Source organism: Nicotiana tabacum, chromosome 6 (genome assembly GCF_000715075.1).
Source record: "Nicotiana tabacum cultivar K326 chromosome 6, ASM71507v2, whole genome shotgun sequence".
Classification (NCBI taxonomy): domain Eukaryota; kingdom Viridiplantae; phylum Streptophyta; class Magnoliopsida; order Solanales; family Solanaceae; genus Nicotiana; species Nicotiana tabacum.
In genome coordinates this window covers 116,227,869-116,299,957 of record NC_134085.1, presented here as the reverse complement: position 1 = coordinate 116,299,957, position 72,089 = coordinate 116,227,869, and the positions used below count along the sequence as shown (strand labels likewise).

Below are 72,089 nucleotides of genomic sequence, written 5' to 3'. Positions count from 1 at the left end.
AAATTTTCCGGGAATCTAAATACTTGATGATTTACATGATTGTTGGAATTAATGAACCATAAAATGTGGAGATGGTAGGTCTTAAATTTATACATAGATGCCAAATTATATAAAGATTATATTTGGTAAAAGGCTAGTCTTAGTATGCTCTCTATTTTTCTTAATCCACTAATTACATTGTTGACTTTGAGATGATTTGGTTATATTAGAAACTCGAAGTCAGGCTTGTAACTGAGCTGCACTAGACGTACGGTAAAAGATTTGGTGGAAGTTATGAAGAGGATGCAGATTAAAAGATGTATATTTGAATTACCTATAAAACCTTTCTTGCTAATGTTACCTATCATATTTGAATTAGAGAAGAAATTATACTAAGCTTATAAGGTAAGGATTATAATACATGATTAAAATATTGGGATTATTATTTGGATTAAAAATGAGATGTATATAATATAATATAAAACACATTTAATTTTACATTAAATAAAATTTTATTTTTAATTTTAACCATGACTATTTAAAATGACTTTGGAAGAAGAACTTTGGAGAAGGACATGTCATTTGATTGTTTTATCTCAAAATTAACTAATTTCAAAATTATTATCGCATATTGAATGTTGTACAAAATTAATACAACATTTGTGGTTTAAATAATATCTGAGTTGCTTGTACCAAATAATTTGTTTTTAGCTAAACACATAATAAAATAATCTCATATTCTATCCGAAGATTATTATGTTTATCCCTTTCACCGGACAAACTCTGCTTATGAGAGGGGTTTACTCTTCTTCTTTCACCACCCAAAAACACCCGCTTCTATCACCAAACCACCTCTCATTACCATTATCGATCTATTTTAGAATATGATTTTTTATGGGTCGTCAATTTTATGCCAAACTCTAGGGGAGGAATCTCATCTATTTATTACTCTAAGTTATTTGACGGACATACTGAATTAAAGTTTGAATCCTATAAATTGATCCTCTCCCGGCATTTTAGTGACTTCGCAGAAGATGATGCCTGAGACGGTGATACCAACTGTACAATCTTCTGTCGGTGATGAGTCTAAAGAAGACTAAACAAAGCATCACATTAGATTATATGTTCGAAGAATGATACATACATGCTTTTACAAGAATAATTTTCGATAAATTTCTTAATTTAACCATGAAATAATATCTTTTTTTTTTTGGTGGAATGAATTTTTTTATTCATCTCCAAACAAATACAACGAAGGGAATAACAAAGGGAATACAATGAAGGAAAAACCGTGAAGTAGCTCCTTCTAGCTTCTTCGTATATAAAGATCTGTACATGTATATTCCTACCCCCTATCTGTCTATCTATATATATCCTCTATCCATCTTCTATCCTTTCCATTTTTTCGCTTGTTGAGTGTTTCCACCATTCGCACTTTACATTCTTCTTTGATTTGCCCACATACTCTTTGTGGTCTAGGGACTGAATTCTTCCATACGGCTTCATTCCTCCCTTTCCACACATGATAGGTAGTCGCTGTCAAAGCTGCAAATGCAAATTCTCTACTTAGCTTACCTCCCATTTTTCTTGCTACTCTTCTCCATAGGTGATGTCCTTCAGTGTTTGTAATATTGACTTTTAGCCACTGTAGTATTATAGTTATGCATCTTCTTGAGAATTGGCATTCATAGAATACATGTTCCGCAGTCTCTAATGCATCACCACATAGAACACACATGCCATCTGTATTGACACCTATGTGTGCCAGTCTGTCCTTTGTGGGTAACTTCTTCTACATAGACAACCGGCATATAAAGCTATGTTTTGGAATATTTTGTTTTCTCCAGACCCATCTTCCCCATTGGCAATTGTCCAGAGTCCCCTTCAACCATGTATATCCTTTTTGGATTGTATACTTCCCTGTAGCTAACTGCCATCCTCCTTGAACATAGCCTCCAGCCAATTTATCTCTAACATGGCAGATTTTCTTCCAGTACCAACTGCTATCCACTGCTACATTGTATTGCCACCAATCTACATTTTTGAGGTAGATATGGTTGATCCATTTAACCCATAGTGAGTCAGTTTTATGAGTTATATCCCAAACATATTTCCTAATAGTTGCCTCATTCCATACTACACAATCCCTTATACCTATTCCTCCTTCTTGCTTTGGTCTACACACAAGGTCCCAAGCTACTAAAGGGACTTTGTTTGTTTCCACCTTACCATCCCATAGGTAATTGTGACACATTATTGTGATACTCTTTAGAACTACTTTAGGAAGAATGAATATCGAAGCCCAGTGTGTATGAATATGCATCAACACTGCATTTATCATTTGTACTTGACCTGCATATGATAAGTTTCTTGAACCCCAACTACTTATTCTGGTTGCCAGCTTATCCACCAATACTTGACAATCCATTTTGGACAGCTTCTTAGATGATATTGGAACTCCTAGGTATTTGAATGGGAGCTTGCCTTTACTATACCCTGTTATTTCACATAAGTCTTCTATCTCCTGTGCCTTCATGTTTACAACAAATATATTCGACTTCCCTACATTTGTTGTTAATCCTGAAGGATTAGAAAATGTCGGGAGTCCTCTCAACATTAGCATCACAGACTGGAACTCCCCTTTGCAGAATAGGAGTACATTATCTGCAAAGCACAAGTGATTAATAAGCAGACTCCTACATTTAGTATGAAACCTGAATCCCTCCTGTTGTGCTACTAGCCTCATTATCCTTGAGAAATATTCCATATATATTTCAAACAGTAGTGGAGATATGGGGTCTCCTTGCCTCAGACCTCTCTTCCCTTTGATATTCCCATAAAGCCCTCCATTTATAGCCACTGTGTACTGAGGAGTTGAGATGCATTCCATGATCCACCTTATGAACTTCATAGGAAAATTGAGTGCATGTAAAATTTCTTCCACAAACTCCCACTCTATAGAATCATATGCTTCCTTTAGATCTATTTTAATCAGACAGCTTTTTATTGTAGCTTTCCTATGATAAAACCTCACCAGGTCTTGGCAAATTAATATGTTCTGCATAATTGTTCTCCCTGCTACAAAAACACTTTGATTTTCTGAAATAATATCTAGCAATATGAGCTTTAACTTGTTGCATAATATTTTGGATATGACTTTGTTACAACCCATATCCACATGTGTTAGTTCATGCCATATATCAGTTAACATAAATTCAAGAAGGAATTACCTTTGAGATGATAAGAAGTTAATCTTATTGGTCTTAAGTGATACAAGGGTGTATAAGGGTGATTAACAAGTATTAGAAGTTAAACGAATCAAGGATGTTGTAACTCGTATTTTCAGGTAAACCTAGAGGTTCTTAATACACTCAAGGTCATGTATTAAAGTGTTTGAATCATATAATATCCGTATCATAAGTCTTGAAGTCAAACGAGTTATGAAACAAAAGTCGACAAACGTTGTCGCAACTTAGGTTCATAATTTTACTTAAACATTAGGTTAAATATTTCTAAGCTTTTCTCCAAATTTACAAGGAATTACGGGGTGATATACCCACAAAATTAAATATCTACGAGTCTAGTTTCCAACGCATTAAACCATTTGTCAATACGATCTCGGAGTATAAAGATATTCATATTTTCGCAAGCCTGCGCAGATTGGTAGATGACAAGTAGGTGCATCACCTACTTGCCAAAATGATAGGACAAAATTAAAAGACCTAATCGGCCAAGAGAGGACTTTTAAGGGGTTATGAACTCAGTTATTTCATCCATATTTCAGACCCTCAAAACCAAAGTTAATCCCTGCAACTCCTCCCCAAAAATTCCACACAAACTCTAATCGATTTTCCCTCTCTTTCAAGTTCTATTTGAAGGTAACACCTAGAGTTTGAAGAACCAAGGGAAGGGCTGAGTTATCCAACAAGCAAGGTAAGTTACTGCAATCTTTCATACATTTTTGTCTGCTGTGAATTTATGGTAATTCATTCTATAAATGTAAGAACTCACACGACGGTGATCGGAAGCCGTGAGTTCGAGTTATTCACTTGTAGCGGACTATTTTGTGGACTGTTTTGTGTTGCTATTGGGCTGCATGTTTTACTACTATTTTGTGGAGTTTTGGAGGTGGAAGGGTGTGGAGGAACACCATATATATGTAGGATTGTGGGCTGATAGTGATTCGTAACATTTCCGGGTCGTTTGACACGACTACGGTGGTCGTCGTATGTATGATGTAATTAGGTTGTGCGTGGACTGTTTTGGGAGGCTCAATATGTTTATTATTGATGTTGTTTGGGCTGTTTGGTGATTGTTTGGAATGGTGTGAAGTTACATATATAGGGGAGGTGCTGTCCGTTTCAACGTAAAATAGGTTGTGGTCGATACATAATAGTTATGACGCTTAAATGATAACGATAGTATCGTTTCTCTTATTGTAGACTAAGGAGTTGTGACAATTTCATAGCTTGTGATTGGGGCAGTATATACAAGGTATGTGAGACTATCCCTTTTCTTTTTTTGCACGACTCCGATTGTACATAATGTAATGAATGAGCTTCCAAAGATACTCTACTCTTAGAAGCTAGTAGTACTTACATTGCTTTCCGTCTTATGGAACGATTGATGTTAAAGTTGCTTCTCTTATTCTTATGTTATCAATGTTGTTGGTACTTCCTGATTCTTATAAGGTTCGTAATGAAGAGTTGGTCCTAATAACGTGTACAGAGGATACCAACCTTACGTCACTCCGAAATGTTTAGAATGTGATTCCATGAGTCGAGCATACATTATATATATGTATCTATTTACTCTACCGAGCCGTGCTATAGTCGGCCGGGTACGGCACATATTGTGCAACCACTGATTAGTTGGGTTTTACCGAGATCCACGTGGTCGGGTACGATTCTACCGAGCCTTATGACGGCTGGGTACGTTTTTTCCAAGCCTATTATGGCTGGGTACGATATGATGATGATGATTCCCACAGAGGCGTATGTTTTAAAAGTTTATCTATACATACATATGTATCATGCATTTCATGTCAGTAGCCCTCAGAGGTACTCAGATGTTCCAGGTTGTATATTCTCTATCCCTGCTTACATTACTGTCATATTTATGGTTCCCTGCCTTACATACTCAGTACTTTATTTGTACTGACGTCCTTTTGTTTGTGGACGCTGCATGTCGTGCTGCAGGCCCTAATAGACAGGCAGGTGCAGCTCCCCCACCACAGTAGGTTGTCCAGTTCAGCAGTGATTGGCGAGATCCCTTCTCCGAACTTGCCGTGGTCTTGGTATGCATTTTTGTTATAGACATTATGGGTATGTTGGGGCCCTGTTCTGGCTATGTTGCAGCACTTATGTTCATTTAGAGGCTCATAGACAAGTATCGACTCATGTATAGTTTGGTATGCCTTGTCGGCTGGTTTTTGTTGTATAGTCTTTCATGGTAGCGTGGTAGCTCGTACCTTATATGTAGTTTCTTGATTATCTGGTCATCCCCTGCTATGTATATTCATGTCATCATATTTTATTGTTGGTTGTCCATGATCCAGGTCTACCATTTATATTGATCTCGTCAACCCAAAAAGATAATAAAAAAAGGTTAGATAAAATGTACATTGGTGCTCGGCAAGTATGGTCGGGTGCTAGTCATGGCCCTCCAGTTTGGGTCGTGACAAACTTGGTATCAGAGCAAGTCTGTCCTAGGGATTGTCTATGAGCCGTGTCTAGTAGAGTCTTGATTATGGATGTGTAGCGCGCCACATTTATAATCAGGAGGCTACATGACATCTAGGGTTGTTACCTTCTTCCTGAATCTAGATCGTGCGTAGAGTTGAGTCGTAAGTGTTTGTCTCTAATATTCACCTTGTTTTCTTTTAGCGATGCCTTTGACTAGGAATCAAACAATTAGTAGACGGCTTGATACAACTGCGGGTGAGGCTACCAGTCAGGTGCCCCAAGCCAGAGCAGGCCAAAGTGAGGCTCAGAGTGAGATGTCGTATCATACCTCAGCTACCCTGTCTCTTCCAGAGGATATTAGGAGGCACCCAGCACCTCCAGTTCCTCCGTCTGGCACTACAGACTAGGATATGCGGAGTGCTTTGCAGTTATCGACTAGCTTGGTAGCTGCTCAGGCTTAGAGGCAGAATACAGGTGCTGCTGAGAAACCAGTTAGTACGAGAGTTCGTGATTTTATTAATTTAGACGCTCTAGTGTTTACCGGATCAGAACCCAAGGAGGACCCGTAGACTTTTATTGACCAGGTTCATCGTACACTTCGGGTTATGCATGTTAGTGATACAGAGGCAGTAGAGTTGGCTTCTTATCGGCTACGGGATTTAGCGGTTCTCTAGTATGATAGTTGGGAGAGATCCAGGGGTTCGAACGCTCCTCCAGCTGTGTGGAAGGAATTTTCTGAGGCCTTTCTTCGTCACTACTTGCCAGTTGAGATACGACGAGCTAGAGCTGATAAGTTCTTGAACCTTAGACAAGGTAATATGAGTGTGCGAGAGTACAATATGCAGTTCGATTCTTTAGCAAGGTATGCTCCCCATATGGTGGCCGAGATGAGTGATAGGGTGCATTTGTTCGTGAACGGATTGGGACCACATCTGATAATGAGTGCACGACAGTCTCCTTGGTGGAGGGCATGGATATTTCCCGTATTCAGGCTTATGCCCAGATCCTAGAGGATCGTAAGCGCCAGCAGAGGGAAGATAGGGAGCAGGATAGGGGCCAGCATAAGATGGCGAGATTTGCAAGGTATTCTAATGACTTCAGAGGCAGCGTCAGGCCCCAGTCTTCGAGAAGTTCGACGCCACATGTATCTAGTGCTCCCCCACAGTTTCAGAGGCCTCAATATGATCGATTTACCCATTCTGGTCCAGGTCAGAGTTCGCAGGCATCAGGCTCGCAACATCACAGGGATACTAGTCAGACGAGACCCACAACACCACGTTGTGATCAGTGCGGCAAGGCCCACTTTGGACTGTGCCGTCGAGGTTTTGATGCATGTTATTCTTGCGGACAGCCTGGCCATATGATGCGGGATTGTCCTAACAGGGGAGGTGATGGAATGGCTTAGCCGACTGGATCTGTGTCTGCTTCTTCCTCATCAGTTCGACCTCCAACACAAGGTTTTTAGCAGTCGACAGGTCGTGGTAGAGGTAGAGGTGCAGTGCCGAGTTTGAGGGGTGGTCAAAATCGAACCTATGCTCTAGTAGGTCTACAAGATCTCGAGTCGTCTCTAGATATTGTTACAGGTATATTATCTGTGTTTTCTTATGATGTATATGCGCTGATTGATCCGGGATCTACATTATAATATGTTATACCCTTTGTGGCTAATAAGTTTGGCATTGAACCTGAATTGATAAGTAAACCCCTTGCGGTATCTACTCTGATAGGAGATTCTGTGATTGCTAGAAGGGTATATAGAGGTTACACTGTGATGATTTGTAGTCGTCAAACCTCGGCAAATTTATTTGAGTTAGAAATGGTTGATTTTGATGTGATAATGGGAATGGACTGGTTGGCCTCATGCTATGTAAATGTTGATTGCTGTACGAAGATGGTTAGGTTTCAATTTCCTGGTGAACCCATCATTGAATGGAAAGGGAATATTGCTACACCAAAAGGTAGGTTTATTTCCTATCTTAAGGCAAGGAAAATGATCTAAAAAGGTTACATTTATCATTTCGTTCACGTTAGGGATGCGGAGGCGAAACCGCCTACTTTACAATCAATCCCCGTGGTCAACGAATTCCTAGATGTTTTCCCAGATGAACTCTCAGGCCTTCCTCCTGAAAGGGAGATTGAGTTTAGCATTGATGTATTGCCTGACACTCAACCGATCTCTATCCCTCCATACAGAATGGCCCCGGTAGAGTTGCGAGAGTTAAAGGTGCAGTTGAAGGACTTGCTGGATAAGGGCTTCATTAGACCCAGCACTTCACCTTGGGGTGCACCAGTCCTATTCGTGCGAAAGAAAGACGGGTCGTTATGGATGTGTATCGACTATCGACAGTTGAATAAGTCTACTATAAAGAGCAAGTATCCACTTCCAAGAATTGATGACCTATTTGACCAACTCTAGGGTGCCAAGTATTTCTCCAAGATTGATTTATGTTCAGGGTATCATCAAGTGAGGGTTAAGGAGAAGGATATTCCAAAGACGGCCTTCCGGACAAAATACGGGCACTTTGAGTTCTTGGTGATGTCGTTCGGGCTAACAAATGCCCCAACAGCTTTTATGGATCTCATGAATACTATATTTAGGCCCTATCTTGATGTGTTCATGATTGTATTCATTGATGACATTCTAGTATATTCTCGTTCGGAGGTGGAACATGCGGGCCACTTGCGGATAGTATTACAGACGCTTCAGGATCGTAAGTTATATGCTAAGCTCTCCAAATGTGAATTTTGGCTGAACTCAGTAGCGTTCCTTGGCCATGTGATATCTAACGAGGGTATTAGTGTCGACACTTAGAAGATCGATGCAGTAAAGAATTGGCCAAGACCTACAACACCATCAGAAGTCCGCAGCTTCCTAGGGCTAGCAGGATATTATAGGCGGTTTGTGGAAGGGTTTTCCTCTATATCATCACCATTGACTAAGTTAACATAGAAAGCTACCAAGTTCCAGTGGTCTGACACTTGTGAACGTAGTTTTTAGGAGCTGAAGAATCGATTGACATCCGTACCAATGCTCACTCTTCCTGAAGAAACAAAAGGTTATGTGGTATATTGTGATGCCTCAAGTATAGGTTTAGGGTGCGTATTGATGCAGCGTGAGAAGGTGATTGCCTATGCATCAAGACAATTGAAGAAGCATGAAAAGAATTATCCAACCCATGATTTGGAATTGGCTACAGTAATATATGCTCTGAAGATATGGCGACACTACTTATACCGCGTCCATATTGACATCTACACAGATCACAAGAGTTTACAATACATCTTCAAGCAGAAATAGTTGAATTTGAGGCAGCGTAGGTGGCTTGAATTGTTGAAAGACTACGACGTCGAGATATTGTATCATCCGGTAAAACCAATGTTGTGGCAGACGCTCTCAGCCATAAATCAATGAGAAGCTTAGTACATATTGAGGCAAGTAGATGGGGGTTGACTAAAGAGCTTCATCAGCTAGCCAATATGAGAATCAAATTATTAGACTCTGATGACGGAGGTATTACTGTACAGAATACATCAGAATCATCTTTGGTAGCCGAGGTAAAAGCACGGCAATATGAAGATCTTATCTTAGTACGATTAAGAGAGAGCATTCAGCAATGTAAAAATATGGCTTTTGAGATCGGAAGAGATGGGACACTGAGATACCAGGGCCGATTATGTGTGCCTAATGTGGCAGGGTTGCGAGAGAAGATTATGAATGAGATTGATCAATCCCGATATTCCATCCATCCCGGCTCGACAAAGATGTATCATGATGTCAAGGAGCAGTATTGGTGGGATAACATGAAGAAGTCTATTGCAGAATTTGTAGCCCAGTGTCCCAATTGTCAACAAGTAAAGATAGAACATCAGAAACCCGGTGGATTGCTTCAGAATATAGAGATTCCGACCAGGAAATGGGAGGTGATTAATATGGACCTCATTATTGGATTACCTCGCTCTTATCATAAGATTGACTCCATCTGGGTGATAATTGATCGACTTACAAAATGTGCCCATTTTCTGCCAGTTAAGACAACTTACACGGCTGAAGATTATGCGAAGTTGTATATCAAGGAGATTGTTAGGCTTCATGGTATGCCGGTATCTATTATATCAGACCGAGGAGCTCAATTTACAGCTAACTTTTGGAGGTCTTTTCAGAAGGGTTTAGGCACACAAGTGAATCTCAGCACTGCATTTCATCCGCAGACTGACGGACAGGCCGAACGTACCATTCAGACACTGGAAGATATGCTACGAGCATGTGTTCTAGATTTTAAAGGAAATTGGGATGACCATCTTCCACTCATAGAATTCGCCTACAATAATAGCTACCATTCCAGTATTAAAATGGCCCCATACGAGGCACTATACGGGAGAAGATGTAGATCACCAGTTGGATGGTTCAAAGTCAGTGAAACAGAATTATATGGGTCAGATTTGATTCACCAAGCTATTGAGAAGGTGAAAGTGATATAGGAGCGATTGAGGACGGCACAAAGCAGGCAAAAATCTTATTTCGATGTCTGACGTCGTGATCTGGAGTTTGAGGTTGGTGATTGGATTTTCCTGAGGATCTCATCAATGAAGGGTATTATGCATTTTGGGAAGAAAGGTAAGTTGAGTCCAAGGTATATCGGGCCGTATAAAATTCTTCGACGGATTGGACAAGTTGCTTATGAGTTAGAATTGCCATCCGAATTGGAATTTGTCCACCCGGTATTCCATGTATCTATGTTGAGAAAATGTATTGGAAACCCTTCTCGAGTCGTCCCTATCAAAGATGTACAGGTTATAGAGGACCTATCATATGAAGAAGTGCCAGTGGCTATATTAGATCGACAAGTTCGCAAGCTGAGAACAAAAGATGTAGCTTCCATCAAAGTATTGTGGAGGAACAAGAATATGGAAGAAATAACATGGGAAGCAGAAGAGGAGATGAAGTCTAAATACCCGTACCTATTCCAGAATGAAAATAACAAGGATGCTGGTGGAACACATAATACATTGGAAGGTGAAATGGCTCTATGAGGTAAGCAATAACTTGAGAATACTCTTCCTTAATACAAAATGGCGATATGCAGATAATGTACATGTCCATAATGCTTTGCATACTCTTGTAAGGCCATACACTGAGTTAACCGCTTGCAAGTTTGTCCTCTATTTATGGGAGAAACTTGATCGGAATCCACGATGATTTAAACTCCCTATGAACCCTTACATTCGAGGACGAATGTTCCTAATGTGGGAAGGGTGTTACAACCCATATCCACATGCGTTAGTTCATGCCATATATTAGTTAACATAAATTCAAGAAGGAATTACCTTTGAGATGATAAGAAGTTAATCCTATTGGTTTTAAGTGATACAAGGGTGTATAAGGGTGATTACCAAGTATTAGAAGTTAAACGAATCAAGGATGTGGTAACTCGTATTTTCAGGTAAACCTAGAGGTTCTTAATGCACTCAAGGTCATGTATTAAGGTGTTTGAATCATATTATATCCGTATCATAAGTCTTGAAGTCAAACGAGTTATGAAACAAAAGTCGACAAACGTTATCGCAACTTAGGTTCATAATTTTACTTAAACATTAGGTTAAATGTTTCTAAGCTTTTCTCCTAATTTACAAGGAATTACAGAGTGATCTACCCATAAAATTAAATATCTACGAGTCTAGTTTCCAACGCATTAAACCATTTGTCAATACGATCTCGGAGTATAGAGATATTCATATTTTCGTAAACCTACGCAGATTGGTAGCTGACAAGTAGGTGCATCACCTACTTGCCAAAATGATAGGACAAAACTAAAAGACCTAAGTCGGCCAAGAGAGGACTTTTAAGGGGTTATGAACTCAGTTATTTCATCCATATTTCAGACCCTCAAAACCAAAGTTAACCCCTGCAACTCCTCCCCAAAAATCCCACATAAACCCTAATCGATTTTCCCTCTCTTTCAAGTTCTATTTGAAGGAAACACCTAGAGTTTGAAGAACCAAGGGAAAGGCTGAGTTATCCAACAAGCAAGGTAAGTTACTACAATCTTTCATACATTTTTCTCTGCTGTGAATTCATGGTAATTCGTTCTATACATGTAAGAACTCACGGGACGGTGATCGGAAGCCGTGAGTTCGAGTTATTCACTTGTAGCGGACTGTTTTATGGACTATTTTGTGTTGCTATTGGGCTGCGTGTTTTACTACTATTTTGTGGAGTTTTGGAGGTATAAGGGTGTGGAGGAACACCATATATATGTAGGGTTGTGGGCTGATAGTGATTCATAACATTTCCGGGTTATTTGACACGACTACGGTGGTCATCGTATGTATGATGTAATTAGGTTGTGCGTGGACTGTTTTGGAGGCTCAATATGTTTATTATTGATGTTGTTTGGGCTGTTTGGTGATTGTTTGGAATGGTGTGAAGTCATATATATAGGGGAGGTGCTGTCCGTTTCAACGTAAAATAGGTTGTGGTCGATACATAATAGTTATGACGCTTAAATGATAACGATAGTATCGTTTCTCTTATTGTAGACTAAGGAGTTGTGACAATTGCATAGCTTGTGATTGGGGCAGTATATACAAGGTATGTGAGGCTATCCCTTTTCTTCTTTTGCACGACTCCGATTGTACATAATGTAATGAACGAGCTTCCAAAGATACTCTACTCTTAGAAGCTAGCAGTACTTACATTGCTTTCCCTCTTATGGAACGATTGATGTTAATGTTTCTTCTCTTATTCTTATGTTATCAATGTTGTTGGTACTTCCTGATTCTTATAAGGTTCGTAATGAAGAGTTGGTCCTAATAACGTGTACAGAGGATACCGACCTTACGTCACTCCGAAAGGTTTAGAATGTGATTCCATGAGTCGAGCATGCATTATATATATGTATCTATTTTACTCTACCGAGCCGCGCTATAGTCGGCCGGGTACGGCACATATTGTGCAACCACTGATCAGTTGGGTTTTACCGAGCTCCACGTGGCCGGGTACGATTCTACCGAGCCTTATGACGGCCGGGTACGTTTTTACCAAGCCTATTATGGCTGGGTACGATATGATGATGATGATGCCCACAGAGGCGTATGTTTTAAAAGTTTATGTATACATACATATGTATCATGCATTTCATGTCAGTAGCCCTCAGAGGTACTCAGATGTTCCAGGTTGTATATTCTCTATCCCTGCTTACATTACTGTTCGTATTTATGGTTCCCTACCTTACATACTCAGTACTTTATTCGTACTGACGTCCTTTTGTTTGTGGACGCTGCATGTCGTGCTGCAGGCCCTAATAAATAGGCAGGTGCAGCTCCCCCACCACAGTAGGTTGTCCAGTTCAGCAGTGATTGGTGAGATCCCTTCTCCGAACTTGCCGTGGTCTTGGTATGCATTTTTGTTATAGACATTATGGGTATGTCGGGGCCCTGTTCCGGCTATGTTGCAGCACTTATGTTCATTTAGAGGCTCATAGACAAGTGTCGACTCATGTATAGTTTGGTATGCCTTGTCGGCTGGTTTTTGTTGTATAGTCTTTCATGGTAGCGTGGTAGCTCGTACCTTATATGTAGTTTCTTGATTGTCTGGTCATCCCCTGCTATGTATGTTCATGCCATCATATTTTATTGCTGGTTGTCCATGATCCAGGTTTACCATTTATATTGATCTCGTCAACCCTAAAAGATAATAAAAAGAGGTTAGATAAAATGTACGTTGGTACTCGTCAAGTATGGTCGGGTGCTAGTCATGGCCCTCCAGTTTGGGTCGTGACAGACTTTGTAGACTATGTTGCAGCAAGCAATGGGTCTGTAATCCCCTACTATCGCAGCATGGCTACTTTTGGGAATCACTGTTATTACTGTGTTGTTGATTGTCTTCAGCATCTTCCCTGATGTGAAGAACTCTAACACTGCCTCATTAAGATCTTTACCTGTTATGTCCCAGCTATCTTTGAATCATTTGCTCCCATATCCATCAGGACCAGGAGCTTTTTCTCCATCAATTTGCCATAGTGCTTGCTTGACTTCCTTTTTCTGTAAAATCTTCGGTTAGTAGTTGTCTTTTCTCCTCTGTTACCACTTGGCCTCCCCTCACCAGACTGCTGCATACATGAGCTCTGCTATCTACAGTAGATCCCAGTAATGTTGAATAAAATTCCACAAAAGCATTTGTTATCCCATCCATATTAGTTACCATATTACCCATTGAGTCCTTGATTGGGAGGATTCTATTAGCATTTCTTCTTGCCTTCATGTAGCTATGAAAGTATCTGTTGTTTTGGTCTCCTTTTCAACCATTATACTTTACTTTTTTGTCTAAGAAACCGGTCAGTTGCTTCCTTAAATCTTCTATAGTTGTTTGCCAATTCCTGCTCCCTATCAATAAGTCCAGTATTTGTAGGGTATTGTTGCATCTACTTTTGGCATTCCTCAAGTTCTACCTTGGCTTGTTCTGCTTTCAGTTCTATATCATTGAATTTTGTTTTGTTCAATTGCTTTAGTATCCTTTTCAATCTGTTCATTTTTCCCACTGTTTGGTACATTTTAGTCCCTTTAATTCCTGCATTCCAGCTATTGGCCACTTTAAACTTAAAGTCAGGATCCATGCTCCACATGTTGAAGTATTTAAAAGGTCTATTAATCTTCTGTTTCCCAGTCTCCTAGTTGATGATTGTTGGACAGTGATCAAGCAGTCTCTCAATTATATAGTGTACTGTTGAGGCAGGTAGCTGTGATAGCCATCCAAATTAACCAAAACTCTTCAATTTTGCTCAGCACTCTGTCTGTTCCACTCTGTTTGTTGTTCCATGTATAGAAGGCCCTAGTTGATTTGAGTTCTTGAAGATTACATGTATCCACACATTGCCTAAAGTCCCTTGTTTCAGCCACTGTCACGATGCTCCCAATTCTATCATCTTTATTCAACACATTATTGAAATCCCCCATCACAGCCCATGGCCCTCTATTGTTGTTATATAAGTCTATTAACTCCTTCTACAGGTTCCTCCTGAGAGCTATGCCATTGTATGCATATACCATGGTTACATTGAATGTCATCTTTGTACCTTTATGTCTCACAGTAGTGTGTATTATCTGATCAGTAGCTCTTAGTATATCCACCTCGAAGATTACTGGTTTCCATAATATCCAAATTCTCCCTTTAGGGTGTTGTGCCAAGTTTGTAGTAAATGGCCATCCATCACAAAGATTAAGAGAAGCTCTCTGAGCTTTTGTTCTCTTAATCTTTTTTTCCTTGAGAGCAAACAAGCCAACTCCACTATTATGCATAAACAAATGTATATCTCTTTGTTTTTCTAGCCTGTTTAGTCCCCTGACATTCCAGAATCCTAGCTTATCCATTAGGTAGGGGCTTACCCCTACCCCTCCCACGTTCTGGACCCACCACCTTTAGTTCTCCCTCAAGGCAGGGAGCCCTTGGTTTGCTTTGCCTTACTTCCTCTGCATTCCCTCCTTTGTCAAGCACTGCAAATAAGTTCCTTATTGGTAAGGTTTTAGGATCATTTTGTTGTATCTCTATCCCTTTGTCACTAGTTTTATTCCCTCCCTTGTTGTGCACCTTAGTCTGAGGTGGAACTTCTGTTGTTTGTGTCTCCTGCTCAGTTTGCTTCCCCTGCTCAGTTTGCTTCCACTGCTCAATTTGCTTCCTTTTGGTTTCTGCTTCTTCCTTATGCAGTTTCCTGCAGTCTTGCAGATCATGTCCAAAGTTCTTACAATTTGAACACAACGTAGGCTTTCATTCATAATACACCTCTTGTTTTATTATTTTCCCCACTTCATTCTCGAACATTACTTGCTTAGGATACTGCTGATTTATTGACACTTCATCTAGCACCCTGGCAAATGCTAATCTCTCCTTATTAGTTGTTGCTCTGTCTGCCTTTAATGGTTTTCCCACCATTCCTGATATCTTAGTAAGGGCTTTCTTCCCCCCAATACTTGATATCTAACCCTTTAAGCCTTATCCATACTGGAATTCTATCTACCTTTTCCTTGCTTACATCCACATCTGGTTCCCATGGCCTCACAACTACAGGCTTTTTGTCGAACATCTGGACTCCATCATCAATAACTTTGATTCTGCTTTCAATTGTGTAAAATCTTATCAGGAAGACTCCTCTATTAACTTGTGCAATTTTATCAATCCCCAAACCTCCCCATATTCTCCTAAATTATCCATCAATTACATTCAGTGGGGGATTAGATCCCAACACGTAACATATCACAGCTATTTTCCAGTAGGTAATTTCTTCCTTGATGTCGTCCATTGTCATTTTTACATTTTCTCCTGCCAGTTCCTCACAATTTAGGTTTAATCCCTTATTGTTCGGTGTTGTGCCCACAATTTTTCTCCTTGAGCTTGTTTCATGATTCAATTGTACCTGGCTTGTCGCCCCTGTCTCTATCATTTCCGCCTCTACTCTGTCCGCCTATGATCCACCTGATTGTTCCAGTGAAATCATCGTCGGAATCAGTGGAGTCGTCTCCGACTCTGTAGAAGTCGTTGCATCTGCGATTGGCGTCCTCGATGAACCTTGGCTTAACCCTAACAACATAATACCTTGAATTGCATTTATGTTCCTCGTCTTCTTTGCATCAGCTGACTGAGGAACTCCATTCCTTCTCAATTGAGTGCTTGAATTTCCTACCGGACATTGTTGCCCTCCCCCTCCATTCTTCGTTTTTCTTGTCATGTTCAGTGTTACCTAAGAGAGAAAGTCATTCTAGAGAGAGAAAGTCTTTTCGGGGAAAGAGATCCGGAAAGACTTTCCATGAAATAATATCCACTCTCTTTTATTTGTTATTTTTACTTTTTGCACATCCTTGAGAAAATATTAAATAAAAAATTAATTTGATTAAATTAGCTTTATTTATTCTTTAATCTCAATTTATTACTACTTCTAGCTTTCACCATATTAATATCTCTCCACATTTATTAAAGTAACGGCAAAATTGAAAAAAATATTTTCTATTTTTTTTATCTAAAATGATAAGTATTGTAAAATAACTATTTTTAGTAAAGTGACAGGTAAAATGAAATGGAGGGACCATTTAGTTCATACAAAGTAAGACCACCAAAAGACGTGGTGCAGTGGATGAGACTGATCTTCCCTTAACTAGAGGTCTCGTGTTCGAGTCCTGGTATGAAAAAATCCTTGGTAGGGAACGCTTCCCCCCGAATGGGGCCCTACGCGGCGCAAATTCGGATATAGTCGGACTCCAATGCGGGTACCGAATGCCAGATGGGAAACAAAAAAATACAAAGTAAGAGCAATTAAAATAGTTATTCAAAGTACTTTGAAAATTGACATCACCTACATCCAAACATGTTGCCAAACAAAAAACAAACAGCTATTAACACACACAAGAAGTAGTATTAGGCACGCGCATTCGGTTTGGAAGTTGGAGTAACTAGCATTCGCATTAAATTTGTCCGTAGTGGCCACTGCAATTAATTAATACAACAAGTATATACTATTACAATCAAAATTCTGCTGGCCTAACTGACGATCTTTATCGGTCGCATGATTGCTTAATGGACATCATCGCCCCATTATTTTTTAATGGTTGACTTAAACAAACTCTTTGAGACAATTGGGAAGTGATTAATTTAATCCTAACCCATCCATAGCCCAAAGGGTTAAGGGCCATCAAATCCAAACATATCTGAATCTCGATTAACACAGCACAACACATATACTTCCATTGATCTATTTTAGATGTTTAATTTAAAGCCAAGGATGGAGCCAGGAAGTAGCTCTTTTGGGTGGGGGCACAGGAAGATTATCTTGATATACCATATAATATTCATGATACATTAATAGTATACAAAATATTTGTATTATAATGGCTTTTAACTTGTGATATTAGGTCAGTTACCATTTTTATTATAGATTATCAGTTACAAAATATTTATTATACAAACTTACTTACAATTACCTTGTAAGTCACCTAAGTGTGTAAATATTTTCTATATCATTAATGCATTAATTTTAAACACTTAATAAAGTGATAAAATTATAGCTGTAATAATTAGAGTGGAAAAGAATATACAAGATGATCAGTAGCAAAGTTTTTTTTTTCATGATTTGTACTTCTATAGCAGTCGAAATATACGGCAACGACAACAATAACAAATTCAGTATGATCTCACAAGTGGGGTTTGAGTGGGTAATGTATACGCATACTTTACCACTTTTGAAAGTAAAGAGGTTGTTTCCGACAGACCCTATGCTCAAGGACAAAAGAAAAATAAGCAGTAACAATAAACAGTAACAATGATAAGATGACCGAAGTAAAAGAAACAACATGTAATAATAGAAATCTAAGAAAAGAAAAATATGCAAATAATACTAATATTACTGGTATGGGACAGAATTACGCTCGACTACCTGTTGTAAAATATTGGATTATGGAGAATAATATTTAGCTTGAGACGTGTCAAGGACACTGTTCTTAAGGATATTTCTCTCATACCGTAATGAATATAATTAGGCATATCCCCCAAGATTCAACAAGCTCTTCTAGTATAACTAGGAGCAAAAACAACAAAGATTGTATAAAAGAAAACCCGACACAAAAGGAAAAAGGAGAAGAAAAGTTTTATTTTTTCCACACTATCACCTAATGAACACAAGGACACATCTCTATGACTCTATATATAGTCCAAAAATGAAATGGACATCTGATGTAAAAAACGTTAAAAACCATTTAGTATTCAAACAAATGTTAAAACGTTAAATCATTTAAGTCTACAGATTCCATAACTTAAATCATTGAAAGTTATCAACGTAAAACTCATTTAAAGCCAATAGAAATGGTTAGATTATTTTGTCCCAATTGAATTCAAAATTACACTAATTTTATGTTACAAAATATTTAAAATATTTACTACAATAATAAAAACTCACTAATAGTATGAACCTAGACATTAATTTAAATATTCTTTTTGAAATATTATTTTCTTTAACAATCCCCCATATAGCTCAAAAAGAATGTCATAATAAAATAAAAAGAATTTGCTGGGTTTTCACAAATAAGCATAATGTGTCGAATCTGGTGTCTCTTGGACTATGAACCAGACCTAGATAAAATAAGATTAAACTTACAGAACAAATGGTGAAGTTCAGAACTTTTATGAACCAAGAATTCTTTTGTAAGTTTAGTGCCTTATCTATCACATTATATTCACACACACTTTATTGTTTGTCGCGATTTTGCGCTAATAGGCCATGCGCGCTCCTGGTTTTCATGAGTGCTCTAGAAATTTTTGCCATAAATTTCATAGGGGCGGCCCCACTCCACACTCATATAGGTCCATCCATCAAGTGTATTCTGCAGCAAATACACCATCTATAAAAAGGCTATGGATTATTGGATTAAGAGTTTAATAACTCAGCCTCCCATTTATTGCAGTCTTGCACTGCATATACACACACCATAGGAAGGGATATAATTTAATAGTTTACATTTGATCAACTAATGTCTTGTTATTACCCATATGAACCTACTTCATGGGTGTATACGGCGAAATCGGAGGGTCCAATTTCTTGTCATTAAGGCATTTCAGGAAATCATCTCGGGACCTCGAGGTTGCAAGACTGTGGTCGAGTTCCCTCTCTCAAGGTTCATTGACGCCTGACCTAACGACAATGTTGGCCACGGTCGTGATGGGACTGGAGAGCTCCTTAGGCATACAGCTAATATTGGCAGAGCTTGGTGTCATCTAGTTGTCCCATCACCCTACTTTTGTAATTAATGCTTTTGTACTATGTTGGAGTTCCCCTCCTATACAAAGGGGGTCCTTGACATTTTGTGGGGCTCGGGTTTTTTTGCTCCATCCGCTCCTTAAGAAATATAGAAGAACATTCCTTTTGCTCTCTCATACACTCTCTCTATATTATTGCTTTCATTTACTGTCTTCATATTTGTTCATCATTCATTGCTTATCATTGGCCATAAAGAGCCTTCATTGATTATTTCATAACTGTTAGCCCTACCCCGATCACCCACGATAGCTCGAGTTCAAGCCCTGGAATCGACTTCGAGGCCCCAAATCGACCGGCTCGAGGCCCTGAATAGCTGACCCGACGGTTTGGTTATAGCTCTCTCCTTAACTCTATTTCGTCTCTAAATCTCATATACTTAGCATCAACTGCTTAACAAACTACATAAAAATAGATCACGTATTTTTAGAGTCTCATCAACAAATTTAATTGTCATTACCATTTTTTCGGTAAACAGTTTGGCGCCCACCGTGGGGCTAAAAATAATAGTGATTATTTTCTTGCTGGTTTTACTACATAACGCAAGTTATCTTTCACGCTTTTCTTGTCCAAAATATTCGATTTCAGGTCAAAATGTCTAACTCGGTAAACGGAGATGAAAACAACAATTTTAAGGACCATGGGGAAAATGGTGTGGCTGCTCCAGGTGTTGTTGTGCCACCACAAAACCCTGAGAATGCACCGGAGCCAATCCCCGTGGACGCGGTCTCACGTAGGAATGTGCATTTGGATCGAATATCTGAAATCCGATCTGATCCACTCTATTTCAGATTTTTGGATTTCAGATTTCGAATTTTCGGATTTGATACAGATTGTGTTTTATAAAATTTTGGATTTTCGGATTGGATTCTGATTGGTATTATTTTCATCCGATCCAATCCGAAATCCGGAATTATATGTACTTTTATAAATACTACACTAAATTTTTAGGGTTAGGCTTATTCATTTTTCACACACACCCTCACTCACTTAGATTTTTCCGCCTCTCTTTTCTTCAGTGAAGACTGAAGAGTCTCAAAGACTCAAAGTCTCAAACTTCTGATTTTACTTTGATTTTTATGTCTCTTTATTCCGCCTCTCTTCTCTTCTCTTCTGTCTTTTATGTCTTTTTCATATTCTATTCTTCAAATTTTGATTTTACTTTGATTTTTTTGTTTTGTTTTGGTAGATGAAAGATGAGACAGAGACATTGAATGAACTTCAAATTGTTGAAAAATTTGGTAAAAGTGATGCTTCAACTGATTCCACAACCAAAAACAGTGAATCTCAATCTGATTGAATGGTGTTTTATGAGATGAATGATGTTTATTCACTCAATTTTTTTTGATTGTGATTGAATGGTGTTTTAGGAGATGAATGGTATTTTCTGATTGAATGGTGTTTTAGGAGATGAATGGTCCTAAGTCCTAACCAGCAATTTTGTAACAATCCGATCCGACAATCCAAATATTATCCGATCCAAAGTTTAAAATCCGATCCGATACAATGTTAATTCGGATCAGATTCGGATTGCCCTTTTCAGAATTCGAAATCCGAAATTTGAATCCGAAATATGCTAAATCCGATCTGATCCAATCCGTACACAGCCTTAGTCTCACGCGACTCCCAGCGCATCGACATAAGCTCCCACACTGAAAGGAGCATGCACCAAGGTGATTAACAAGGAGCGCAGAAAACCCCAACTAGGGAAGAACGTGAGGTTAGTTGTCACACCTCCTTTTACCTACCCCCGGAAGGGGTATAAGAGAGTTTTTTCCAATTTAAGTGACAATCGAGACATGATTTATTGATTTATTCAGAGTCTCCACTTGGAATGATTTATGGTGTCCCAAGTCACCGGTTTAGAATCCCGAATCGACAAAAGATTGACTCTGTTTTTCAGTCCGCGAACACAAAAATTCGGGTAAGGAATTATGTTAACCCGGGAGAATGTGTTAGGCATTCCCGAGTTCCGTGGTTTTAGCACGGTCGCTCAACTGTTATTATTGGCTTATTATCTAATTTAAATACACGTTTTAGCCTATGATAGATTTTAATTTATTAACCGCCTTTAATTAATTTTGGGAAGATTCAACGCTATTTAAAATACGCCTTGGACCACGCCACATGAAATGCACCCGCGGTTCGCAATATATTTTATCTAACGCTATTGAGATTTGGATTTGGGTCACATGAAATACACACCCGAGTTTAAGGAAATTAATTTAAATTACGCGCCTAAAGCAACTACGATTACGTATTTTTCAAGTTTGTGAGGGCCATGGAAAATTCAACTAATGGCACACCTCGATTCCAATTTCAATAGATGTTTGAACTACTCTTGTGAGGGCCATAAATTATATGTTTGTCTAATATGACACACCTCAAATCCATTTTAAGAGCTTAGTCAATTAAGGGATGCTTAAAGAAATTCTAATTACTTATTAAAGCTAAAGGTTCAAATCTACTTGGTAGCTAATCGGCATCGCATTAAATAACCAAATTATTTGAGGAAAATTGCTTCAACAACAACGACTAAATGAGAAAAACTGGATTCAATGAAACAAAACAGGCTCAAATAACATAAAACATACAACCCCATTTGCAAGTGCCTTCAGACTTGGGCCCAAGATGAGCCCAATTCTTTCTAGAACCTGGGTCAGCGAGTGCAGGACTCGAGATCGAGTCCTTATGGAACACAAGTAGTGTTTGAAAATCACAGGGTATCAACGTGAACCCATCTGGCTGTCAATGAAGCACTACTGTATATGCAATAGGATTTAAATCAGTCTCTAAATACTCAATGGACGATCACAGGAGATTGTAACAATGATATGATTTTAAAACAATTAAAAAAACATCCAGTTCTTTGGCAACTGTACAGTATGTGATTTTAACTTTTAAAACCCCAAGCTAATTTAAATAATGACATGAGAATCTGAACCTCAAATAAATCTCATATTAGCAGAACCTGGGGGATCGGCATTAAGCAATCATGATTTTAAAACATCAGGTCTAGCACCATAACATTCAAACGCCAGCAGACAATTTAACACAGGCCTAAGTGTTACTGCAAACATAACCAAAGCATTTCTTTCACCTATAGCCAATTTCAAACAAGGCTGATAACTAAACAGAAGGAACAGACCACTTAAAGCTTCAATCTCATGCTATGACATCCCATTCATGATCAATATACCAATCAACATATCTCTAAAGCTAAATATTACAACCATACATGATGTTAAAGGAAGAAGAAGTAAAATTCAACAACAACAACATCAGTTTTATCACATTTCCAGATCCAAACTCCATATTACACTTAAGTGATGTCCATAATGCCAAAGGAATACCTGGAAAAAGTCAAGAGAATACAAAAGGAGTGAGGGAGTATGCAATAATAGCAAACCAAACGGCAATGTAACAGTAATGAACTAGCAAATCTGAGTGAAATACAGCTTCTTCACACCAGTAGGAAACAGACCCAATGAAAACCAATCTATGGAGACTCAAATACTCGGATCAATTATGCAATTTGGGGCAGAATTAAACCAATGCAAGAAATTCAGTTGCTCTTCCAAAACTTTCAGACTCAGTCGTTTCTAATTTCCTTTTGTTCTCCTCTCCCCTATTTTCTGAGAAAGCAGTCTTATATAGAGGGCTTTAGGGCAGTAGAAATGAATTCACAATTTCACATTTTCCCCTTCCCCAATTTTCCTTTTGTTCATTTTAAACCCTGATTTAAAACCTGTTTGACAAACCAATCCCTTCCCCCACTTTCCTGGCAGCTTCCTTAGGCAGCTACAAAAGATTCCCCTGCTGACCTGCTCAATTTTCCTAAACTGACCTTTGAAGATTTACTAATTGCCAAGACAGGCCTTTGAGCCAATATGCATTCTGCCTCTTGGGCTTCTACGTTAGCAAACTCTAACACCTTTGGGCTTCTTTCACTAGCAAACCCAGATTCCCAATAACTCACAAGGGGTTCTGAACCCTTTCTCTCATTTTAAAGGAAAACCAGTGAAGAGGAACAAGGCAGAAACGAACGAAATTCTATATGTTAACTAAAATTGTTCAATTAACCAATCTCTAAATTAAAAGGCATATTATTTAATTAACCAATCTCTAAATTAAAAGACCTATCATGCAATAGATACGGATTTGGACAAGAAAAGAAGAGAAGAAGAGGGACACTAGGAGAAGATGAAGATAGAAACATGCAAAATAAAAGAAAAGAGAGAAAATGAAACGACTAACCACAACAGATGAAATAAAGGCGAATCGACTGGCCAACTCGAACTGCTTCATCAAGGGTGGGAAACTCACCCTAATGAACTCTCTCAAACAAGAGTGCTCCGTCAAGGCGAGCTTCGAACCCTGATGAGCAAAATACACTTCAACTCAACTCTAGCTCTGAAATACGGATTGAGCCCTAGATTCCAAATTCGGTAAAATCTAGGGTTCATTCGGGCAAATTGTCCTGAGTTTTGGGTTTGGGGAGACATAGTGAAGGTAGGGTGCAAATTTGGGGAAATTTGGGTAGGTTAAGGTTTGAGTGTCCGACCTTCGATCTTAGATTCGAAGAGTTTAACGGTGATTCAAAGGGAACGGGTTGTGGATTTGGTATGAGGGGACGAAGGGGATTCTATGGTGTGATTTTGAGGCGGGTTGGGGTGGTGTAAGGTTGTGCCGCCACCGGAGATAATGGTGATCTTTTGGGGCAGCGAGTTCTCTAGGGTTCGAGGTTGGAGACGAAGAAGACTGAGGGAGGTGGGGCTGTTTCGGACACTTATATATTAAGGGGGGTCGAGTTCCTAACCGTCTGATTGAAAGAGATCAACGGCTCAGATCTCTCACTTCACGGAACGACGCCGTTTCAATTTGGGGACTGGACCGGGTATTGGGGTGGAGCTGGGCCAGCCTGATCGGGTTTGGGGTGGGAAATTCATTTAGGCCTGCCATATTGGCCCCAAATCACAGCCCTTTCCTTTTTGATTCTTTCAATTCTTTTAATTAATTTTTCCTATTCCTAAATTAAATTAAATCCTAAATAAATCTTAAACTAAATATTTTACCAAATTAAGCTAATTACTCAAAATAACATTTACCACAACTAATTAGTTCCAAATTAAAAGAAAGATACAAAATTCAAAGCTAAATAAAAAAGCAAAAATGAGTTATTTTTGTGATTTTTCTATTTTTGTCAAACAAATTAATTTACTAATTAATCTAAAATGTAAAATTAAGTCCTACATGAAAATACACTGCATTTTTTGTATTTTTCATGAATTAAAAAAAAACGTGCACAGACAAATGCAAGCAATTAAAAAAATGCTACAAAAATCCACGAAATTGTAAACAATGGGAAAATTTTATTTTGTTTGAAGAGATCCACAAGAATCTCAGAAAACCTCGACCAGGGAAGAGCGTGAGGTTAGACTTCATGTTATTTTTGAAATGTTGTAGGCACAACAGCTAGCTATTGCTCAGCTGCAAAGTTACCAGAAAACTCCTAGCACGATAGCACCGGGAACGACTCCCCCAGCCAAACAGGTACCTGAGAGATCGAGCAATAACAGATCGATAGCCGACCCTGTCATCGTAAAAATGCTCGAGGACCTCACCAAAAGGATTGAATCGGGCGAGAAAATGATAGAAACCAACGATAAGAAGGTCGAGACCTACAACTCCAGGGTCGACCAGATTCCAGGCGCACCCCCGGTCCTGAAAGGTGTGGATTCGAAGAAGTTCATACAAAGGCCGTTCCTAGAGGAAGCGGACCTGAAACCTATTCCAAATAAGTTCAGAATGCCGGAACTCCCAAAATACAACGGGACCTCAGATCCCAATGAGCACGTTACTGCATACACTTGTGCAGTAAAGGGCAACGATATAAGGGACGACGAGATCGAGTTCGTCTTAATAAAGAAGTTCGGGGAAACACTCTTGAAGGGGGTAATGATGTGGTATCACAACCTAACTCCTAACTCCATAAATTCATTTTCCATGCTAGTAGACTCCTTCATAAAAACACATGCCGGCGCCATCAAAGTAGCAACGAGGAAATCCGACGTGTTCAAAATCAAGCAGAGAGAGAACGAAATGCTGCGAGAGTTCGTATCTCGCTTCCAAATGGAATGGATGGAGCTACTACCAGTCTCCGACGACTGGGCAGTGCAAGCTTTCACTCAAGGTCTGAATGAACGAAGCTCGGTGGCTTCAAAATAGTTGAAACAGAATTTGATCCAGTATCCAGCTGTGACCTGGTCGGATGTCCACAACCGGTACCAGTCAAAAATCAGGGCCGAGGATGACCAGTTAGGAGCCCCCTCGGTCTCAGTATATCCAAGAAGGCTCTTGGCGAAGGAGCCAAAGCCAAACAAAGAATGATACCAACCATACACCGAAGACAGAAGGAATGCTTCGGGATGCAACCCACCTCGCAACGATCGAAGGATGGACCGAGGATAGAACCCTCGGGGACATTTCAACAGAGCCGGATTCGATAGGAATGCAGGGACAACGGAGGCGCCTCGCTTATCATAATACAACTTCAATGTCGATATATCGAACATCGTGTTCGCCATCAGCAAAATCAGAGACGTCAGATGGCCCAGACCTATACAATCGGATCCTTCGCAACGAAACTACAATGTAGTATGTAAATTTCACAACACACATGGGCATAGGACCAAAGATTGTCGGCAACTCTAGGAGAAAGTGGCCCGGTTACTCGACCGACCATCTTCGGAAATTCCTCAACGATCGAGCCAAAAATCAGTCTCGAGAAAAGGAAACAACCAAAAGGGATAAGGCAGACGAGCCGCAACATGTCATCCTCACGATCTTTTAAGACAACTGCCACTAGTCGAAACGCCGAAGTCCCCTCCAATAGAGGGACTAAGAGATAAATCGACAAAAAATAGCAGCTGCAAGACCATCTTCAAGGTTCGAAAGCACCATCGCCACTAAGGTATAACCATCTCCTTTTTGTTTTATATTACATTTCATGCTGACCCTTACGCTGGCGCCCGACCGAAGCAATCCAAGCGTTGATCTAGCTCAAAGAACTTAAGGTTTTAAAGCATCCGTTGCACTCTTTTCCTTCGACTGAGTTTTTATCCCTATAAGGGTTTTTATCGGCAAGGTTTTTAATGAGGCTACATCTACATGCTACCTAAGGAAGACTCGACAAGTATTCCAGGCTTCTTTTTGCAATCAACCCCGAATACTGGAGGGCATCCCCCGATGGTCCCATTAGTAAAATGATGTATCAGGCCAAATAGTCGAACGAACCATGCCTATTTAGTCGGACCCCCGACAACGAAACTATGTATACTTGTGTCAAGCAATCAAAGGATATTTTTTGTCAAAGCATCACATACTCCAAAGGAAACTCAGCATTTTCGCTAAAACGATTCCTCCATCAAAGATGTCCCGAATATTTAGAGACTAGCGTCAACAATTCCATACCCGTATGACCTCAGGTTCGGAACTCCACACTCATAAGCACGAAACATATCCAAGGCCAAAAGCGCCCCGAACACTCAGGGACTGGTGCCGATATCTCCAAAAATGCACGACCTCAGGGTCGGGATCTCCAAAATGGTAAGCCCTCGATGAGGCAATGCAAAGTTTGCTAATAATGGCTCCCGAGTCAAGAAACCCTTGCTGACTCAAGGACTGCCGTCAAGCGCCATCTCCATCTACTTATCAAGACCCGAGGCTGTAAGACCCCGAGCAGGAAGATTCGGTCTCGTAAGACCTACACAAGGCAGCAACTATATATGTAAGACCTCAAGCAAGGCATGAACCATATTTGTACCAAGTGACAAAACTGTAAGACCTCAACGACATGAAAAACCTGTAAGACCTCAACGGCATGAAACATCTGTAAGACCTCAACGGCATGAAAAACATGTAAGACCTCAACGGTATGAAAAACCTGTAAGACCTCAACGGCATGAAAAACTTGTAAGACCTTACTAAAGGGATAAACCTGATCTCAAAGTTTTGGCTATATATCGAACTTGTAAGACCCCTAAAAAGGCATACCCTCGATATAGATGCCGAAACTATTTCACTCGGGACTCAAAGGCTCCGGCCAAACACAAATGACTTCGATCATACGGTTGTACTAGCCGAACTAACGCAACTCGGGGATGCCCGACCGTCGCTACAAGGCATAAGAGCCATTGTCGCCAGCCCACACAAGCCTTCAAATTACTCCGAATCTACTTCTGAAAGAACTGGCTAAACAGGCTACCCTCGGCATAGGCAAAAGAGCTTTGACTATGTCAGCTCCGAATCACAGGCTTCAAACTACTCAGCCTCCGAGCCAAACCTCTCGAGGTGCTCGAACATCGCCGCAAGTTACTCGAAATCGAGGTTCTTCCCGAACCAACGATGACTCAGGAAAAATTTACTTCAAAAGTCCTTAACAAGAGGAAAATAAAGCCTAATGAGCCTTAGGGACATACACACAAAAGGTCGCATCGACCTAAAATGTAAGAGCCACTGTTGCTAGCTTGAAATCTGAAAAAACTTGAGGGTCAAAATGAGCTTGAGTCGTAACCCGATTCGGAGACTGGACCCAAAATAGTTAACTATATATGCCTAAGGGCAAAGCATGAGAGCCATTGTCGCCAGCTTACATTAAAAGGTCGCTTCGACCCAAAGCGTAAGAGCCACTGTCGCCAGCTTACATTAAAAAGCCACTTCGGTCCATGGCGTAAGAGCCATTATCGCCAGCCCACTGGAACGTAAAAGCCTGAGGGTCAAATGAGCTCAAGTCGAAACTCGACTCGGAGACTAAACCCAAAATGGTTGAACAAAAGCATAAGAGCTCAAAGTCCAGCTTATACTAAAGGTCGCATTGACCTAGCGTGTAAGAACCCCCTGGGCTAGCCTAATGAGCCCTAAGGTTGTATCATCAAATCTAAAGACTCCTACTAACTAAAGAGATCAGATTGATCTGGCCAAAATCTTGGCAAACAGAAACCCAGACGATACAGAACCGCGAGGTTCCCCTCTTATACATACAGGTAATAGAATACAAGCTTCGTTTACAACATACTATAAAAGTTATATACACAAGAACAAGAAGAAAGCAAACGTCCCCCTTGGGGACTAAGGCCTGACGGCCTCGTCCTTGCCATCTTCGGCATCGGACATAAGGAACTTGGCATCATACTCCTCCGCCTTGGCTTGCTCGATCTCTTCTGAAAGATCGAAACCCCTGGCATGAACTTCCTCGAGAGTTTACCTTTGAGATTTGCACTTTGCATACTCTATATTGCTGCTCGCTCGACTAAGATCTCTCCTTAGCTCAGCTCTAGCAGTGGCAGCACTCTTCAAATGGGCCACCGCCCTCTGATCCGCCCTAGTTCTACTCATCACAGCCTCGGCCCAGGCGTTCACCACCTTGGCCTTCGCCTTCGAAAGCTCATACTCGAGCCTTGCAATCATGTTCGCCCGTGCGGAATCACTCGCACGAGCGGTCCGGACTTGCATCTCCAGGGTGGAAAATTTAGCCAAAGCACTCTCTTTGGCCGCAACTTGGGCATCTACATGGGCTTGCAGCTCGTTGAACTCATGTTTGACCCTGCCAACTTTGCCCTAGAGTCGCTCCAGCTCCTCCGTTTTGCTCTCCAACTAAAATATCAAAACGTTAACCTCCGAAAGCAAGAGAATGAGCATACATCAACATGAAATACAAGGTACCTGTCTCTCGAGGCAGCTCTCGCGGCTCCGGCTTCGATCCGCCTCACACCGCAGGGGCACCAGCTCGCCTTTTTTCACACAAAGAAGCTTAAGGGATTTCTCCCTATCCAAAGTTCTCCGCAACTGAGCCTCATAACAAAGTAGCTCGTATTTGATCTTGTCAAAGGCCTGCAAAAGAAAATTCAATGATAAAGGAAGGGTGTGAAACCGGAATATTCCTATGCCGTTTACCAAACTTACCATAATGCCAAGCCGCTGAGCCTCACCAAAGGTCGAGCTAATGTCCGATGGCTTAGTATCCCCCGGAGCGTCTTTGTTATAAGAAGAAGGCACCACGTGCCCCTCGCTCTTAGAAGCGCCATCAGCAGAAATGGGGAGTGTTCTTTCGAGAGCGGAAGTCCCAGAAACCGAATTGTCAATGGAACCATCCGGATTTGTCAATGGACCATCCCGATTGAGCTTCTTCTTAAAAATCTATTTACAACCAATGGGTTTAGCTCCCGGAGGTAAATCAACTAAAATCCAAGTTTTATTTTGTAAAATTAAATTTAATTCTACATTAATAGCTTCTTTCCAAGATGAGACATCAGACGAAGAAATAACTTCAGAATATGATAAAGGATCATTATCCATAAGATAAGTATAAAAATCATTACCAAAAGATTTTTCTTTTCTTGATCTTTTGCTTCTTCTTAAGTCCTCACTTTCAAAATCATTTTGAATAATTGGAACATCTGAAATACTATCACTTAGAATAATATGAACATCAGAAATATTCTCAAATTTTAAAGGAAAAATATTTTTAAAAATTTCAGCATTTTTTGTTTCAACAATAATATTATGTTCAAGCACATCACTTTTAACGACTAAAAATCTATATGTTGCACTACTTTCAGCATACCCAATAAACATACATTCAGATGTTTTAGAACCTGTTTTTGTTTTCTTAGGATCGGGTAATATAACTTTGGCAAGGCACCCCCACACTTTCAAATATTTCAAGTTAGGGAAAGCCTTTCCACAACTCATATGGCATTTTACTTATTTTCTTATAAGAAATCCTATTTTGCAAATGACAAGCAAATAAAATGGCTTCACCCCAAAGATTATACGGGGCACCAGAACTAACAAGCATGTTATTCATCATTTTCTTTAAGGTCCTATTTTTCCTTTCTGCTACACCATTTGATTATGGAGAATATAGCGGAGCTATCTCATGTATTATACCTTCTTTCTCACAATAATCATTCAAAAAAATAAATCCACCACCTCTATCGGATCTAACTCTTTTGATTTTCTTATCTAATTGATTTTCTACTTCAGATTTATATATTAAAAACTTATCAAAAGCTTCATCTTTATTTCTCAACAAATAAACTTTTGTATATCTAGAAAAATCTTCTATAAAAGTCATATAATATTTTTTCCCTCCTCTAGTCATAGTTTGTTTTAAGTCTCCTAGTTCAGTATGTATTAAACTTAAAAATTTATATTCTCTAAATACAGAAGCACATGATTTCTTAGTTTGTTTAGCTTCTGCACAAATTTCACACTTATCAATATTCAAAAAATAAATATTTGAAATAAGACCTTCAGAACGCATCTTCTTAATATAAGATAAACTTTTTCGAATGTCCATATGCAAATGCATTGTGGAGTAAACTGTTAGTATGGCAAGGGATCAAAAGACCAGTGTATGGATGGGATGAGGAACTAAGATGGGCTGAGAAGTGGACTAAGAGGAAAAATGCAGCAGCAGAATTATATAAAATGGCATTAGCAACAACTATGTACTATGTGTGGCAAGAAAGAAATGTTCGAATTTTCCAAGCCAAGGCAAGAGGATGGGAGATAATATGCAAGCTGATAATACAGGAGATTCACTGTCGAAGTAATAAGTATACAGAGAAAACTCTACATAGTTTAGACAGGTATCCAATGTAATAGATAGGAAATGTGTAAATAACATAAAGGTGGTAAGGGGGTGAAGCATAGGAAAGTAGGAAAATATGTAAGGGTTTTCGATTTACTTGTAAATATTTCCCTGGTAAATGAAAGTTTTAATTACCCAAAAAAAAATATAAGATAAACTAACATGTCCTAATCTAGCATGCCATAAATTAAAAGAGTCAATCAAATAAGCAGAAGTACTAGCATTTTCATCCATAATATTGAGTACAAACAATCCATGGTTATAATAACCCTTGCCAACAAAACTATTATTCTTGGTCAACATGGTCTTATCAAATTCAAAAGAAATCTTCACCCCCACTTTTCCTAGTAATCCCACAAAGACCAAATTGGATCGACTAGGAACATGCAATACGTCATTCAATGCCAAAGTTTTGCCAGATATGAGTTTGAGAAGAACTTTGCCTTTTCCAAGAACTTGAGTAGTTCTTGAATGTAACGACCCGGCCGGTTGTATCATAAGTTACCGCTACATTTCCCTCATTTATGCTTCTTATTGCTTTTTTAGTTGTATTATATGTTATCGGGTTGATTGGTTCGGGTTCAGAGAGGTTTTGGTAAGGTTTGAGACACTTAGTCTCTTTTTAGTAAGCTTAAGTTGGAAAAGTCAACTAGATGTTGACTTATGTGTTAAAGGGTTCGGATGTGAGTTCCAATGGTTTGGATAGCTTTGGGAGGTGATTTGGGACTTAGGAGCGTGATCGGAATGTGTTTTGAAGGTCCGGAGTAGATTTAGGCTTGAATTGGCGAAATTGGAATTTTGGCGTTTTCCGGTTGGTAGGTGAGATTTTGATATAGGGATTTTGATATTGGAATTTCAGGAGTTTCAGTAGGTCCGTTGTGTCATTTGGGATGTGTGCGCAAAATTTCAGGTCATTTGGACGTGGTTTGATAGACCTTTTGATCGAAAGCGGAATTTAGAAGTTTTTGGAATTCTTAGGCTTGAATCCGATGTGATTTTGGTGTTTTGATGTTGTTTTGGGTGTTACGAAGGTTGGAACAAGTTTGAATGAGGCTATGGGGTATGTTGTCATGTTTGGTTGAGTACCCGAGGACCTCGGGTGAGTTTCGGATGGTTGAACGGACCATTTTAAGTTAAAGGAAGTTGCAGATTTTGGTTTCAGCTGTTGCAGACATTTTGTTCTTCGCGTTCGCGAGTGGACCCTCGCGTTCGCGAAGGGTCAAGAAGTGAGGCTGGAGATTTGGCCTTCGCATTCGCGAGGGGTTCCCGCGTTCGCGAAGGGTCGGAATGGGAAGCATCGCGTTCGCGAGATGCCTGACCGCGTTCGAGATGGTTGGTGAGGCTGAGGCATCGCGTTCGCGATGATATGGTCGCGTTCGCATAGGAGAATTTTGGTCAATGAATTTTTTGTGCTTCGCAAACACGAGGCTTTGACTGCGTTCGCGAAGAAGGACTTCTGATCGCTAGGCAGAATGTTTAAAAGGCCATTTTCGCGAGTTTTAGCCTAAGTTCACCATTTTTTACTCGGTTTTGGAGCTTTTTGAGAGAGATTGAAGAGGGAATCAAAGAGAACTTGTTGGAGGTAAGAATTTTGGACTTAATAATCAATCCTAGTATGATTTCTACCAAATTAAACATGAAATTTGGGGAATTTGAAGTCTAAATTGGGAAGTTAGGGCTTGGAAACGTGAGACTTTAATCTAGGGATTTGAGGGGCCATTTGTGGTCGGATTTTGGTATTATTGGTATATATGAACTCTTGGAAGGATAAGGATTCCGTTGATGTAATTTTTATCTAGTTTCGATACGTGGGCCCGGGGGTCGGGTTTGGCCAATTTCGGGATTTTTGGTATAATTTAATTATTTTCGCTTGGACTTCGATCCTTTAGCACATTCTAATATTATGATTCTGATTTTGGGTAGATTCGGCACGAGTTGAGGCTGAGGCAAGAGGCAAAGGTGTCGCGGAGTAGTAATTCACCCGGTTTGAGGTAAATGAGGTGACGCACATGCTAGGTGACGAGCGTGTGAGCGTGCACCGGTAGAGATTGTGACTTGGTCCATCCCGTAGCGACTATTAAGCGGCGTACTTGATTTGAAACCTTATGATATCTCATGCTTTAGACATTTATACTGTATTATGAGTTGTATGCCATATTTGGGGCCTTGTGTCGACCTGTTGAGACCCTTAGGGGCACTTTTGCTATTTTTCCTCACTGTATTTGATTAAAAGCATATCTTCAGTCATGTTTTACCTGTTTATTGTTTTAAACTGTTTTTATCACTCTACTTCTTAATGTGAGAACTGTTCGAATTGAGTTCCCTGATTTCTATTGTTATGCCCGAGTGGCTGTGAGGTTAATGACTGAGAGAGGTTGAGGACCTAATAGTGAGGACTATAAATATTATGGATTGGATTGCACGCCGCAGCAATATTTTATGTATATATTATGGATCGGGTTGCACGCCGCAGTAATACTTATATGGATCAGGCTGCACACCGCAGCGATATATATATTGGATCGGGCTGCGCACCGCACCGATATGACGCTTGGGTTGTAGGAGCCCCTCCGGAGTCTGTACACCCCCAGTGAGCGTAGTCGACTATAAACTATGGATCGGGTTGTACGCCGCAGCGGTTATTATGATTATTACTATTATGATGTGTATTTGAGCCTGAGTGCTGAGTGTGAGTACTGAGTGACGAGAGCTGAGTCACGAGTGACTGAGAGTCTTGCTCGAGAGGCTAAATTTATGAGTGATACCTTGCCCGAGGGGCCCATTTATGATATTTTTTGCCGATTTCGCTTTTCTTTTAAAATAAGCCTCTGTTGAAAACTGTTAAGTAAATGAATTCAAGGTATTTCAAATGAAACTGAAGCTTTATGAAGAAACTGGTTTTAAAACTATTGAGTTTAACTTGATAATCTATCGTTTATCCTTCTATATGTTTTTAAACTGCTCGTCACTGCTTTCAGACCTTATTTACTTTAGTTACTTACTGAGTTGGCGTACTCACGTTACTCCCTGCACCTTGTGTGCAGATCCAGGTGCCCGAGCGGCAGAGTGAGGGTCCTCAGCATTGTCAGAGTTTGTCGGAGATTGCAAGGTAGCTGCATGGCGTCCGCAGCCCTGCTTTCTTCCTCTTATCCTTGTTTTCCCGCATTTTAGACTTTTTATGTATTAGACAGTCAGATTTGTATATTTAGATGCTCTAGACTCGTGACACCAGATGTTTGGGCTGTGTTGGTTTAATGTTTTATTGATTTCCACACATTTTTAGTTGTTTTATGCATTTCTTATGAAAATTGAGATTTAAACTCGTGTTAGAAAATTATTTTATAAAAGAACTTTGTTGTGATTAATGGTTTGGGTTGGCTTGCCTAATAATGTGATAGGCGTCATCACGACCGGGCATTTGGGGTCGTGACATTGAGTCACCAAGATAGACAACTTCTTCTCCCTCCTCAACTTGGGTGTAAGACATAAAGTCGTTTTTGTTAGCACATATGTGCCTAGTGGCACCAGAATCTAACACCCAATCTTTCACATTGGCCACAAGGTTCATTTGGGAAACAACCGCAACAATTATATCATCCACTTTGGCTTCAGTCAAATTTACTTTAGCCTTAGTGGGATTGTCATTTCCAACCTTTTTTCGGCATTGAGCAACACAGTGACCAGGTTTGCTACAGACAAAGCAGTTGTCTTTTTCCTTGAAGATTTGGTTGTTGGTTTTGGGCTTATAACCATTTCTGTTGTCATACCTGTTACTTGATTTTCTCTGACGGTTGTTGTCCTCCACAAGGCTGCTTCTAGTAGTAATTTCTTTTCCTTTGTCAACAACATCGTGCTTGCGGTTAAAATTATCTCCACCAAAAATCATAATTTTTTAAACATCGTGAAAAGATTTGGCACATGTAATTAGCGATGGAACAACAACAGAAACAGTAGGGGCATCAGGTGTAGTAGCAACAACAACAACATTAGCAGTGTTATTCTCCATAATAACAGCGTGTAAATATCCTTAAGATTGTTGTAAAAATATTGAATTATGGAGAATAATATTTAGCTTGAGGCGTGTCAACGACATTATTCTTAAGGATCACCCACACCGTGATAAATATTATTAGGCGTATCCCCTGGATTTCAACAAGCTCTTCTAGTATAACTAAGAGCAGAAACAACAAAGATTGTATAAAAGAAAACCCAACACAAAAGAAAAAAGGAGAAGAAAAGTTTTGTTTTTTCCACACTATCACCTAATGAACACAAGAACACATCTATATATAAATATAAAGTTGGGAATAAAAAAAGTGGCATGGCGCTTCCTATGATCAGCATTAGTATTTATATATTTTTTCCTTTTTCCTGCATTTCTTCTTCATTCTGCTCTAAAAACAGGTTCGGAAAAAGACTAATGGTTTTGCTTCTGAAGGGTCACATTGGTAACGTAAAGTGATCATCTGAAAGGTCACATTGGTAAGTAATGTAAAATGCTAACCGTTATGCTTCTGAAAAGTCAGACTCAAATTAATTGCATTTAGTTTAGGCTTCCAAATATAATGACCAGGTCTTTCACGTCTTCCTTCTTCCATATTTACCCATGGAAATTGGAAAGCGCATCAATTTTAAACACACCGCAGTACAGGTATGTCTCCATTTATTTTGTCTTGCGATATCGCTCTTCTTCATTTTATGAAATTATTAACAATGATATGATTGCTTAAATTAAAGTATCGCTATTCTTCTTTGTATGTAGTTTTAATTTTGCAAAATAGAGAGATGTGCCCACCACCGGAAGTAAAACCTCGCGGTAGATGTCGCCTCAACTTTCCTATGCTTATTACTGTCTTGACGTCTGTAAATAGATGCAATCATGTGCACATACCATCCCACTTGAGAATTCAACTGTTGAAGGAAAAAGTAATAGAAACAAGAGTTTGTAGCTTCATTTTTTGTCTTCAATCTATTTTTTGGGTTTTTTTTACATAAGATCAACACGTCAGACTAACCACATGATAAAAAATATCTCTCTTCCCTTTTTAAATTCTTAGCTTTTTCGTTTATTTTCTTCATGACCTATTTTAATTTCTTGATCTAAAACCTTTAATCTTTCTCAATTTCTGCCACGTTATAAGATATAATTGACTAAAGGTGTTATTAGAAAAAAATTATGTTCTAAAGGACTAAATAAGTTATCCAGAATGACAATTGCCCGTCTTATTCTATTGGAACAATGGATAAAAAAGAAGTTATAGAAGTTGAAGAAAAAATTGTGAAGTTTGGGTGTAGATAGAAAAGGTGCTTGAGTTTTTGCATCTAAAATTTCTTTAGCTCATAATATATATTGCAATTTCTTTACATACAGGACAAGACGGTTATTTCAAATTTTTTGGCATTGAAAAATGAATAATGCATACGGCCAATCAATCAATTCCCTGAACTGTATCAGCTCATTAATGCTTTGAATCCCTTTACTTGCATACCATTGTTATGCTTTGGGGTCTCTTTAGTTACTTTCAACGCAGAAGAAGAAAAAGAAAAGGAAGATTTGGAAAAAGCAAAATATGCTCATGTAATGAATTAAAGAAATAAGTAAAAATAAGTGTTAATATAAGATGTATTAAAACATGAAATCTACTTCATATTTGCTCTTAAGGGCTAAATATTTTTAATACTTGAATATTAGGAAGAAATTATGTTAGTATTATTTTTACGATCGCGTGAAGCACGATGATTTTACTAGTCTCTATATATAGTCCAAAAATGAAATGGACATCTGATGTAAAAAACGTTAAAATTCATTTATTATTCAAACAAATGTCAAAACGTTAAATCATTTAAGTCTACAGATTTCATAACTTAAATCATTGAAAGCTATCAACGTAAAATTCATTTCAAGCAATAGAAATGGTTAGATTATTTTGTCCCAATTGAATTCAAAATTACACTAATTTTAAGTTATAAAATATTTAAAATAATTACTACAATAATAAAGACTCATTAATAGAATGAACCTAAACATCAATTTAAATATTTTTTTTGAGATATTAAAAATATTATTTTCTTTAACATTACCTACTAACTTTCTACCATAATTCTCGACTTTCACACTCTCCTATCAAGAGTTATGTCCTCAATAAGCTGCAGTAGCATCATGTCTTACCTAATCACCACTCTCCATAACCGTAACCGTCCAAATATATAAGGAAAAATGCTAGGGAGGGCGGCGCTAGAAGGAAAAATTTCTTTGGACCATTAACTCTGCATATATAGGTTCATGTTTAGAGTCAATTCAAGTTTTGTTTCCTAAACATTGTATTAGAGGTATTAATTAATAAATCAAACTTCTTATTGTCAAATTATAAAATATTTACACTGCTCTTTTGGTTCATCTACTCTCCCTTCAAAAAACAAAGGGGTCTCCTTGTTCTTCTAATATATTTCCAGTTTTGGGCCATTTGACTTTATTAGTGCACCATTTTTTGAAAAAAATATAAAGGGGCGGTTTTAAACTACATTTCTTTCATATTAAAATGGAAGTCAGCGGCATGACCTTCTCTTTTATCCTAATATAAATTGTTCCTTTTACATTAGTTTAGTGATTAAGGCCAGTTGGGCCGTCCTCCAGATATGGCGGCAGACAAAATCTGTTGAGTAATGTATTGCACCGTCGGTTTTGACTTTTTTTTTGGCTCGAGGTCGAAAGAAAACTATATAAACTGAGTGTAAAGTCAGTGGTTTAGCATATACTATTAAAGTGAGTTAAAAAAACAGTGAGAAGAGAGCAGTCAGAGAGAAAGATGAGAAGCTATCAGACAATGCTAAACAATGGTGAAACCCTACCAATTATAGGTATGGGACTTATTCTGGCGAAAACGATAGAGAAATAACAGAGAGATCCATTAGAATGGCGCTCAAGGTAATTAAGTACATCAATCTTTACTTTTCATTAATCAATGGTATGTTTACATGGAAATTTATTTGGGTTATTGTTTCGAGCAGATGGGGTACAGGCATTTTGATACAGCAAAAATATACGGTTCCGAGCCGGCTGTGGGAAATGCATTAAGAAGAGCAATTGGTGAAGGAGTGGTGGAGAGGGAAGACATTCATATCACCTCTAAGCTATGGTCGAGTGATCACAATGATCCTGTTTCTGCACTTCACCAAACTTTACAGTAAGCTCACCATATGCATGCTTTTTAATTACATTTTGCCTGGTACTATTTCCTAAGTTCTAAAAAAAAGGATACATTTTTCTATTTGGCAGCAATTATAACTTCAAAAATTCTCATTTTTACTTTTAATAGCATGTTTTTATATCAAATAAGTCATCAAAGTATAAAACCACAAGCTCTAAAACTGTTTCTTGTTATTTTTCTTTTAAAACAAAAATTGTGTCCAGTCAAAATAAGCCATATAAATTGAAACGGAGAGAGTAGTTGTTATCCAGTATTCCTAGAAAACCAACATGCAGCACATGAAAGATCGACCAAAGGTGTTAGCTTTTGATAATAGTACTTGAACTATTGTTTCTGCAGGAGGCTAGGGATGGAATACATAGACTTGTATTTGGTGCATTGGCCAGTGGCTTTGAAGCCATGGGTTGATTATCCTGTTCCCAGAGAAGAAGATTTTGAGACATTAGACATGGAGAATACCTGGTCTGGCATGGAAAGGTGCTTAGAAATGGGTTTGTGTAGGTCTATTGGCGTCAGCAATTTCTCATCTAAAAAAATTGAAGACCTGCTAGATTTTGCTTGTATCACTCCTGCTGTTAATCAGGTACTAATTTGCAAATTGCAATATGCCGTAGTTGCTTGCTTCTAATTTATATATGCAGTCTTGTAAACATTTGAGATTGTAAAATTCTGAATTAGGTATCTCTTTAGTTGGCCACCGTTGACCAGTTTATTCTGCTTGTGCACGATATTTGATACTAATTAAATACATGGGGTTCAGGTGGAAATGCATCCAATGTGGAGGCAAAGAAAGGTGAAGGCATTATGTAGGGAATATGGGATTCATGTAAGTGCATATTCACCTCTTGGTGGACCTGGAAATGCTTGGGGAACTACTGCTGTGGTTGATCATCCCATCATCCAATCTATTGCCCTCAAACATAATGCAACTCCAGCTCAAGTAAGAAACGTCTCTAAACAATGACACACACAAAAACACGTGCAAATATATACTACATTATAAAGCTACAATATGGAAAAAGTAACTAATTGCCCTCTTTCTTGAATGTTTCTTTGATTAGGTTGCTCTAAGATGGGGGTTGTCCCAAGGATCAAGTGTTATAGTGAAAAGCTTCAATCCAAGAAGAATGAAAGAGAACATTGGAGCCCTTCAGTTGAAATTAGACGAATGGGATTTACTTAACATAAATAAGATGGAGGAGAGGAAGATTATGAGGGGAGAGTGGCTATCCAATGACACTACAAGCCCTTACAGAACCATCGGAGAACTTTGGGATGACGAGATATAATTCTCTCTCTGGAATTGACTTTTTGGCTAACTCTTAAATGTAAAAATAGAACATGCATGAATGTACTTGCTACTTGCATATATAAGATTTTGATAAAAGAAAAGGAGTCCAAATTTACTCCTGATCTATGATTGGAAATGTTTAATATTATCTTTGTTATACTTCAGATCACTTATATTCTTGCTATTAGCAATCTGTCTTATATTTGGGCTTTACTATAGTGGAGCTCCAGCGTAGATAATGAAACTTTGAAACCATCAAAATTGTGACACTGGAAATTTCAACAACATCCTTTCAAAATCGCTACTTTCATCCTCTCTCACCCAATTTTGGCACGCTTCCATTCTCTCATTAAATTTCCTCTCTCTTTCTCTCTCTAGAATTCCGAGCCGCCGACCCGTCCCCTTCTCATCTTCGGTCCGGTACTTATCTCCATCAGCTTTCCTTTTAAGCAAGCTCATTTGCTTAAAGCTTGCGACCTTCGCAGTTGATTTTGGCATCTGGGTTTTGTTTGCCTACTTTGTTTTGAGTTAATTCTGAGTCATGGGGATTTGCTAATTGGGCTTGGTTTGATCAGAACTGGTAGTTGGTTACAAAGAAGAAAGAAAAACAGAGGGCAAAGATTGACTGGTAGATACGGCAAAAAGTTCATGTCATCATCAGTATCAAGAATTTACAGTGCAAAGATGGCGGAAGAAATTACACAATGTCTTCATAAATTTATTTTAACGGAGGAAGAAAAGGAGGTTGTGGCAATAGAGTTTCCAGATACTCAGGCAAGCATGAAAGAATGTGAAGTAAGTCTTCTTGGTAAGATAATCTCTGACAAAAAGGTGAATTTTCATGGAATTAGGAATGCTATGAACTCTGGCTTGGGGTAGCCCTAGAGGATCTCAAATTAAAGAAATCACATGAAATTTTTCCAGTTCACCGTTAAAGACGAGGCAAGTTTAGATAAAGTTAAACTTGGTACTCCATGGTTATATGATAGATACCTTCTCAATATTCATCCTTGGGAACCAGGATTGGAGAGTGACTCTCCAATTTTTAACAAGAGTAATATGTGGGTTCAAGTTTGGAACATTCCTTTACACTGGATGTCAAAGGATGTTTGTCGGAAAATAGGGCATGTATTAGGAGGTATCCTAGATATTCTAATTCCTGAAAATGGAAGTAAAGAGCGTCAGTATATGAGGCTTAAAGTCAAGATTAATATTAATAAGCCATTGCTTAGAGGGAAACGGATCAAGCTAGGCTTTGAAACTATATGGGTTGAATTGAGATATGAAAATCTACCTTATGTTTGTTACTATTATGGTGTGCTAGTACATAATGATAAAACCTGTATACAGAGGGAACAAGATTTACGTTCAGGAAATCTTAGAAGCGACCAGTTCGGGACATGGCTACGAGCAGAGAACAATGCATCTTTCTCGGAAAGTCAAAAGCATCAAGATTTTAATAATGATATAGTGGGGAATACAATGATGAGAAATCGTAACTATAAATTAGTTAAGGAGAAAAGAGCTACAGGAACCAGGGAAGATTTGCAACATCTGGAAGGCGACGGAGACTCGATGGATATGCAGGATGGTCTAGAGAAAGAGAATGTCCAGGTGGAGGAAAATAGATTACAGGGGAAGGAAGTTCTGGATTTGCAAGCAAAGGACGATGATAATTTGAATGACAAAAAGAAAGTGCACCGAGTACATTCTTTGGAGGAAGAAACAATCCCAATCTCTAATAACAGTCTGCCACTTACTAATTCACAAAATAAAGATACTGGACAACTCCATACGAATACTTTGCAAAAAACTAAACTTCAAGTATATTCATATTCGCAATCACTTTTTAAAAGACAAGGAGATATTGCAGGAAACAATCATGAAGCTGCGATTATACCAGGTAAAGGGTTAGTTGTGGATGTTTGTATACATGAGTTTGGGCAAAAAGACAAAGAGCAAGATGGTATTGAGATGACGATGTTACAGAACCAAGACAAAGTTACCGATGATGCACATAATGGAGTAAAGGTGAGTGATGTTGTTTCTGGGAATGGAGCAGTCAATTTAGAAAAGCCTAATATGCTAATTGATATTTCGATTATGGAAGAGTTTGGGTTAATGGGGTAAAACGAAAAGATAAGGAGATAGTTACACCAATACCTAGTGCAAAAAGTCAAAAAGAAAGAGGTGGGGTGGGAGGCCAGCCTGGAATGGTCTCCCTTGATGAAATGAAGTTGCTGGCATGGAATTGTCAAGGGTTGGGGGGATCCTTGACACTATCTCCACTCCCCGGATTGTATTCTTCTATGTGAGACAAAGAACCAACAATCACGACTTCAGTGGCTACGACAAAAGGTTGGGATACAAAATTCCTACATTGTGGACCCTGTTGGACTCTTTGGTGGACTCGCCTTACTCTGGCATGAAGACACTCAGATAAGTAACATTTACTCTTCATCCTATTTCATTGAGTTCTCCATTTATGATAATGAAAAGAAGATTAGTTTTTGTTGTATTTTTGTATATGCTAGCACAGATAGAGAAACTAGAAAGAAACAATGGGCTGAACTTATTACTAGATCAGTATCTTGGGGAATCTATTGGATGTTACTAGGGGATTTTAATTATATTATTGATAATTCTGAAAAATCTGGGGGAACTACGCCGGCTTCTTGGGCTTTTAAGGATTTTAATAACTTTATTTATATTCGAGGAGCGATAGACCTTGGTTATAGTGGGAAACCTTAGACTTGGTCTTGTTATAGAATTAATGAGGGACTTATTCAAGAACGCTTAAATAGAGTTTTGGTATTTCCTGATTGGAGATTAAAATATGATCAGGTTATAGTGTTTCATATTCAAAATGATGCTTCAGATCATGAATTATTTCGTTGTTCCATAAATGGACTAAATGATCGCTGGAAAAAAGATTTTATTTTGATAAAAGATGGGTTGGAAACTCTGAAGCCCGTGAATTAATTAAACAATCTTGAGTAACTAATTCTTTGGGGATTGTCAATCCAAAGTGTGTTCAAAGATAAGAAAATGTCGAAATTCTTTAATCTTATGGAGAAAGAAGGGCGAATCAAACTCTATGATAAAGATTAAGCAACTGAAAAATCTTCTTAAGTTGGCACAAATTAATCCAAAAGGACCTGATCTAACTGTCATATCAAAGCTGAAAAATAAGTTAGGTAAAGCCTATAAGGAGGAAGAAATTTATTGGAAGCAAAAGTCTAGAGTTCAATGGTTAAATGAAGGAGATAAAAATACTTCTTTTTTCATATGTCTACTCTTCAGAGAATGAGGATGAATCTAATTAAAGGAATTAAGAATGGATCAGGGGAGTTGATTTGTGACAAAAATGGTATGGTAAAGGAAATTGAGGATTTCTGTAGGGAACTATTTACTACTTCTAATCCTTCCTCCTTATCTCATGTTCTTCAGTCTATTCCAACTTCTATCGATGAAAACATGAATTTGGGCCTGATTAATGAAGTAACTAATGAGGAAATAAAAGAAGTTGTTTTCTCTATGCATCCTAATAAGTCCCCTGGTGTTGATAGAATGACTCTACTATTTTTCCAGCAGTTTCGGCTGTTAATTTCTCATGATGTCTGTTTGGCAGTAAGGTGTTTTTTTGAGACAGCTCAACTTTTACCCGTTTGGAATCAAACTTTGATAATGTTGGTACCAAAAATAAAAATACCTACTACAGTAAATCACTTTAGACCTATTAGCTTATGCTCTACCTTATATAAGATTATTACAAAAATTCTGGTAAAACGTATGAAACTTTTGATACCTTTACTTATCTCTATGAATCAAGCTGCCTTTGTTGGAAAAAGACAAATTGTGGATAATGTCGTGTTAGCACATGAATTTATGGGGGTGCTGAAAAACAAACGAAAAGGAAAAGATAAGTTAATGGCTTTAAAGTTAGATATGTCTAAAGTATATGATCCTGTGGAGCGATCTTATATCCAGCAAATGATGTTACAAATGGGTTTTCACCAAATTTTTGTAAATTGGGTTATGACGTGTGTTATGACTGCTTCTTTTTCGTTTAACTTCAATGGAGAGATTAAGGGTTGTGTAAAGTGATCTAGAGGATTAAGGCAGGGTAATCCTCTATCATCTTACTTATTCCTAATATATGTTGAAGGATTATCTGCTCTATTACACTCAGCTGAACAACAAGGAGTTAAAAGGGTTCACATTAGGGAGAAGTAGTCCTTCTGTTTCCCATTTATTTTTTGCAGACGACTCATTTATCTTTTGTAGAGTTGATATGAATAGTGTTGCTACGATTAATAAAATTTTGGACATATATGCAAGATGCTCAGGACAAATTATTAATTTTGAGAAATCTGCAATTTTTTTTAGTAAGAATACTATGGAGGAGGAAAAAGTTTTAATATGCTCTTCGTTGAATAATATACGAATGTGTGAAAGGGTTATGTATTTAGGATTGCCTGCTATTGTGGGAAGATCTAAAAAAGAAATGTTGGCTTTAATAAAGGATAGAATTTTATCTAAAATAAAGGGTTGGAAAGAAAAAAATTTAAGTCAAGCAAGGAAGGAGGTTTTATTAAAGTCTGTTTTAGCTGCTATTCCCTGATATACTATGTCTTGTTTTCAGATACCTGATGCGCTATGTAAGGAAATTACTAGTTTATTTTCAAACTTTTAGTGGGGTACGAATGATGATAAAAGAAAGATGCATTTTGAAAAGTGGAAAAAAACTATGTGAACCAAAATTTAAAGGGGGGTTAGGCTTTCAGGATTTAAAGGCTTTTAATATGGCTCTTTTAGCCGCGAATTCTAACTGAACCGGATTTGTTAGTTTATCAAGTCCTTAAAGGTAAATATTTTCCTAAGGAATCTTTCTTACAGACACCGACTAATAGATATACATCTTGGGTATGAAAAAGTATTTTATGGGGGCGAGATCTATTAAGTAGAGGTGTTAGATGGAATGTTTCAAATGGTAATTCTGTAAGAGTATGAAGAGATACATGGCTGCCACGAGATAGCTCCTTTTACCCCTTAAGTATGATGACTAGTACTGCGACAAATATGAAAGTATCAGAACTGATTGATGACAGTATTAGCACATGGAGTATGCAAATTTTGAATACGTTATTTAGTGAAGATGATGTCGAATCTATTTTAACTATTCCAGTTTCTTCCGTAGGGGAAAACGATCAACTGATTAGGCATTTTACTAATTCAGGTAAATACGAAGTGAAGTTTGGGTATTATTTGGCGAAATTGCTCCTCACAAATGATAGAAGTTTGGCTAATCATGCGGAAAGTAGTTCTCATGTGTTCCCGAAATCCTTTTGGAACCATTTATGGTCTTTAAACATTAAAAACAAGCTCAAATATTTCTTAAGGAAGTGCGTCTTAAATACATTGTCTGTTAAGAATCTTATTAAAAAAAGAATTTACTCTATGGATGACATATGTCCTATTTGTGGGATGGAACCTGAAACTTTAGAGCACATGTTCTTTAAATGTCCTAGATCAATTCATGTTTGGAAAATGAGTCTGATTCATTGGCCAAATTTGCATCTGATCTCTGATTTCGCTTTATGGTGGTATAAATTAGTGTTAGACACTAAAAGATTCTCGGAAAGTAATACCTTATTGCAACTAGCAGTATCTATTTTATGGATGATTTGGAAGGCTAGGAATGATTATATTTTCAATTCGGTGATATGGCATGATAATGATGTTTTATCTAAAGCAATAGTTGAATTTAATGAATTTACAGTTGCAAAGAAACATGCTAACAATATAAGCGATGCTTCTACTAATTCACCATTACTAACTCTTTCTTCATAAAAAGTGTCGCTTTATGTGGATGCAGGTCTAGATCCAAAGACTCGCAAAGCGAGTATCCGAATAGTAGCCTTAAAGGCTAATGGTGACGTGCTTTATGCCTATGGTAGTCTAATTCCTTTTGTTGGAAAAGCCATAATAGCTTAAGCGTAGGCAATAAGAAAAGCAATTCAACTGGAAGTGAAGTATAGCTGGAAGAATATAGATATCTTGTCTGATTCCTTAACAATGGTTCAAATGCTTAATGAAAGCAGAGATCCTTCGTGGGAGGTTCATACTCTTTGTGAAGATATTTGGGCACTTCAGCAACATCTGAGTGATGTACGTTTTAAATATCTAAGTAGAGGGTTCAATACTTGTAGTCATAAGCTAGCTAAATTTTCTTTCGCACTACTTAGTGAAGTCTCTTGGTTTAACAACTTTCCTGTTTGGATTGTCAACGAGGCTTCATCTGGTTTTGTACCATTGACTATTGGGTTTGATTAATGCATGCGTTATTTCCCCGAAAAAAATAATTCAACAACAATAAAAATCCAGTATAATTCCACAAGTGGGGTCTGGGGGGTAGTGTGTACGCAGATCTTACCCACACCTAGAAGGTAGAGAGGTTGTTTCTGATAGACCTTCATCTCACGAAAAGCAGTTAACAATAAAATAAAATAAAATAAACTATAGCACCAAATAGTAACAACAACAAGATAGTAAGAAATCGAAGCGAAAAGAACAACAGGTAAAAAAGGACTAACACTAATATTCTCGACTACCTACTAGCCGTCTACCTTGATTCTCTACCTCCGCACCTTCATATCAAGGGTCATGTTCTCGGTAAGCTGAAGTAATGTCATATCATGCCTAATCACCTCACCTAATACTTCTTCGGCCTGCCTCTACCTCTTCTCAGCCCCGTCTGGTAGTTCTGATTGCCTTTCCACTCCTCACTTTGGTTTCAACCAAGCCAATCAAAGATGTCTCTTGTGCTCTTATATAATCTTTGGACTCTCTCTATTTCTCAACTTTACCGATCTTTTTGACATCCACATAAGGACCTTCATGTGGAACTATTGTTGTTTTTACATTCCCTTCGCACCTTAGTGCTACCTCTGGTTTTTCGTCTTGTGTAGCCCTTATTTGTCTTTTGTTCTTTGGCCTTTACTTTTTCCCTCTCCCCTCTTTCTTAGAATTCAACATTTATGATATGTTTTACATCTTGTTCGCTTACTCTTCATTCAGGGTGATTCGAACCAGGGGAGGATCTTCCACCTTGTTGGTCATAGCACCAGTGCTTGAACGTTTACTCTTACTGCTCTTCTCAGGTTCAACTCTTTTGTATGCCTTGAGCTTCTTGTTTGAAGTTATTTGTTTATCACAGAACAAGTTCCCTTCAGTCACGGTCATAGTTGACACTCTCATCCAGATCTTTGCTTCTATGAGTCAAATCACTCTCCTCGGGAGTTCTCTCCTTGACTACACCGTCCTCGACTTTGTTATCCAAAAACTCATCCTGAGCAATCTCTTTCGGTTTAGCAGTATCCAAATCTGGCATCTTTGCCTCTTTTTGTTCAGGGTCCTCTAGAACAACAAAACGGTTCGGGTTGACTAGGTCCAGTTGGGTCATTCCACTAGCACTACTAGTGTCCAGCCCCCCTTTGCTATTGTCACTACTGGTACCTGACCCCATCAGCTCGACATTTTTGCAAACACCGACCCTTACTCAATAGGACAATTTAAAGAGGAGAACGAGGACAACTGACTACCGCTAAAATTCAAACTAAGAGTAAACATTGTATGATTGAAAACTATCGTTGCATACTCGGTGCCTTCTCTAACACAATCGCTTCAATCAATGTTAAGTCTGACTACACCGGTAGCTGACTCTCCAATAGTTGCTTTAATCAATGTTAAGTATGATTACGTCCGTAGCTGACTACTTATTGAAAGACCGAACAGGAAATGAAAATCATACTACAATAATTGTAAATAAAACATTCCGTCCCTGCTCTGACTTTGATCGACTTGCCCGCACAACGTCTTTTTTTAGAGAAGAGGTCAAGGGGCTAAGTGACTTTCGAAAGTCGTCTTTTGTATCATGTCAAGAGAAATGAGATAGATAAGATCATTGCTTAAAGAGTTTCATTGTTGAATTGATCTCGAAATTGGATCCCAATAGTTGATTCTGCCCAAAGGTGCTTTATGAAAGCCGATCCACAACGGTGAAAGTACAATTGATTTCGTCAATCGAACGAAAACAACTTCTTGTTTTTTTCCCCTCTCTGGTTTGACTACTCGGCTTGCTTAACACAAGTCTTATTTAACCTTCACGAACCATTTCCCTATCCAACAAGCTCCGGCTCAAAAGCAAGAAGCAAGGGCACAGCAGCTGCGCGAAGTTGCACCTTAGCACATCCGTTTTCTGGCTCGTTAGCGTCTTTTTTTATTGCAGCTAGCGCGCTTGACTAATCAGATAGAAAGGGCCTTTCTCGCTTGTTTGAAGCCATATAATGCTTTCTTCAATTGGTAAGGGAAGTCTAATAGGGCTTTAATAGATAGGGATGTAAGCACAGCGGTAAGAAAAAGCCACTCAGTGAATCGGTGGATCACACACTTGGAGACAGGGACAGGGGCATGCCTGACTCTTTAGAAAGTATACAAGTGTTGAAAGGATGAAGCATGGGGACAACCGTAAACGTGAGGAATGGCACCTCCACCCTACTAAAGAAGTTCGAAAACAAGGGACATGTCGAACACCTGCCTTTCAACTAAGTCCAAGGCGAGGACCTGTTAATTGACGATGCGTTCCGTCATTAGCAAGCGATGGACGACAAGGCCCCTTTCCCCAAATATCTTGGGAAGCGAAGTGGCAGGTTTGAAACTCATTCGGTAATCTTCTCCTGAAGATAAGCGTTTCCCCAAGGCACTGGAAATTTCATTTACCAAAATACTTCAGGAAAATATTCAAATTTATTGCTCCACTTTTGACTATGTTTTAAAATTATATATACTCCATTATACTATGGCGAAAATTAATTTTATTTTATTTTTAACGACTTTTGCAAAGATTTCAAATTATAGTTCTTTTGAAGGTTTTGGTCGAGTTTTTCTCTTTCTGTACTTTAATAATTAAACTAGCCACCTCCTGATGGTTTATTGGTTATTTTTTAAAAAGAAGGCAACACTTTTAAATTAGACACGCGCTTCTAAATTGGGAGGAACTTAGAGCGAGCACCAAGTGTGCCTCTGGTGTGTACGTCTACACTAAAATAAAGTACGAGTAACTACATAATGAGTGACATACTGCAGGCGTAACTGATATGATCATTACTGGTAGCATGATTGCTCAGAAAGAGCTCCCGATTGATTTTCCAATCGTTGACTTAATAAGCTTTAAGGCTAATAGGGCAAGTGCGTTAATTAGCACTAACCCAAAGGTTCAAGGACCATTGAAAAATTCGAACGTATCTGAATCCCTGATGCACAGTTGCACTCCTATGCGCAATAACATATGCATAAGGATAGCTACTCTACAATACAATATATACAATAAAATACAAAACCTTTTTCTTTTTTCTTTTTTCTTTTTGGGGATGGAGCTGGGGGACTTGAATCTTGATGTTTAAAATGGACATTGACCGGTGGGCCACCGCATAAATGATCCAAGATTTGGGGAGGGGGAGCACCGGAGCAGCCCCCCAAAACTCCTCTGCCTCAGTCAATGTTTAAGGTCAAATTTCTGTTTAAGCATTTTACTAATAATATATTGGCTTCTTTCAAATATTAAAATAGCTACCCTTAGCACTAAACTACTCTTCCTTCCGTTGGACAAAAAAAACAAACGGAGATCTCCATATTCTGCTAATATATTTCCAGTTTTGGGCCATTTGACTTTATCAACGCACCATATTAAAATTTAAGCGGGCGGCTTTCAACTAAACTTCTTTCAAAATGCCGCTTGACAATTTTCTATTCTGTCCTAATAATAATTTGTTCGTTTTTTTTTTTTCATTATTCTTGAGTGATTAGGGCCAGTTGGGCCGTCCTCTGGATATGGCGGCAGACAAAATCTGCTGAGTTAGGAAATCGTATCACGTGAAACAAAAAGAGTTGTACTATAAAACTGTCTACACATTCTTCTCATTCAGGTGGTAGATGTAAATTATGGGCGCCTTAAAGGCAACAGAAGATACAAGATGATGTTACTCTTAACAGCTTAAGACTTCTCAGGTAGTCAAACTTTCAAAACAGAGCAGGATTGCCCTTGGCTGAATGAACTACACAAAAAACCATATGGTAGAGACAGCTTCTGTGCAGCTCATGCAAAGGTGAAATAGATCTACCATGCAAAGCTTTATACATCTGCAAAGGTAGTAGACGGACTTAATAGTTGGCTGAGTACCTTGTTCATCAAGAATATGGCTGCCAGTAATCTAGTCTTTGACTATCTGCTCATTGTTCCCCCTAGAAACATGTGCTGTACCATGCTCGATACACTGAGAAGCAGAAGAAAAAGTAAGTAATGATTTTCACTTGGATTATATCATATCCTCTGTTTCAGCTGTGTAAAACATCAGACAACTCAGATCTTTGACTTTCCCAGATGAAATCAGCAGTGACCCAGTGACAATCAACAAAGTAAGCCCCAGGAAAAGAATAACACTGACAAATTACCTGTAGAAGATGGTTGTGCAGCCAATCCAATGTTTGAGGAAAAGTTGTAGCTGATATGTTTACAACTGTTAAACCCTGTCAATAAAGAATGTAGCCCCATCGGATAAAAATTGTGAATCTATACTTTAACAAATCAATAATTCAACTAAACCTTAAAAGTCAGGATGTACTAGGTAAAAGTCGTTCAGACATATCAGACATGAAAAGAATTGACAAATGGTTACTTTCTCTTTTTTATTTAATTAATAAGTTTAATAAGAAAATCATTTCTTTTTAGCCAACTTGCAAACTAATATCAAATAAAATTTTACAGTGCTTTTATTTTATTATAACCTGTGTCCATAATTCACCGTGCGTTAAATTGGTTTTTTAGTGCATGCACAGTCCCATGAAGTAGTATCAAGAATTCTAGAAAAGGATCACTCTTCCATAACTCGACAAATTTATATGAACTGCTCAGCAAGTCCCTCCGACCACAAGAAAAATATCCTACTCTCAATTTTTTGTACTCTGCTTTTGGTGTTCCCCATTTTGCATCTTCCACTATATTTTCCATAAAGTTATCACACAAAAAAGGAACAGACCAGCCAATAGCGAACTAAAACCCATGACTTGGATGCTATGCTCAATTTAGGGGTCCCCTTCTTTCCTCTAGCTCTATTTATTCATCTGGATAAAGAATAGAATTTGAAAGAAATGGACTCCTAGATTCAAACTACAGATACTAACTGGCTAGCTGCAAGAACACGCTATTGAAATAGCATCGTGCATGACTAGCTGCATTGAGGAGGATGGCAGTCGACTCTAGTTCAGGAAGTGCGGCAAGTACTTGAGGATTGGTGCCAACTTTTTAAACTTGAATAAGAATCAGATCTTTAATCATGGCATTGTATGGGTTATAGTAATACATGGCTTTATGCATCAAAACCATTACTCCCCCTGCGGAACATGTTTAAAATCAAATGAAAGTTTCATCACCTAGGGGAATTCCACTATTAGTAACACTCCTTGAGGAGCAATTTTTCCGTATAGCGATAGATTAGAAAGCTTTCATCACATTTGCACTCATTGGATTGCTTAAATTTGCCCACAAAAACACGAAAGCTACGTGAATTCAATACCAATAAGACTCATAAATAGTCTGGTGAAATTTCTCTGTTTCATTAGATACTACAGTAGGTTTTCAGTTTCACAATCCAGATTAGGCTCTTATTGGCAGGTTGATTAGTTCTTGATTTCTCCTTGGATAGTTTTTTATCTATCTGGAAGAAGGATTTCCAAATTTGTATATGGATGCTTATGAAGATGATAACTCAGGCTCTCAACATGTTAAGTTTATAGAAACAAACAGAAATCGAAAAAGCATACCTGTGACGTAAACGAACAGAGATAGTCCTGTATAGTCTTCAAGTTAGTTATCAATTTATCTTTGTCCTGAAAAGAAATTCAAGAGAGGATTACCAGCTAAAGAAGATAAGAAAAGGGAAAACATTCAGATAGAAATACACTATGTACATACAACAAGAATCACTAGGCCTGTGTTCCAAACAAGTTGTTTGGCTATATGATTCCTCAGTGACCATATTTCTCCATTTAAATTCATCTCAAGCCAACATTATATAGAATGAAAATAAAAATAAAAAGTACTAGAAGTTCTCTATCTTTTCTCCTGACATAAAAATCTCTAATAGGGCTAAAAGATTCATACAAAGCATAGGACCAAAAGAAAACGAACCAACATGACTAAAACTTATTCTCAACTAATCAGTATCACCTATATAGATAAGAAAAATTGTGCCCTATCTTTCCCTAAGTTTGCATGGATTCCAAGAGCAAATACACTATGTATCATGCGTGTGCTTATTCATAACACACGCATAAACATAGAGATAGGATTGAAGCCAGATATAGAGAGAGAAAGGGGTGCGAATTTTCTTAAATTCTAGTAGAACTGATAAGCAGTGGTGGAGCCACATATAAGGAAGGTTGTTCAATTAAATCCCCTTCGTCGAAAATTATACTGTCCAAATAGGATAAAGGTAATGTTTTTGTACGTATATAAACATTTGAATCCCTTTAACATAAATGAAGCTTTTACTGTAACGACAAATAAGCATTTTTGGCATTTTGTTAATCCCTTTATTAGAGTTTCTGGTTCCGCTACTGCTGATAAGCTTTATGAAGATAATTTGTTCCAGCTTTGCAACGTAGAATATCACTGGCTGTAGTAGGTATGGGGATAACAAAAATTCATTTCTTTATCTTTTCTTTTCCTTTTCTTCTTTTTCTTTTGGGGGGGGGGGGAGTGGGTATGGGGATAACAAAAATGAACTGTCATATCCCTAGCTGATGACCAGAAGACAATATGGTACTTCAATTTATTATGAAGTCACCTCACTTGGATAGATAAAAATACGAATAAAGATGAAAGGATCATTATATTGGTGATCTTCGTAATGAGTTTAAACTTGGTAATCAGTATATATATATATATATATATATATATATATATATATCATTTTCAAGCTCAAAACATTAACTATTCTCTTTTTCTAAGTGTAAGTGGAAAACTGATGTGTGAAGAAAACTAAGGAGAAACAAGGATTATATATCTTCAAAAGGGTTTTTCAGCTTTCCAAATTGAAGGAGAACAAATCTTGAACGTTTTATATGCTGCAGAAGACATCATTTTGGACAAGATATTCATGCTCTTTCTTACTCATTCTTCCTCTTTTTTTTCTTAAAAGAAAAAAATTATTCTTAATTGTCAGAAAATGTCTCCACCACTGTATCAGAAAGTTGAGGGCAGCTGCCCCCATCTGCACATGTGCAAAGATTAATCCAAAAATCAATTTCTTATTAATTTAGAGCAAAAATAAAAGAAGAGCACATGTGTATATCAATCACCAGTGATATTTTACTGATAAGGACATATATCACAGATTTTGCAGAACTCAGGTGCTACTATATCAAAATCCACCCACTTGAATTATGGATATGTTAAACTTCCATGTTCACAGATAATGATAAATAAGAGATCTCAACAACTTGTGGAACCTGGGTAGGATATTTCTCACTGCATGTACGAGTAGCTACCCACTCCTCCAGCAATGCCTGCATAAAAGACATAGTTAGTCAATAAGGTAGCCGTGGGACAAAATATGAAAAACAGTTTACTCCCTGTATCGTGCTTTATGCAATGGATAATAATTTAAGATTATGATTGAGGATGATAACAATGGACTCAAATTCAGTTGCATACCATATCGGCAGCAGGGAGGAGACAAGTCAAACAACTATATTTTTTGGGTAGTTTTCATAGATAGCTCGGTTACAGGCAAATTTGATTTGTTTAATCAATTTATAGTTCTAAGATTAGAGGACACTGTATCGCTACTATTTTTTATATAATAAAAAAAACTATCAAAACTTTCGGGATGTTTGAAAAGATAAGTGAGCCGCAAAGGAGGGGGAGGATGGAAGGAGTAAGACAATATTATGGATATCCTACTATTCCTGCGCATAACTGAGGTCCTCATAAAGTATTGGGAGCAGAAGTAGCAAATTTGGGAAGTAAAAGACTCCATAGAAGTAGATGGTTGGCTATTTCAATTTTACTCTTTTGTTCTACTGGAAATGGATAAATCTACCTTTAGTGGTTGTCTCTCTAATTAACCTCATCTCTCATGTCTTTGACTGCAGCCAATAATCAATCAAACAATTTAACTTTTGGAAGAATGTAAAAACTGAGGTTCAATAAGGAGTATTTCAACCAATGAAGATATTACATGAACCATTACAGTTTACGCTTTCATAATCAGCTGGAATATATTTACCAACCCCACCGTCATATTGCCCTTTTCTTTCCTAACTATTCAAGGGTTCTTCCTTAGTAGCTGTGGGTTGACTACTGTGCAAGCAAGGAATAAGATAAGCAACATGAGAAACATGTTTTTCCACTAAACAGGAAAAAAAATTCAAGCTATTTCATGAAGTTAGTTTAGTGTAAGTTAAGACATCAGTTCAGAGTGAATAAAAGAGGAAAGGACAGTTGGGAGAAGTATTACGGGATATGAGTAAGGTGTCATGTAAATGGGTCAACTTGTCGCTCAAAAATAGAAGCTAGAACTGGGTACTTTGGAGGGGAAGATAAAGACTACACCTCTTTGGGTTCAAACAGACTAATGAGCAGATTAGTAAGAAAAGATAGCTGTTCCAAACTGGTACTTAAAAAGAAACTCCATTTTACCTTGTCATCTCTAAGATAACAAGAAACTCCATTTTACTTTGTCATCTCTAAGATAACAAGGCTTAGAGAATTTAGATCTGCTCTTTATCTCTCAATCTATTTTAGAGAGAGCATATACAAAGATAGAAACAAGAATTTGAAGATAATATATGATAAATAGACATAAGGTGGCAACCTTATGGTCAAACTCAGCCATCCTTAAAACTATAGGTACAATTATTGGTTGAGCACCAGATTTTTCTCTTCTATGAGAAGGATTTTGGTCTGCTCCTGAATCTTTAACTGTTTCACCTGCATTACCTGATAGGCAGTGAGGAAGCATCAAGGGAGGAAAGAAAAAAGAAATAGCTCGAGTAGAGGATTAGATTTTAGAGATGGAAAACTAATAGAAATGTGCAAAGGCACTTACCCGTATTTTCAGAAACTCTATTAACAATGTCCAAGGATTTCAGAGCAGCTGTGATCTTGTTTGACTCAGAAGATTGTTCTGAATTCATATCCTCAGAACAGCAATCCTTGTGGCCACTCCGACTGCTGTCTCCAACATTACAATTGTTTTTCTGTTGTAATTCCTTCTGTTCGTCCACCTTCAGAGATTTTGGCCCTGCTTGGTTTGCTGGAGAAGACGGGGGCAATTTATTCTCTTCATCCATTAGGTAAATACTAGGATCTAGGTGTATCCCCTGCCATTGATATACCATCCAACTGGGATCACTCAATGTTCAAGCATTGCTTTAAAATTGAACTGAATACAGAGCCAAATGATTTTCGGCATTCACTACCAATTAAAAAAAATAGTTGATGTGATACAAACACTGTGATAGAAAATTCTCAATAATACTGCAGCTACAAGGATGATTATACTAGACATCAGCCCTGCTATGCGTGCTCACATGTCAGTACATATTATTTCTTTTTTGCATAAAATGCTTTCTTGACTGCCACCACACACTCAGGTATCTGTTTTTCGAGAAAAAGTAAGGTAATCTTATTAAATTTATGGCACTAAGGGGGTGCTATGTTGGAAAATTATATTCAAGTAGGCCAAGAGCTTCCTTGTCTCTACCTGCACAGGCAGATTATAATCACATGGCATACAATGGTCTTTTACTGTTTTTCCTCGAATACTGATAGCCCAGTGTCGCATTGTTGGAATGGTAACAGCTGGTGTCTCAACTTTAGAAGACCATGTTTTGATCGGGAAATTCCAAGATTGGCTCTCTTGCTACAAGATCTGGATAAGATGACTTTAATAACTGATGAAGCAGATCAATTAATCTGGCTGAGGCAACAGAATGATATCTTTTCAGTAGGCTCTTGCTACAGTGAGTTAAACAAGGTGCTGGAGAGTACTCTCAACTTGCCTTGGAAGATGATATGGAAAACTAAAGATCCTCGAAAGGTAGCCTGTTTTATGTGGTTGTTAGCTTAATGCCTGTCTGAACCAAAGCAATTTACAGAGAAGGGGAGTGAGCATTTGCAGCAGATGCTGCTTATGCAACAAGGATGACGAGTTCAGCAGCCATCTTTTTTTGCATTGCACAGTGGCAAGGCAACAATGGAATCTGTTTTTCAATCTTTTCAACTTGTCTTTTGTCATGCCTTTCACTGTTAAAGACCTGTTTACCATTTGGAGCAAAGTGGGATCAGAAAACCAGCAAGAAGTCTGTGGGTTACAGTGCCAGCTTGTATCTGTTGGGTTTTGTGGACTAAAAGAAATGCAAGGTGTTTGAAGGGAAAGCTGTCTCTGTACAAATGTTAAAAGTACAAATGTCTTTGGTTTTTGGATTTTTGGTGCAACTTACAGGATGTAAAGGATGAAAACAGTATGTTAGATTTCATCAATTCACTATAGGAATCAATTTCCGTATAGATATTTGCCCCTCTTTTTGTTTTTCTGTACAGGGGTTTTTCTGACTTGTACCTAAACAGCACTTTCTTAGTGCTTTGCTGTTTATTTCTATATAATATACTTATCACTTCAAAAAAATCTGCCTGTACAGCATCCCAAGGATAGAAAAAGCTCTTCCGATACTGATATCAATGCAGATTCACCAATAATATGCTTTGGGACTTCACCTATCTCTCTTCCCTCTCTCCTAGTCTCAAATTCAGACGCTCCAGATGACCCTGGGTGGAGATTTTTTTTTTCCTTCTCCCAGGTATCTTTCTCCTTCTACGTGTTAAATAAGGCAAATTTTCACTTTCTCATATCATTTGCTTCCCACTCATAATTTACAATGTGATTGCCACTTTTTCTAGTATTATTTTTTGAGAAAGATACAAAAAATACTAATAGAAAAAGTGGCAATCACATTGTAAATTATGAGTGGGAAGGAAATGATAGAAAAAGTGCCACTTTTTCTATTAGTAGTGATGCATAACCACATATAAAGGAGCTCAAACTGTGTTATCAGACAAGCAGCCTTTCATTTTGATGGTGCAAGTGAAAGTCCAAACTAGCAAGTGACAAGATCAAGATAGACTTAGAAGCAGAAGAAAATACTCATATCGATATCAAATGCATATATAAAGACCTCCAAGGGTTTAGAACTACTTGGTTAATTGGGAAAGAAACAAAATGCTAATATAGAAAATTAGCTCCAACACATCCATCACTTTCTTAAGTGATTGGGTCCTCTTACCGTGAAGCGCAGTACCAGATGTTTAATAAATATACAATTATTTGCTTTAGATAGATATATCAATATTAGGAGATAAAGCTGCTTTAAAGATTAAAGTCACCCTCTGGGAGATTCGAAAGAGCATGTTTCCTCCATAAAATTCCTTCAAAATTCAATTAGTTTTAACTGTGGCTGGGGCATAATGTATGATCTTAGACTTCTTATCTTTAGGACCCATTTTCTGCCAGTCGTAATGCTACTTCTTTTCGTTTTTTTCTTTTTCTTTTTCTTTTCTACAAGGACCAGTCGCAATGCTTCTTTTCCAATCAGATGTCAAAAAGAGGATTACTAAGAAAGACAGGGAGGGCATAAGAAGAAACATCTAAGCATGACAAATAAGCAACGACAAAAACACAATATGCAGTTTATGGAGGACAAATAATACCTCAATTATAATTGGTTTTCCATCTTTCATAGCTTTCTTCAAATCACCAGCCAAACCTACAAAAGATATTGAGATACTGATTGAATTCCTTGATATGTTCCAGAACAGTTATTTACACCAACAATTACCTTTCCTTACTATTCTGCATTCTCTGCAAAATTCGGTTATTATCTCCTCTGGTGAGCTGAAATCGCGTCCCCATACAGGAGAAGATGCCAAAGGTGCACTAACAAAAATAACAAGGTACATAAGTATTTGAGTGCCACATAATATCACACTTCTCAGACAATCTTTAGCTAAGCATGAACAAACATGAGTATGCAATTTTCTGGAAGGAAGTGGTAACCGTAATAACTAAATCTGCAGTGTAGTTACATACTCTGTTGATGTCCGTAGCAATTCATACACCATGTCAGTCTGGAAAAAAAGTTGCATATAAAAGGATAAGCAAGCCGGGATAAATAGTAGGTGTTTGCCCAACGGAATAAATTAGAAGCAGAACCAGTAAGTGTATAAGGACTAAAGAAGACACCTGCAAGACGTTTGGCAAGTTCAGCCTTTGTGCAAGCTGGGTTGCAATAGTAGATTTTCCAACGCAAGCAGTACCACAAACAAGAATTACCAAAGGAACTCTCAGATGGTGAAATCTAAGAAGATAAAGATAGCCAAAGAAGAGTAAGCAACATCAAATGTTAAATTAGGCCGTTTCAATCACTCCCTTCCTCATTACTCCCTCCTTTACAAAAAAAAAAGTATAAATAGAAAAAACCACAATAGGCAAAGGAAGGAAAGTTGACAAAGCAAATATCAACTACCTCGTAATCATTTTATAACGGTTTATATACTCTTGTCCAAAACCTCTTCGCTCCATAAGCTGCACGACATCCAAAATCAGTGTTATTCATCCACTTTCAGAATTTTGAAAAACTTCTATGAGAGAGGAAGATCAAATCACAACAGTGTCAATTTTTACACAAACTAGTATAAGATGTTCACAGAATTAAGAGAAGGAAATCACAGAAATCTGCTCTAAATATTTTTGTGGAAAATCTCTTCTTGTATGACTTTTTTGATTGAAGCAATAGGTTCTGCACAGATTTCTTATGGCAGTGTTGTTCTCATCAGACAATCAACACATGAATGACCGTTAACACTCCAACCAAAGGGTTGGTCCCTGACAGCATAACATTTTTATTAGTGAATTGAAAGCGTGAAACAATATTGTGTGCATATTAGCACTCCTACATGGGTAATTCAATCTGAAACACGAACATTGTTGTGTCAAATATCAGTCCTAGACACCACTAGGTAGGAATAATTAATTGCCAAAAGACATAAAGCAAAGCTCAGGTTAAACTGGATCATCATCAGGACTCTGTTTTCACCACCTTGAGTGCATTTGCTAGTTAAAGATGTCAACCAAATAAGATCCTAAAATAGAAATTTCTCAAAATGCCTAATGGATGAAATAATGAAGCAATTTTGCTTATGCTTAGATTCATTCAATAAAAGCGCAGCAGCTCACAATAATTCCCAACCACAGAGAGAAAAAATGAAGATGTTTGATGACATGTTGCAACTGGGTAATGAAATCCACTTACTTGCTAGAGGTGCAATTCTATAATCAGCATTAGCCTGCCGAGGAAGGGGGGGGGGGAAGCATAGGTATGTATTTATATTCATAGCAGATTATTTTAGATAGTTCAATATTCATGGGAAAGTTATTTGAACCGCTGAGAAGAATTGGAAGAGGAACATAACCGAGAGCAAGAAATGTGGTACCTTGAACAAGTTTGCCTCCAAATCTGATTGTGAGCTGCGCAAGAAATAAGTGACTAAGTTTTATGGATCAACTAGGCTAATAACCCAATGAGAAGAAGACATAAAACTTTGATGTCATACACATCGAGTAGGCTGTTGTCAACAAGAAGCTTCTTAAGCTCAAGAGCAATTTTGATAGCCACGTGATTTGGTATCTGCAAACGAGAAGCAGTGAATATTAACTCCACATTCCCAGCAAAAGATCTCTAGAAAAGAAGATGTAGTAGTAGGTCATCCCAACCTTGGAAACTAACAAGGGACAGCATGAATAATCAATACAAATTAGCCAATTTTAGGAACAGCAGAGTAAATCATTATTTTTCCCTCTGATGTTAGAAGTTGAATAGGAACAATGCTGGTAAGTAACAACTTAATCAATCAACTAAGAGCAAGCAATGGAACTTAAGCCAATACCTACAAAGATACTTTTTGCATTATTTACATCACAACTGATAAGCTGCTCGAGCCGATTCTCTCGTAATTCCAAGTTGATAGTAAATCTTAATATGTTAGTATAGAAAATAAAATCGGATTCAATTCATAGAATGATTACTTCCTGATTATGAATTTGCATGTGATACAACAAACTTAATCTGCAGCAGTAACTGCCTCCCAGGTAAAAAGGTAAGAAATGCAGTAAAAAGAGAGAGATGTTTTCACCTTAGTGACAGTGAGCATTCTGCTGAGCAAAAATCTAGAGAGAACATAGTAGTGATCGGCATTGTCACCTAGCCATACTTTCACCTGAAACACAAACAAAACGAGTATATATATATAATAAACTAGAAATTAATCGAACTAGAATTGTAACTATAGAAGCAGAACGATATAGACCTTAACGAAATCGTATTTGGAAGAAGCATTTCGGGTGGAGAAACGACGAGCTGGAGCATTACTTTCGGCAGCATCATCTTGATTTTCGTCTGCTTCATTTGTGCTAGGGCTTTCTATTAAAACCGCCTTATCCTTCTTCATATCTGTCGGAGCGTGCCCGCCGGGAAGGTGATGCCGGTAATTGCGACGGAGAATCTGAACAATCTGCTTTTGTTTGCACTTTGCACCAATAAGAAAGGAACATAAAACTTTCGTCGCTTTTTTCGAATTCTGTGGGAGTGTTCCCCTCGGTGGGTGGGATTCCACCTGGCTTCTGGCGTCTTCCCTAATCTTTTGGCAACTTGTAAAGATTAGAAATTAAATTTCAGAAACCTTCAATTCTAGGAAATTGTACGGGACATTGGGAGGAAATATTTTAACATAATTTTTTATAATTTGAATAGAAGAAAATAGTTAGTAAAAATTTCTTGTATTTATTTATAAATTAAAAAGAAAAAACAGTCTGAAAACCAATTGATCTCATCTCGCAGTTTGTCCTTTTTCTCCTAATAATCACCATGTAGTAATTACAGTAGTAAATATTCTTGCAATTTTTTTGTGAAAACATACCTTGCAATATAGGACATTGTCTTCTAAAGAAGATGGTTGCAGAAGGATTTAGCATACATTTTGTATTGGTCAAAATCTAACCAGATAGGAGTCGGCATGGGAAGAGACGGCGAAAAGTTAGTTGGGACTGTCATATCCATATCACGTCGTAACGACACGTACCTCGACCACAGTCGAGGTCAAGTATTCAGAACGCCTGAGAGGCGAATTGTATATTATGGTGCTTTAAGAGGTCAGCCCGTAACCTAATCAAACGATTGAAGCACTATGGTTAATGACCGTTGGGTAAGGGAGAAGACCTAATATATAAACTAAGTGAGAAAAAGAAGAAAGTGGGGCGGAAAAAATCCAAACACAGGCATGTTCCCTGAAAGGAAGAGAAACTTCATCTCTCTCCAACACAAAAAGAAGAAAGAAGCAAGGAAGCTCAGATCATCAACGTATATTGTTAGTCTATTCATATCAAATGTATGGGATACTACTTTGCTAAAGATCGGTGACCTTTCATATTTACATCCTCCTAATTGTTGTTTGATATTATGAGAATTACCATCATCTCCTTGTATGATAGGATTCGATCACTGATATAGTTAAATCTTATATATGCTATGCTTGCTCACTCTCATTTTCCATCTTAGATCTAGAGTAAATTGTTGTTGGTTAAGATTTGCCTAAAGCCTTCTTATTAATTAGTTTAACAAAAAGCTAAACACTTTTTGGTTAAACAATTTGGCGTCGTCTGTGGGGATTTCTTAGCCAAAATTTTAGTTTCCTCTAGAACTAAAGCCAGCCAAATTATCGCTTTCCGGTTGTCATAGCCTCACCATCTCAGTACAAATACCAACTTGAAAAAGTGGTAGACAAGCTTTTGAGATAACCAAACCAATCAGGGTTGGGTTTTTGCATGAAATCGAAATTATGCCTCATATCTGCAAAATCTGTGTCTCGTTGTAGCGATGGGTTTGGTACGTCGTACGAGTACACAAAGCGGGATTATGGCCATTACACACTTAGCACGTCTGCAATCCTATTCGCTATATTAATTTTATATATCGACCTATATTTTCACCTTTTAGGAAAGGACAATAGCCTACTATGTGATTCTTTGAAACAACCGGCTCATCCTGCTTTATTTTTGTACCTGTATACACAGTGAATAATTTATGTACAGAGTGTAACTTATGTTTCCCTTTTTTTTGCGCACATCGGACGTGATCGGACCGGGATCCGAGCTCGAGATCCCAACGGGCAAAGCATGTTCAGCCCATAAGAAGCCTAGACGCGAACCACATCAAAGCCAAACACGAGGTTACCGAATCTGAAATCGCCGTTCGAGTACGGGATAAAATGAGTCATCCTACCGCGTCCTTCTCCCTTCGCCGACTTATCAGGTCAAGGTAATAGGCAATTTCGTTTCGGCTTAACTTGTCATTTTTCCTTTTTTCGGGATAGGAACATGAGCACTCTCACAGGCACGTGAACAAGGAACAAACACCACCGAACACATCAGGACAATGTTTTGCACCGTACCATCTAGCAAGCAACGGTCGAGCAGAACCCTCCACACCGTACCACACTACAAATAACGGACAAACGGCTTAAAACAAGCCGAAATTATCAAGAAAATCTCCATAACCTGGGACTAGGCAATGAGCACATGGAACGTACAGCCTCTCCAACACAGGCATCATAAGCACAAAAAGGCTGCAAGGCCGCTCGCCATGGCAATCCTATGTTGATTCAACCGACTAGATATTACGAATCACGGCCGAACTTCGTTCGAATCAATCGAGTCCCAGGGTATCAAAAAGCACAAACGACAAAATTCGTCACACATCCCGCCAAAGAAGAGGCTAGATAGACTGGGACTCACGCCAACGCACAACACTCTCCAATGAATGTAAAATTAAGAAAACCGGGACTCACCCCCGACACACGCATAAACAATGCAGCAACGAGTAATGTTCTCCAATAAAAGTAATGCAACGGGCAAATCTCACCACCCCACCAAGCCAGTATATCTCCAAGTGAAATGAAAGTTCGACTTTGTTCGAACTCACAACGTGTTACAATTTCGACCTCGCTCGAATTTACACCCTTACAGCCATCGGCCATCGGCAAGTGAAATCAAAGTTCGACTTCGTTCGAACTCACAATGGGTTACAATTTCGACCTCGCTCGAATTTACACCCTTACGACCATCGCCAAGTGAAATCAAAGTTCGACTTCGTTCGAACTCACAACGGGTTATAATTTCGACCTCGCTCGAATTTATACCTTTACATCCATCGGCCATCGCCAAGTGAAATTAAAGTTCGACTTCGTTCGACCTCGCTCAAATTTACACCCTTACAGCCATCGACCATCGCCAAGTGAAATCAAATTTTGACTTCATTCGAACTCACAAAGGGATATAATTTTGACCTCGCTCGAATTACACCCTTACGACCATCGACCATCGCCAAGTGAAATCAAAGTTCAACTTCGTTCGAACTTACAACGGGTTACAATTTCGACCTCGCTCGAATTTACACCCTTACGGCCATCGGCCATCGCCAAGTAAGATCAAAGTTTCACTTTGTTCGATCTCATGACGGGTTGCAATTTCGACCTCGCTCGAATTTACACCCTTACGGACCCCGGCCATCGCCAGGCAGAAGTCAGAATTCGACCTCGCTCAAATATATAAGTCAAAACTAACTTCGCCCAAGTTCGCAAGTCTGAATTCAACCTCGCTTGAATATACAAGTCAAAACTCACTTCGCCCAAGTTGGCAAATCTAAATTCTACATCGTTCGAATATACAAGTTGGAACCGACTTCGCCCAAATTGGCAAGTCTGAATTTGATCTCATTCGAATGTATAAGTCAAAACTGATTTCGCCCAAATTGGCAAATCAGAAGTCAACCTCACTCGAACTTGCAGATCAAAAGAGACTTCATTCAAACTCACAAAATGAGATTCGATCTCACTCAGATCAAGGGAACTAAATTCGACCTCGTTCAAATTCCCAATTAAAATCAGGGACTCATCATGAAGAAATCTGAAGATCCTTTCAAAAAAAAAACAAGAGAGAAAGAAGATACGTAACCAAAGACAAAGCGACTATTTTATTCAGATGTACATGAGAAACATTTATGCCTTACAAATGGCCAAAGCAGGCCCCCAAGAAAGATGTAAACAAACAACAACAACAAAAATAAGTACAAAAGCTACAACAAATTTTCACTCGGCGTCATCTCCACCGTCGTTCTCCCCAACATCATTGTCATTAGAAGGAAGCCCGTCTTCAATCTCAGCACCCTCACCGGCCTCCGATGTCGTAGGGTCATAACCGTAGGCAAGACGAGCCTCGCGTGTCTTTGCTTGAGCATCTTCAAAAGCGGCCTCACGAATACTCCCCGCCTCCCACAAGCCCTTATATATATCTCGTTGGGCCTCAGCATGAACCCATAGCTCATACAAGCGGCGTAGGACAACAGTAGGGGCAGATTCTTGAGGGCGGGCCTGAGCCAACAGTTGCACCTTCTCGGCCTTGAGAGCTGTAACTTGATCTTCCAGGCTCGAAACATCCCGATCAAGTTCACTAATCCGCTCTTCGAGTCGTGCCTCCCTTAGTGTGGTCGTCGCCCTCTCAGCTTCCCGTTCAGACCTAAGGACACGGATAGTGTCCTCCAGTGTTGTCACCCTCGCCAAAGTCGACACTCGAGCCCTCTTGGCTTTATCCAACTCGGCCACTTTCTTTTACAGCTCAGCCACTTTCTCTATCGACTCTGCGCTTAGGTCGGCAACACTGGTGGCATTTTGTTCCAGCTCGGCTCGCAAAGACAGCACCTTCGCCTGAAGGTCTTCACATTCTACCGCAACCCCCTTGCCCAATTCGAGCTCCTTGTCTTTAGCATGGAGTAACTCCTCGAGCTCACTGTATCTGCAAATAGACCGCATCAGTTCCTCGTCCCTTCTTTCCAACTCTTCCTTAACGAATTGAGTATTACCGCCCGCCTAAGATGCGCGTGCATCTCATGGCACTTGGTGTGATAGCGACGATACTTTGCGGCCATTTTTAGAAAGACTTCGGCCCTGGTCTTAGCCTTACGAGCACTCTCGATCTCCAGCATGTAAGTCTAAAAAAGAAAGAGAGAAGAAAAAGAAGGAAGGAATCAGTGAAAGCAAAATAACACAAAACAAAAAAAATGGCGAAAGGAAACTCACACTCAAGGTGATCCCGGCAACACCACATAACAAAGTGGAATCATTGATCTCCCAAAGAGACTCACTTTCGTTCAGCGGAACACAAAAGGTCTAACTGAGGCACCAGCTCCACCGTGTCCTCCAACAAGTTAAAATCTGATGAAATCTCGAGCACACGAGAAGGACCCCCGCCCTTACATCGACCCTCGTAAATCCTTCCTCGAACATCCTCATGTCCTTAGGATTGATGTTAGAATCCGACTCATAGTCATCCACCACAACGCCCTCCAACCTCTCATTTGCCAAAGAGGGGATGCGACCCTACTAAGATGATGATAGGCCACTCAGAATAATCACGGCAGCCCTCGAACTTTGTCCCCTACCATGGTGGTCTCCTCTACGACCAAAATAGGTGACGCCTCTGCGCTCAGGTCGGAGTCATCGCTAGCTTCAGATAATGCCGCAGTAGGACTGCCCCTAAAGGATGTCTCAATCAAAGATGCCCCCTCTACCAACCTCTGCCTCTTTGATGGTGCCCCTTTATCACTACTACGAGAAGGTTCCTCCATTGAACGGACTGTGAGAACTGGAGTGTCTAACCGGGGAGCAACCTCCAAACGAACAGGTCCATTCGCGGACGTGGTCTACCAAGCAACCAAACTTTGGGTATTCTCACCCGCGACTGCCCTTGGAACAGGCCGGGCAGAGGAAGCCGGCTGGTGGAAAGCAAAAGCAGGAGCCCTCGCCCTTCTCACTCCTCTCCGACCTGCCAATGAGAAGAGATTCGATCAAACAAAGATAAGGTAAAAGAAAATACGAAGCAAAGAATAAAGTAACGGACCACAACGAGCTGACTCACCAACAAGAGGCTTGCGCCCAAACTTCTCATAGAAAGGTATCCATTCGCGAATCCCCATTGTATGGGGAAGAATCACTCTCACCCACTCGCGAATATAGGCAACTAGCGGGAGAGGTACTCTCTTGGCTATAAAAACAAAAACAAACCCTTAACAAAGTCATTAAAGGGAGACGACCGACAACTACAAGAAAAAATGCATAAAGTAAAAAAGAAAAGAAAACATACGGGAGAAATTCCATGTCCCAAGAAACCCTAACGGGTTTGACATGGCGTGCTCTATTTAGATGTAGAAGTAGCTATCCCAAAAGCGGCAATTTACCTTGTCGTCCATCTTCACCACCAAACTCTTGGTTCCTCGGTGATGCATGTGAATCATCGTACCCCAAAGAAAATGTGGGGCGAAGAGGTGAAGCATGTGTCATAGAGAAATTCCTCGGTCGGCCAGCTCCGCATACTTGATGAGCATAAGGAAAAGCTTGTACACGTACGGAGAAAGTTGAGCTGGACACACGATAGAAGCGGCAGAAATCCACTACCAAGGAAGGAAGGGGAAACGTGTACCCGATGACAAAGGGATACGCATAAAACACACAGTAGCCCGAACGGTGTAAATGCACTATTTCCTGATCCACCGGAACCAATTCAATATGATTAGGGATCCCCCAATTGGCTTTGAACGCTGTGAGTGCCGCAGCATCCATCGTAGAATGAACGGGCTCCAGCTCGTCTCCAGCAGGGCTATTAAAGTCGATCTTTGCCTTCCCTAGGCGGGAACCACCTCATCTACCGTTAGAAAACCCTCATCCTCCACCATCTCCACTCCCTCTTCGATTAGGGGTACATCATTTTCCGGCACCGAATCACCAACAGCTCTATCAGAGTTGGAAGAAGCACTAGCCATCTTTTCTTTGATTAAAAGAAATAAGAGTCATGAGGGATAAAAGGTAGCAGTCACAACACATCCTCACAGAAGCAAAAATATGAAAAACAGAAGAAGAAAAAGAAAAAGAAGAAAAAGAAGAAGAAGAAGAAGAAGAAAAGTTGCAAGAATCTCTTGAGCGATTGAGAAGTGTAACATTCAAATGAAAGATTCTCCCCTATTTATAAGGATATGAATACCCTAAGCGGGAAACCCAACTGCTGCCATTTAAAAAACAGAAAGGGCTCGGGAAAAAATGCAATGCATATAAAATGTGTGCCATAATGACGCATGAGAAGTATTTATGACATTTTGAACTAATGTAACGGTTTGACGCAGATCTCTAAACATCACGTCCCTACCTCGCCATGAGTTTCTCATCTCTCGCATAAAGTGTTCAAATTTCTCCTAATTTTCGAATCAATAGAATCCGCCCATCGAGCTCGCCAAGAGGTGACCCCAACGGGCGGAGGGACTAACTATATGGGTCAAAATCTGACCAGATAGGAGTCGGCATGGGAAGAGACAACGAAAAGTTAGTTGGGACTGTCATATCCATACCACACCGTAACGACACGTACCTTGGCCACAACCGAGGTCAAGTATTCAGAATGCCTGAGAGGCGAATTGTATATTATGGTGCTTTAAAAGGTCAGACCGTAACCTAATCAAACGATTAAAGCACTATAGTTAATCATTGTTGGGTAAGGGAGAAGACCTAGTATATAAACTAAGTGAAAAAAATAAGAAAGGGGGGGCGGAAAAAATCCAGACACATACATGTTCCTTGAAAGGAAGAGAAGCCTTCATCTCTCTCTCCAACACAAAAAGAAGAAAGAAGCAAGGAAGCTCAGATCATCAACGTATATTGTTAGTCTATTCACATCAAATGTATGGGATACTACTTTGCTAAAGATCAGTGACCTTTCATATTTACATCCTCCTAATTGTTGTTTGATATTATGGGAATTACCATCCTCTCCTTGTATGATAGGATTTGATCACTGATATAGTTAAATCTTATATATGCTATGCTTGCTTACTCTCATCTTCCATCTTAGATCTAGAGTAAATTGTTGTTGGTTAAGATTTGCCTAAAGTCTTCTTATTAATTAGTTTAACAAAAAGCTAAACACTTTTTGGTCAAACATTAAACCCTATTGTATATGGTAAAATTGGTTGATAACTGGTGGTCGAATGATAAAGTGACACGTAAACCCGAAGACAGGCAAAGGACGAGTCGATAAGTAACTGACACCGGGTGCAAAGTTTATAGCCCGTACCGAGTGGATACTGAAGGAAGTGTAACCGAAAATAGAGATTCGGATTTACATAGCATAAGCATTTATTGAGCAGCTGTTACAAAAAATGTTTGCATCCAAAGCCAGTTGTTATACACCCATCAATAACATTTTTATTCTCATTCAAGAGGAGCTTGATTCTAGGATCTTGTCTTCCTAAGTATAGCTATAAATAGCAGGATTGACAACCATTGTAGAGACATGAAATATTCTACACACAAAGCTATAATTTATATTCTTTCTACATTGAAATCAAACACTTGACATATTTCTTGCTTTTGTCATTGGAACGCCTAAGTCCCCAGCGAGACTTATTATTTCCTTTAACTTTATTTGTTAATCTAATTTGTGTTCTTACTTATTTATCATTTTTGGATCAAATCGATTCGTTTGTCTATAAATCATGCTATAAATTCAACTGTACTGTTTTACTGGTACACAATTTGGCGCCCACCATGAAGCATAGAAAGCTGCATAATTACTTTGATCCATTCGTAAGTTACTAACGAGTTTTGATTCTTTCCTTAGTAAAGACTAGATATGGCAACTGGTGATTTCAACAATGCTTACAAAGATGGAGCATGCAGTAAACCGGAAGAAGTGTCCCACCGTGATGATTCCATTAGAGAGAACCACAACTAAGGGGATGAAATAACCCCAGTTCGTGAAGGGCAATATCCTCAACATGTGCGGAGCCCAACCCCTGATGATGCGGAAGCCGAACAGGTTGTTTAAACGGTTAAACTCCTGCAGGAACAACAAAGATCAATCATAGATCACCTCTCGAGACAAGATCGAGTGATGACAGAGTTAAAACAAGTGTTGTCGGGTACCTCCAATAATGCGAATGGAGGGACCCTGATTCCTTCCAACGTTCCCATAAATCAGACGCCGTAGAGAATCAATAATAACACTCCTACGGACGAGGTCGATTTTGATGGGGCCAGAGGGACCGGTAGTGGATCTGGGAATAACAACTTAAGTGACCTTTTCAAAACCGAGCTCATGAGAGAGATGACTGAGCGAATGAATCAGAATGCAAAAAAGTTTCATGCTTGGATGGATCAAATTTCGGGCGCGTCGTCGGTGTTAAAGGGCTTGGATTAATAAAAGTACATGCAGTTGCCGTTTAAACCAAGTGTGACACTAGAGTTGATCCCAAAGATGTTCAAAATTCTAGATACACCAAAGTATAATGGGGCTTCGGATCCGCATGAGCACATCACGACCTATACCATAACAGTAAAAGGAAATGATTTGGCTCAACACGAGATCGAGTCAGTCCTGTTGAAAAAGTTTGGTAAAACCCTCACGAAGGGGAACCTGACATGGTATTCCCTTTTACTTGAACACTCAATTGATTCTTTTGAAATATTTACAGATTCGTTCATTAAGGCTCATGCTAGAGCAAGAAAGGTTAAGGCTAGAAAGGCCGATATATTCAGAATTTCGCAAGGAAAATCCGAATTGCTATGGGAGTTCATAATCTGATTCTAGAAGGAAAGGATGCTATTACCAGTGGTTCCGGATGAATGGGCAGTAGAGTCATTCACGAAGGGCCTCAATCTATTGAGTTTTGATGCCTCCCGAAAATCGAAGGAAAGCTTGCTCGAGTTTCAGGCAACCACATAGGCAGATGTCCATAATCGCTACGAGTCAAAGATAAGGATAGAAGAAGACCAATTTGGTTCCCCAGTGTCATCCAAGGGACAAGGTCACGATAAAAATCAGGATAAGTTTAACAATGACTTTGATACAGATTGGAAGTCCTCTATGAGTCCTCTCCTACCGTACGAGAGGGTCGATGGGCATAACGGTAAAGGATTTCAGTCATTACATAGGTTTGCTTCGGACAGAAGGATGGACCGTGGTTGGAATAACATGTTGTTACAAGAAAAAGAGGTGTTGGGGTCCTAAGATCCTGCATATCCCAGGCTATCAGATTATAACTTTAACATCAGCTTGGTAGAATTGGTATCAGCGATGAGGAATATCAAGGAAGCACGGTTTTCAAAGCTAATTCGATCGGATCCCAACCAGAAAGATCCTAGTTTATAGTGTGAATTCCATAAGACTCATGGCCATAGAACTGGGGACTGCCGACATCTACGCGAGGAGGTGCCAACATTGTTAAAGAATGGTCCTCATAGAGAGTTTTTAAGTGATCACACCAAAAACAATTATGGTCGAATTAGGGACAACACGGAGTCATAAAAGACAGCAGGAGGATCACCTCAGATGACTATCAACATGATATTCGGAGGAAACCAGGCCAACGGGGTCACTTTTTCGGAGGTAAAGTAAATAAAGATATCGGTGACTCATGGCAAGAGAGTCCAGGAAGTTTCGAAAGATGACATCACCGTCATGGAAGAGGATGTTGATGGACTTCTTCTTCCACATAATGATGCCTTGGTAATCTCTCTGAATGTTTTAGATTTTAAAATTAAGCGTGTTTTGGTTGATCCAGGAAGTTCAGCCAACATCATATAATGGAGAGTTCTGGAGGAAGTGAAGTTAATTGGGAACATCATCCTGGCGACAAAGATTTTAACTGGATTCAATCTGATAAACGTGATGACCCGAGGGGAGATCTTGCTGCCCATGCATGTGGAATGAGTAACGAAGACTACTCTAACAAGTGGTTTTGTTCGAGGAGATCAACTGATGAAAAGGAAAATGAATGCTACAACTATTTCCAACAGCAAGGGCATGGAATCCAATAAATAGCAATTACATGAATCGATGTCTTCTTCCATCCAAATCGAAGATGAAAAGAATGAGGAGTCATTGGAATTATATCAGGTACTGAGGTCTTTTCAGGTACTGGAGGAGATGGATGCGACCAAATCGACTGCAGAAGAGCTCTAACAAGTGGCTCTATTCGATGATATTTTGGAGAGAAAATTTCATATGGGGACAGGATTAAGTCCCGAGCTCATATTAGAACTTATAAATTTCCTTAAAGCTAACGTTGACTTTTTTGCATGGTCGCACTCAGATATGACAGGTATACCACTGAAGGTAGCAGTCCATAAACTAAGCCTAGATCCAAACTTCTTGCCAGTAAGGCAAAAGAAACGCCCGATAGCGGAGGTCAGAAATAGGTTTGTTACATAAGAGGTAACTTGATCGGTTCAATCCGAGAGGTAAATCATCTGAAACATCTCCAATAGACTTTCGACATCCTAAGAAAGTACAATATAAAACTCAACCCGGAGAAATGTTCCTTCGATGTTGGTTTCGGTAAATTCTTAGGGTTTCTAGTTCACAAAGAGGGATCGAAGTAAACCCCGACAAAATAAAAGCCATCGAGAACATCCCGAACCAGCTAATAAGTGTAAAAGAAGTGTAGAGGTTGACTAAGCAGATTCATATCAAGGTCCTCGAAGAAGTTCCACCACTTCTTTTCTCTATTGAAAAAGAAGAACGACTTTGTGTGGACTCCAAAATGCCATCAGGCGTTAAATGACCTAAAAAGGCACATGTCTAGTCCTCCATTGTTCTCAAATCGAGGGAAAGTGAACAACTGCGAATTTACTTAGCGGTCTCGGAAGCAGCGGTAAGTGTCGTTCTAGTCAAGAAGATGAAGGTATGCAATTTTCTATTTTTTACGTTAGTAAAATATTTTCGGGAGCGGAGACACGATATCCGCACCTAGAAAAGTTGGCCTTAGCTCTCGTAGTTGCTTTTTGAAAGCTTAGGCCTTACTTTTAGTGTCACCCAATAACCGTTGTGATAACCTTTCCCTTAAGGAATGTCTTTCATAAGCCTGAGTTATCTGGCCGTTTGGCTAAATGGGCAGTCGAAGTTAACGAATTCGACATTGAGTACAAATCCAGGACTGCAATCAAGTCGCAAGTTTTGGTCAACTTCGTGGCCGACTTTAATCCCGGGTTAATGCTCTTGGGTTCTATGGAAGCAATGATGGTGTCGTGGATGACATCGGGAGTTTGGACTTTGTTTGCAGATGGAGCCTCCAACGTAAAAGGGTCCTACCTCAGGGTAGTTCTGATCATGCCCTGGGGGAAACCCTAAGCCAGGCCATGATAACTATATTGTTAACTAAAAATAAAGCTGAGTACGAGGCTGTGGTTGCAAGAATTGAACTAGCTCG

The 72,089-nt window shown here is 38.9% G+C and overlaps 1 protein-coding gene and 1 pseudogene across 1 annotated transcript; one reads left to right on the top strand and one right to left on the bottom strand.

Annotated features, from left to right (window-relative positions):
- Positions 1-37,890: 37,890 nt before the first annotated feature.
- Positions 37,891-39,725, top strand: LOC107765069 (NADPH-dependent aldo-keto reductase, chloroplastic-like; annotated as a pseudogene).
- Positions 39,726-49,542: 9,817 nt separating this feature from the next.
- LOC107765068 (uncharacterized) lies at positions 49,543-60,719 on the bottom strand. Its single transcript, XM_016583669.2, has 16 exons — positions 60,703-60,719; positions 60,094-60,433; positions 59,920-60,003; positions 59,341-59,414; positions 59,221-59,254; positions 58,254-58,312; positions 57,971-58,085; positions 57,818-57,855; positions 57,567-57,664; positions 57,439-57,494; positions 54,779-55,052; positions 54,545-54,669; positions 53,178-53,234; positions 51,489-51,554; positions 50,121-50,195; positions 49,543-49,942 (listed from the first exon to the last, which is right to left on the bottom strand). The coding sequence occupies exons 1-16, from the start codon at positions 60,717-60,719 to the stop codon at positions 49,880-49,882; spliced, it is 1,575 nt and encodes a 524-aa protein (XP_016439155.2). The 3' UTR covers positions 49,543-49,879.
- Between the last annotated feature and the right edge of the window lie 11,370 nt (positions 60,720-72,089).

Bases quoted from the DNA above. Each gene is read 5' to 3' on its own strand.
- LOC107765068 (XM_016583669.2), bottom strand. The intron at 57,665-57,817 runs GTATGTAACTAC...TATTTTTGTTAG, and splicing joins TTGCTACGGACATCAACAGA to TGCACCTTTGGCATCTTCTC. The intron at 54,670-54,778 runs GTAAGTGCCTTT...ACTGCCTATCAG, and splicing joins TAGAGTTTCTGAAAATACGG to GTAATGCAGGTGAAACAGTT.